At 40.8% G+C, this 72,089-nt stretch overlaps 5 protein-coding genes across 6 annotated transcripts in view; 2 read left to right on the top strand and 3 right to left on the bottom strand.

The window, feature by feature from the left end:
* Positions 1-13,739: 13,739 nt before the first annotated feature.
* On the bottom strand, positions 13,740-17,723 carry LOC102718699 (indole-3-pyruvate monooxygenase YUCCA4). Its single transcript, XM_040520504.1, has 4 exons — positions 16,870-17,723; positions 14,744-14,992; positions 14,535-14,657; positions 13,740-14,413 (listed from the first exon to the last, which is right to left on the bottom strand). The coding sequence occupies exons 1-4, from the start codon at positions 17,608-17,610 to the stop codon at positions 14,222-14,224; spliced, it is 1,305 nt and encodes a 434-aa protein (XP_040376438.1). The 5' UTR covers positions 17,611-17,723; the 3' UTR covers positions 13,740-14,221.
* Positions 17,724-31,364: 13,641 nt separating this feature from the next.
* LOC102718414 lies at positions 31,365-33,474 on the top strand. Of its 2 annotated transcripts, XM_040527416.1 has the most exons (6): positions 31,365-31,431; positions 31,510-31,696; positions 31,824-31,938; positions 32,597-32,661; positions 32,732-32,818; positions 32,941-33,474. In XM_040527416.1, exons 2-6 carry the CDS (start codon positions 31,562-31,564, stop codon positions 33,178-33,180), a joined length of 642 nt encoding a protein of 213 aa, XP_040383350.1. In that variant the 5' UTR covers positions 31,365-31,431; positions 31,510-31,561; the 3' UTR covers positions 33,181-33,474. The 2 variants fall into 2 exon arrangements, with proteins under 2 accessions (XP_040383350.1, XP_015699137.2); XM_015843651.2 differs by having other exon boundaries at positions 31,367-31,696.
* Positions 33,475-34,530: 1,056 nt separating this feature from the next.
* Positions 34,531-38,799, bottom strand: LOC102718132 (mitochondrial carrier protein MTM1-like). Its single transcript, XM_040520187.1, has 10 exons — positions 38,458-38,799; positions 38,223-38,264; positions 37,877-38,002; positions 37,717-37,776; positions 36,685-36,855; positions 36,170-36,269; positions 35,846-35,937; positions 35,590-35,739; positions 35,395-35,453; positions 34,531-34,960 (listed from the first exon to the last, which is right to left on the bottom strand). Exons 1-10 carry the CDS (start codon positions 38,623-38,625, stop codon positions 34,828-34,830), a joined length of 1,101 nt encoding a protein of 366 aa, XP_040376121.1. The 5' UTR covers positions 38,626-38,799; the 3' UTR covers positions 34,531-34,827.
* A 3,557-nt stretch (positions 38,800-42,356) lies between these two features.
* On the top strand, positions 42,357-45,274 carry LOC102717855 (plastid division protein PDV1-like). The gene is made up of 2 exons (XM_006645590.2): positions 42,357-42,722; positions 44,499-45,274. Exons 1-2 carry the CDS (start codon positions 42,444-42,446, stop codon positions 45,009-45,011), a joined length of 792 nt encoding a protein of 263 aa, XP_006645653.1. The 5' UTR covers positions 42,357-42,443; the 3' UTR covers positions 45,012-45,274.
* A 26,652-nt stretch (positions 45,275-71,926) lies between these two features.
* LOC102717576 (ethylene-responsive transcription factor CRF2-like) overlaps positions 71,927-72,089 on the bottom strand; it is a 1,841-nt gene continuing 1,678 nt past the window's right edge. The window contains exon 1 of the mRNA XM_040528008.1: positions 71,927-72,089. This exon is cut by the window's right edge and continues 1,678 nt beyond it. The gene's annotated coding sequence lies outside the window, so the exon portion shown is untranslated.

Below are 72,089 nucleotides of genomic sequence, written 5' to 3'. Positions count from 1 at the left end.
AAAATTTAAATTTTAACCTTAAAATTAGCATTGATTTTGGTGTTATTTTACCAAAGTTTATTTTCCAGCATTAGCTTTTAGATCGCTAATAATACGTATATATATTTTATTTATAAATTATTTTTGTTTGTAAATATACGTTTGACAATCACTCTCATAACTTTGTTTGAAATTTGTAGATGGTTTCACATAATTTTAGGGGAATTATGTACCTAGGTATAGGGTTCAAGCCCTAGCTACCCTGGTCTGGTTCCGTCCCTGTCCCAAAGCCCAAAGAAAGCCCAAAGATATCTTCAGTTTCCCGTTTGAGTTTTACTTCTACAAGGAAAAGGGGAGGATAATTCTAATAAAAAAAATGGTGCTTGCAACTTTGTGAAAAGCTTTCAATCAAGAAAAGAAAAACAAAATGTTGCTTTCAACAGCTACCTCAATGCACAAGAAGAGGAAGGCAAAAGGTAGGAGCTTTTTCTGGGGAGCACTTGTGGATATGGAATTACTCCATTTAGTGTAATCTTTTGCTGCTACCTTTGACAAAATTCTGGGCTATTTACTCCAGCCAACCAGGTCTAGATCCTGATTCCAGAAGGAATCCAGTTGGTTCGATTTGAGGTCCCAGATCCGAGGAGAAAGATAATGAAAGTGAGAAAGATACCGCTGTGCTAATCGATTGCTTTGCCCATTGTCATGGAATTTTGTCCTTGTCCGCACCTGCAACATGGATTCACCTCTTCAGATGATGAATCGAGAGCATGGATTTCGCAGAATCAAACTGGATCTTCTTGTCAAGATTATCTCATATAGTATTCATGCAACCTCTTGTCAAGATACTCCCTCCTCCCAACTTCTAATCTTATTTTTTCACGCGTATTTTTTGGAATTGCTAACATGCGTATTATATATATATATATATATATATATATATATATATAAAAGTTATTTTAAAAATTATATTCTATTTTTAAGTTTTTAGCTAATACTTAATGTATCATGTGTTAATGAGTTGCTCTACTTTACGTGTGCAGGGGATTAGGCAACTGTCGAGCTGTAAGTAGTGCATACTCTGCTAAGTATTGTATGAGCTAATCTTAGGAAGATACTGTAGGTCATGTATTGAGGAGGTTGAGATTATGAGAAACAATTAATAAGAGACTAAAAAAATGTTAGGTTTAGCTTATAGCTTCTAGATGGTGTTATTTTCTCGTGAGATTTTCAAAAACAATTGAATTAACTATTACTCCCTCCGTTTCATAATATAAGAAGTTTTAGTTATACTTAGATTCATCTATTAACCAATGTATATTGTTTATATATATGTCTAGATTCATTGATATCTATATGAATTTAGAATACGCTAGAAAATCTTACATTATGAGACGGAGGTAGTAGAAAATTTTAAAATGCTTTAATAATTATATGAAATTTTTATATAGAAGATGTTTACACAAACAAATTATTTAAAAGCTTGAAAAGCATGCCTGCGGTAATACATAATCGACAATAAGAAACGGATGGTCCTTAGTGTATTTTTTGGATTTTACAACTGCATATTCTTATAATCAGATTTAGAATCTCGATTGCTTGGGAGAATCAGATATTTTTGGAAGAAACAGTAGCTGCTATAAGATCCCTTAAATAGGAACAGTGGTATATATCTTACTACTCCACCCGTTCCAAAAATATAAATACTTCTATATTGTTTAGCACTGATTAAGCTTAGGTCGAAAAGATTTTGGTGTTCCTCAATAAATATGAAATAAATGAATATGGGAAAATAGGTGTGTGTAACATGAGAAGAATTTAAATAATAAATTTTGTTGTAACATGTAGTATTGTGAATAGCGATATAAATGTTTATATTATGAAATAAGTTTTGAATGTTAGAAATGCTTATATTTTAAAATAGAGAGAGTACCAGAATAGTTCTAGCTATGTACTAATATGTATTTTACAATAGCACAAATTTCACAAACATTTGGACAATCTACTAATCTAGTGATGAAAATCCAGTCCGATTATGAGAAAAAAGGTTGATTTTTTTTTTAAAGAACATAGACAACATGCGGCATGGCCCAAATAGCTATTTTGTGGGGGCAGATGCAACTGGACGCCCATCTTGCTCTAACTGGGCTACTGGAGGTCCACAGAGCCCATGTAGAGAAATAAAGCCTCTTCGGTGGACAGTGGACGCCGCCGCCAATACATTTCCAAAGTTCAAAAAAGAGCAAATTAAAGTTTTTATAGGTGCTAGGCTGGTACGCAGCATTTACAAAAAGTTTCTCCTCAAAGGTACTCCTACGTTTCACAATGCAAGACTTTCTAGTCTTATCTAGATTCATATGAATGCTAATAAATCTAGATATATATATAAGTTATATATATTTATCAATCGATTAATTTAGATAGACTATAAAGTCTTACAATATGAAACGGAGGTATTAGTAAAAAACTTATAAGAATAAAATATGAATACAAACAGCTATTGACTGGATAGCATATTTGAAGGCAATAATTTCTAGAAAAAAATGGTGAAAATTACGGAATTGCAAATAACTGCACTACACATGACACATATCTACCCTATCCTACAGTGCACCAAGTGCAAGTCCTCACTTCTACCATCCTCATTCCTCACCCCTTTAATCCAAGAGCCTAAATATTTTCTATTTAATCTAAGGATCAATTGACACGTACGTACAGCAAGTCAGCAACCCACCATGTGTATACGGTCCACCACTCTACCTCCGTGATCTCACGATCGATGTGATGCACGCGCCCACATGCTTATATCTATATCCGCCGTATATGTCGCACGCTCGATTGACCCCGACCGAAACGGAACGACACGACGAGAGGAGAGAGGCGGCGAGTAGAGGTGGACAGAAAGCTTGTGACTCGTTAGCTCACTCGACTCGTGATAAACTCGGCTCGTTTCATTTTTCTAACGAGCCGAGCTAGCATTTTAGCTTGTTAGAAATAACGAGCCAGCTCGAGCTGGCTGGTGAGCTGCTCGCGAACCTAACGAGCTAGACCAAAGACACATGATTCACCAGCGTTTATTGATTTCACCCTGTAATGCATGTGTTCAGTACTTCATAGGTTCACTATGTGATTTGTTGGTTCAAACTTTAATGTTTAAATACAATTTCATATGATTTGTATGTTTGAAATAAAAATTTGCTTGTATAACCTATTAAAAAAATATTTAGGTTAACTTTTTATGCATGGCTCACGAGCTTAACGAGCCAGCTCGAGCTTTGTAACGAGCCGAGCCGAGCTAGGTTTTTAGCTCGTTATGATAATTAACTAGCCGAGTCAAGTCAGCTTGTCATCTTAACGAGGTGGAGCGAGCGAATAGACGCTACTCGTTATCCAGCCCTAATCACGTCGAGACGCAAACACCGACCGAATTCGGACGGGCGGGGAACCAGCCGCCGCCGATCGCGAAGCTCGCTCGCGACAGCCACGGACCCACGCACGAACGCTAAAAACGGCATGACACGATCGAGGACGATCCGAAAGGTGTCTCTTCGATCGATCGCCCGCCCGTCCGCTTTTTCATCATCATCTCCAGGCTCGATCAGATGGCGCAATCCATCCACCATCAACATCCAAGCTAGCCAACCACCTCCCTCGCTCTGCCGACCCCGGCGGCGCACGCGTGGGGTACCGGCCGACATGGGTGGGCGGGCGCGCGCGCGGCCAATGGCGCGGCGGCTACGTTACCGGCGCGCTGGCTGCATGCCGGCCGGCCACTTGGATCCCTGCATCTGCATCTGCATGGCTGGATCTGCACATCATCCATCTCTCTCTGGGGCGCAACAGAGCGCGGGGGCCGTGGGTGGAATCTTTGCGTGCCGGCCGGAATCTGAGATGGGCTTCAGCATGCCATGTTTAGTTTAAATAATTTTTCTTAAAAACATCTCATCAAATATTTGAACACCTAAATAAAGTATTAAATATACATGAATATTAAAACTAATTACACAATTACAAATAAAATCGTGAGACGAATCTTTTGAGCCTAATTAATACATGATTAGTCATAAGTACTATAGTAACTAACATGTGCTAATGACGAATTAATTAGACTCAAAAGATTCGTCTCGTAGTTTTCAGACGGAATCTAAAATTTATTTTATAATTAGAGTACATTTAATACTTTCAATATGTGGCATATGACCTCTCTTCCGACAAAATTTTTAGAACAGAACGCAGCCTCAGCTTAGCTATAATGGGTGTGTTAGGACAAAGCCCCCTGGTGCCGCTGCATCGATCATTATTGGTACCACTTGTCCTTGTGTTGTGTAGTATAACCATAGGGATATATATCCGTCTTCGGTGCATGGATGGATGGACTGTATTGCAGGCTGACGAAAAAGTACATGGACGTATTGCAGGCTTCGATTGGTCAAACCAGCTCACTAGGATCGGAGATTGCAACATTTGAGGACATTACAGCTCACTAGGAAACTGATGCCCAATGTCGAGCAGCTTAATTATAATTAAGTGTCCGGTGGGTTTCACCGCTATTCTCTCTATCCTAAAAAATACTATATTTTAAACCCACTTCAATTATACCTATACAAAATTTCGAAGCCTAAAATGACATTACTTTTGCAAACCACAGTACATTTGCCTCGTGCCTTTTTTAAATATCAATACATTTATTCCCTAAAATATTGATTTTGTTTTTTCCATCGTAGTTTATTTTTCAGTATTTATTTTTATATACTAAGAACACTTATAAAAGTTAGACACTTATATCATATTGGTGCCTCATAGAAATCATCATGCTCCACAACACTATATTGTGCAGTAGCGGTTCTTATTTTTAATTCTTGTAAGTTATTTTGCTAATGCTTAATTTCAGCGAAACAATAAAATTAATAATTGTTAGCGCTAGTGGTCTATCGAGGGTACCAACGCATTGTGGAGGGAGGGGCTTGCTAGGCTTGGTTTAGTTTTAATTACGTGGAGAACGAGACTCTGGCTAGGAGCACGACACGCTGTGAATGGCTTTATAATCATTCCCTTTTTCTTATTGGAAATACTACGGTCTCTTCGTTTCAAAGGATTTTTATAGAAAAACTAAAAGAATTAAACTGTTTTCTTTAAAATCTTCGGTTCGCGTCAGATCATGGGCGGACGAACATGCAGCAAACCAGAGGAAGAAAAAGGCTGCATTATTAATTCTAGAAGCCACAAAAGGCAAAGCGCAAGGTTGGGTTCAAAACTTGAAATTCCTCGAGACCACACCAACACGACGCATGTGTAAAGCTGCCAGATACTAACCTGAATCGCCCCTACACACATGCACTCATCCCTGCACTATGGACTCGGCCTCGCGCAGGTCAGTGGCTCAGTTCCAAAATATAAACATATGAATATTTTTGGGTTGTCTAGCACAGAATACAGATTAAAAAGATATTTAAAAAACTCTATTTTAGTTACTTCAATAGCTAAATTTTTTAATTTTACATTAATTACATTCTCTTCATCTAATTGGTCTAAAATTATTGTAATGATTAAAATCATAGAAATTATATAAAAATACTTATATTATGATATGAAATTTGAATTTTAGACACTTTTTATATTTGTGGTAGGAGATAGTAATTGCAATCAAACGCCCTGTCTGTTCGTTTTACTTATGGGTATAAACCAAAATATAAATTTTCAACATTTTTAATATTTTTTTATCAAAATTTATTTTCTACCGTTGACTTATAAATCATAAAACCATGTGTACGAAAACTTTATTTATAAATTATTTTTTGTTTATAAATAGGTGAGCCGGACGCTCAGCCCGTGTCGTCGCCGTCGCGCGCGCATATGGCATTTGCATGTGTCACGTCAGGATGCATCACGCACCCATCCATGATCCATCCATCCATCGGCCGACTGACGCGATGCGATGTGGCACGGAAATGGAGATCGTTTTCCAGGGCCAAGACAACAAATTAAAAGCGAAAAAAGTAGCGGGAGATAGGTGAGAGCCTCGTGAGTGATTAATCTTCGATATGCCAAACGCCGATCAAAAGGTGGGTAAGGCCTCGTTTAGGTTACAAAAAGTTTTTTTTTAAAACATCAAATTAAATTTTTGGACACTCATTTAAAGTATTAAACATACTCCAATTACAAAACAAAATTCAGATTCTGCTTAGAAACCGTGAGACTAATCTTTTGAGTCTAATTAATCTGTCATTAGCATATGTTGATTACTATAATACTTATGGCTAATCATGTTCTAATTAGGCTTAAAAGATTCGTCTCACGATTTCTTGTATAACTGTGTAATTAGTTTTAATGTTCATATATATTTAATGCTTTATTTAGATATCCAAAGATTCGATGTGATGTTTTTGCGAAAAGTTTTTGTGAACTTAACGGGGCCTAAGAACGACGGAGAGCTGGCCCTTGTGCTCGTCCCCTTTGCCCCCGTTGGCTTCTCCCCCTCTGCACAAGGTCGTCCATCTTTCCGCTGCTGCTTAAGTTCGTGTGACAAAATTTAAACTTTTAATCTTAAATTTGTGATTGGTTTTAGGGTTTTTTCATTATAGTTTATTTTTTAATTAACTTTTAAATCACGAAAAATAACACATACATAATTTTTATTTATAAATATATATTTAGTTTTCCATAAAAAACCAACGTACAGTGACATGACATCGATCAACTGGGGAGGCAAAATGTATCTGTGTAGGTCCAGGGTACGACGCGTGCCCTGCCGTCGTCGTGATGATCCATCGATCATTCTGCGGGCCGGCCTGTGTATATTGAACCCCATCAACGTCGTCGGCCAACACCATGATGTGATTAAGTGATGATGTGCTCATGCTGCCGCCTAGTTTAGCTTCAGAGAAAATTTGAAATAAAAAGATTCAATTACCCCCATTCTAAAAGGCTTTTAAATTGGGGATTGAGCCCCTAAACTTTGTTGTTTGAAGTAAAAAGAATCCGAAACGTTCTTTCTTCTTCTTCTTTTTTTTTTTTGGCAAATGGCACTTAATTTGCTTGTGAAGTACGCTGACTTAAACGTTTTTGGCTTTTTGCCATGTCAACACACCGCAAATTAGACAAATATAGCCATGAAAAGTATATATGAGGAAAATAAAGACCAGTGAGTAAAATGAAGTACTATCTCAATGATATTTATTTCTAGTATATTTTCTTACTTTAGCCATGAAAAGTATATATGAGGAAAATATAGCCATGAAAAGTATATATGAGGAAAATAAAGACCAGTGAGTAAAATGAAGTACTATCTCAATGATATTTATTTCTAGTATATTTTCTTACTTTATGAGTGCTACAAACAACATAACAGATTTTATCGAGTGAACATGTCAGCATAATAGGCAAAACCACCTGATAATATCATTCAGGGTTAGTTTGGACCAAACAGAATTTTTTTACAGTCTCAATACCTAATTTAAGAACATCCCAAGCAAATCAACTATCTCATCTTTCATTCTAAAAAAAGAAAATGAAGAGAAAAGTTAAGCTCATATAGAGTATCTATCTCATTTCCTATTTTTAGATGTCACATATATTAGGAGAGAGAAAAAACATATTTAAATGTTCTTTCTTCGTTCTCCAAAGAGATATAAATGATCTCATATATGAATAATTTGCTGGAGTAAAAAGATATGAAGGATAAAACTATTTTAAATGATCATTCAAATAAAAGATTCGCTACAATCTAACAAAAAGTACCTCGAGATACCGGTACCTCGTGGTACCAAATTGTTTCTGATCGTTGAATCTAACAATGTCAATTCTGCTCAGCTATATTCAATGGTGGGAAACGATTTAATATCGTAAGGTACCAGTACTTCGAGGTATTTTTTGTTAGACTGAAACAAATCTCTTTAAATAAAGATGTGTATGACCAAAATTAAGATGAACCGCTCCTGTAGCTTATCTTGGGCCTGTTTTGGGGAGCTTTTTCTAGCCGTAGCTTTTTCCAGAAGCTGCCCCAAACGGCTCACAGCTTCTGAGAATCTATAGTTATAGATTCTGAAAAATGAACTAAGAATCCAGAATCTAGAGAAGTTGGGTTTATAAGCTTTTCCAGATTCTCAAAAACTGGCTACCAAGCAGCTGCTTCTCAGAATTTAAAGCTTCACTAAACAGGCCCCTTGTGCCTTGCTTTTGCAAAGAGAACAAGCATGAATCTCCCTGTGGCTAGGAGGCGGATGGGAGAGCTCCTCGTCTCCCGTAGAGAACCAGTGGCAGGCACGCACGTGGACACTGGCGCGAGGAGCGCACAACGGCACAAGTGTCGCGGGCGGGCGAGGTGGCGCCAATAATAACAAAGCCGCCACCGCCATGTCAGGTCGGCCATTCGCCCCTCCCCTCCCCTCCCCTCCCCTCCCGGTTTCACGTCGTCTCGGCGCTGAATCGCATTCACCACACCACCGTAGCAAGTAGCAGCAGCAAGACGGTCGTACGTAGTGGTAGTTCCGTTTCGCCTCTTCCCTCCTCTCCCGGCCACTGTTCGTTCATGCATGTCAGCGTTGCTGCTCGCCCCGCCGGGACCGCCCACTACCCCGCGCCCGGGGCGCAACTTGCCGGAACCCGGAACCACGTACGCCAGCCCGAATGCTTACCACCACGGATGCTTTGCTTTGCTCTGCTTTTCTCTCGTCAATCCAATCATACGATGCTGGCGATTAACACCACCAACACACTTGACGTTCGTTCGATCGTGGCCGAAGATTCCAGCTCCCACCCCCCGCCCGGCCCGGCCAGATGCCGCGCGACTGGACTGCGACGACGGCGCTGGTCTCCCTCCTCACCTCCTCTCGGCGAAAGCGATGTTCAGGCCAGCTTGTATATAGCTGGGATTTGGCCCGCAAATGGTAACGTTTTTACCCACGCGCTCGCGCGCCGATGCATGAACAGCTCGCCTTGATCGATCTCGATCGGTGACAGCATGCAGTTCGCTTCACTTCGTTCGCTCGATCGGTATGATGCTGCAGCAGCTACTAGCTATCTCGCTGTCACTTTAGAATCGGCTACGATATATCCATCCATCGATGTCTCGAACAATTCAACAAATGTGCGTGCGTGCGTCGTCGATGTGCCATCGAGCTACAGCCATTTGAGGGGGGCGTCTCGTTCTCGACTTCTCGTCAGTGGAGATCTCAATCGAGCAGAGGGGATGATTTTTTGCTTTTCTACGTAAAAGTTAAACGGCATATTTATAAACGCTAAACGTAAAAATATAAATAAAATTTATATATAAATGTTCTTAGCGACCTAAAAGACAAGTCAAAAAATAAACTACAATTAAAAAACTCTAAAAATAACTTTAAATTTAGAGCTAAAAATTTAAATTTTATCATGAATAAATAAAAGTAAAACCGAAAAAACCGAGCGTGAAGATAAGCTAGAGAGCTGGGGGCGTGCATGGTTCTTTGCTGAAAGGCACAGCAGGGTGGCAAATGGATCGCAAGCAAAAGCATGCAGCATACGTGCTGGATTGGTGTACAGTGGTAACGGCACGTGTGTAGTTCGCCCACGACGACGGGTTGAGAACTTGAGATGCTAATCTTGATATTTTCCCGGGCGTAACGTGGCTAGTTTGGTAGGTCAAATTTTGTTTCACTCTGCTTCTGATCTTCCGTGGACAGAACAGAGCAGCCAGACGCGTGCATATGGATACATACGCAGGAACTAGTTGGAGAACAAATGAACGATTTTCATCACTGGGTTATATTCACGTATTTTTTACATGTCACTTAATAGTTATTATAAAATAAATAATAATAAAATATATCAATATGAGATATATATACCACTCCAAGATAATAGCTCGTTGCCATTTATGAGACGACCATTGCAAACTATTTTTTGGTGCTACTTATTATCGATGGTAGTATTTTGAAACCGGTCGGTAGTTTGACCAGATAACTATTAAACTCTAAATTATTGGAAAACTTTTGCTGGTTACCGTGGTTATCGATGAAATCGTTTAGTGGTAGTTATTGGCTCAACGATATTAGGAGCACCGTTGTATATTGTGCTGAAGTGTCTTAACTTTTGCGGTTTTTTCTTCACATGCAGAAAAGAAACATGCTTGTGAGCTTGTCTTAGGTGTTGATTGTTTACCCTTAGATTGGAAATTAAAAAAAAATGAGCGACCAGCAGGACCGACATGGTACTCAATACATTTCATATTAGAAAGTATTTTAGATATATCTAGACTCATCTATTAATTAATATATTATTTATATATATGTTTGGATTCATTAATTTTTATAAATTTAGATAAAAATTCTTACATTATAAAATGAATATGGTAGCTTAGTTCTCCTTGGCTTCTGATGTCGTCTCGTCCAGCAGTGCCTACCATTGTCTCAGTCACCACCTCTGCGTGATTACATTTTAAAGGAAGTTAGAGAATATAGACTATTATGTTGGGAGTAACTGACACCCTATCAAATGTGGACGTAGGGAGTATGCAACAATATACACTACTATTATTGCTCGCTAGAAAGTGTTACGATCATAAAATGCGTGCCCTGTTAGAGAATGTATAAGATCTTGATCATGCTCCAGATGTTGAACCAAGTGCAACTAGGTCGCTGTTGACGATCAGATGGGACTAAAAAGCTAGTAGTAGCCGAAAAGCACCTTCACTAAAAACAAGTTCCAAAAAAAGCTCCTGTTAGCCTCGCCTATCCTTTTAGGTTCTGCTTCTCACTTAGGCCAGTTATGGTTTCGTGGTATAAATACTAAGACCGTAAACTAGTTAATCGAGCCAGATGAGTTTTATGAAGATAAAACTTCTCTCTTATCTCATAAAACTCCCTCATTTACTGAACTTGTAAGTCAGTAATTTTACTGATATGATACCCTATTTAATACACATGACACCTTCATAACAAATGTATATGGTTTGCTTCACTTGGCTTCTATCATATATTAGCATCTCTGGGTTGCAATTTTTGGGCATGCATAGTATATCAACTATGTCATTATGTCATGTCTACCGAACATAGTGATTAGTACGGAGTAATCACCAGATTTAGTATATATCCTAAACCACGTTCCCCTCTGCCCCTGAAAAAATAGATGAACTTAATTAAACAATAATCAGAATCAGTCCAGAAGTCCTTCTTTGCGGACGTTAGGTGTACATATCCATTATCTTATCCTACACTCCACACCGGTAGTTACAGGATAAACCGTGCGTAATCCTCTCGAACTTTATCCACTTGTATATATTTTCTCTGTTCGAAAATATTACTAATTAGGATAAGATTAAACCCATCTTAGTATTACGAACCTTTGGTTTTATACATTGAGCATCAATATTTTTTTTGGTTAGACTATGATTAATAAAAGTTCCAACTATTTATGCCCTATATATAGAACACATATATGTATGACTTTATTTTCATGATTTCTAAATTGCTCTATTTCTCAGACAATATAGATGATTATCACTTACATATATTAGGTAAAAGAGACGTGTTGTCATGAATTTATCATTTTTGGTTGTCGAGGATCAAATTTGACCTTGCATGAGTGACATGGTCACGTTATATTGACCACTGGATTTCGAGTCTCATCGGTAAGATGGATTTTTATCATTTTTTAATTGAACTGACTACTCTACTTGCTCTAAAATATAGCTATCTTTATGTTTTGATACAATCTTCGAGATGGCACTTTGACCAATAATATCTATAAAAGTGTACTATTTTAAATAAAAATATTTACAAATCATGATAGTTTATTTAATGGTAAATCTAGTAACATCATCCTTACATGATTATTCTTTCTATTTTTTACTAATAATAAAAGATTAAAATGTTTGACTTAGTATTATTATAAAGATAGATGTATTTTGGAGAGGATGGAGTATTTAACATTTGAATTCGTTAAAACATATGAAATTCCAACCAAAATTGATTTTGACCCATGCCAAACCATCGAAAAACCGCCAAAACCGACCGGCTCTCGTCATCTTTGCTAACCCTGTATGTGACAACAAATACTTCCAGAATTTCTCATAACCCTTTTGTCATACTTAAACGCAGGATCGATGACACACACACTATGGCTTAAAACCCACCTCCTGATAAACAACAACAACAAAACCCTTAGAAGCAAAATATAAACCGGACAAACATAAATACAGCAGACGGAAATCGAATTTGATCCTGCGTCCATCACATAATTGCTAATACATACTTCAAAGTTGCTTATTTCAAACATATATAGCGCAATATATACGCAAATTCAAGTAAAAATATGCAACACGTACACAAATCCATTTAAAATTTTAACTTTAAATATGGAGTTCATTTTGTGGTTTTTTTCACCAAAGTTTATTTTTCAGCATTGGCTTTTAGATTATTAAAATACATATATAAAATATTTACAAATATATCGTTTAGTTTTTTTATAAAAAAACCAGACAATCACCCCCTCGTATCAAGCATATTCCCAGTAGCTGAAGATCGAATTAAGCACCAGGCATGACATATGCAGACAGCAATACATGGAATCTTAATGGTGTCATCCGAGCAAGAACGCAATGATGCAGCTGGGGGCCGGCGGAAACCCTACCCTAGCTACGTGTGCCGATCGAGAGTACACGCCAGCTTCGCCGGGGGCTCGGCGACGCCGCGGCGCCGGCCGGCCGTGCCCCATAAGCACGCCGCGGCGGCGGCGCCGCCGCCGCCGCCTTTGTCGCATGCATCGATCGATCGACGGACAGAATCTGATCTCCTGCCCCGGGGCTTAATTTGCTAGAAAGCTTGCTGCTGCTTAATTGCATCTTGCAGCTGCTGCTAGCTGAATCGCTTTCCTTTCAATTAGTGGGGAATGATGGAGAGAGATGATGAGATGGAATCATGGCTGCAGAAAAAAAAGAAGAAGAAGAAAGAAAGCAAAGGAGCAGGGGCCGCCGGGCCGGGGCTACCTTGCTCGATCTCTCTCTATCTGTGCCTGGATACCGTTGGCGCGACAGCTCAGGGGGCCGGCCGGAATATGCTCGTCAGCGATCGAATGTGTGTGCGTGCGCGTGTTCGTCGCTGATCGGAGCTAGCCGTCCGTCCGTCGTCTCAGATGAGAGACAGCGAAGCCAAGCAACTGGGGGCACGATCGATTAGGGCATATAAGCCGGTTTCAGAGTCCCTTTTGGACCCCAAAAAAGAAAAAAAAAACGCATCTTTGCACTCCTCCTTCCTCGATCTGACTCTCTCGGAGGGATCGATCGACATCATAAAACCAGGGGTTGAATGGGTACTCCTGCTACATGCTAGCTAGTGGATGTTGTGGTGGTGGTCCCTACTTGGGATACAACATATTGGTACAGAATGATGACGATATAATTGAAAGCATCGTGCATATAGGAGAGAAAAAAAACAACAACATCGACGGCAGAATCTCGTGTTTATAGGTTTGAGGATATATGCATAAAGGATGGCCTTGGCCACTTTTGGAATATATACTTACACCCTTCTAAAATCATCTATACACATGTTTTAGCTAGCTATGTGTTTTGATGTAACTAGAAATGGTTATATTTTAGAACGTAGAGTATTATACGGCATGAAATTCATTTGAAAGTTAGACAGACTTATATCTAAACGTGCATTAATTAGAGTGTTTTTTACTGTTGATTCATCATATGGGTCTATGTATTGGGACCTATTGGAAGTACAAATTAAGTCAAGATTTAGAGTACTGTATAGTTGCTGTGAAAACCATACAACAGATCTAAAAACTAACAAGGAAATCATAAATGCTTGAAAATGTTGTGTTTGTTACAATTGACACTTACAAAGTAACATGACAACATTTGCCAAAATGAAAAAAGAGTGAGGAAAGATCAGCAAAGCAAAGCAAGTCTTTCTCAAAAAGGACAAGCGCGCAGGACCAAAACTAAACTGATTTAGAGACCCTTAGGCTATTCTCCCTCAAACTCATCAATACTCACTCCTCTAATTAAAAGTTAGGCGAAATTACTAAAATCCAACAAATGATTTCTGCCTATACCATGACTTATATACATTATGAGGTTGGAGGAAAAAAAATGAGGTGCATATGCACCGGTAGATAATGCTGAAATTAACATGGCTTTTTCAGGCATGTATCTACCTGTGTCAGAGCGAAATGGGAACCAAACCAACACATTTGTGTACAGATCGAGGGAAAAATTCTCTGATCAAAACAAGTACTTGATTCCGTTCCATGTCACTTAGTTGCTCTGGCTTGTTTTATAGCCATTATCATGCCAACGCTGCACAATATCCTCCACGATGTTGGTGGCGTCGATGGACACTCCCAAGAGTCCACGCCTTGAGAAACCAACAGCATACAAGCCATTCTGCCCTTTCCACCCATTAGACTTTCTTGGGAAGCCATCTTTCTCCGAGAAGAATTCGCTCTCCTATTTACAGCAAAGTTTTTTCCCATTTCTTATCAATTAGTTTAAACACACCATATGATGATAAACTAAAACTTATGTGGAGAATAAATAATACAAGTAATTCATATATATATATATATACCTTTAACCAATATGGCACATTGCTTTTGTAACCAGTGGCAAGGATGACAACATCAAATTCTTCAACCCTCCCACCCACGAACTCCACACCATGTTCTTGAAAACACTGTACTGCTGGGACCACCTACATATACATGCACATCGATACATGTAATTAATTAAAGAATTAATCAAAAGGGGGCAGGGGAATTAAGTTAATTAATTACCAACCTTGATGTGGCCAGTCCTGATCTTGGCTAGGGTTCCGACGTCGAGCACGGGCGTCTTCCCGGACACGGCCTTGAGCTCCAGGGGCCCGAGGGCGGGGCGGGGAAAGCCGAGGCGGGCCGTGTCGCCGATCACGAGGCGCGCCACCAGGAGGACCAGCCGGTCCACCGTCTGGATAGGCAACCACCTGAGGAGCCACATGCATATACCGAAAGTGGAGCACCCCAGCACCTCTCTAGGCAGGACATGCACCTGCACTCACCATATATATATATATATATATATATATATATATATATATATGAAAAATTAAAAATTAAAAGGGCACTGTTTCAGTATCTTTTGCTGCTGGCAGCAGGAGTGGCGTAGTAAAATTTAGATCTACCTATGTATCTTTTTATAAGTATATTGAATATTTTATTTGAAACCTTGGTAAAATATATTTGTCAATTCATATATTTTGACATGATATATGACACACACAAATTTATTATAAAATTATATATTTTAGTTTCAATTTTTACCTTATAAAATTTCTATTACACATGCTATTAAGGTATACTATTAAGGTAGTATAATAAAATCAGATTCAAACCAATGGACTACTCATAATCATTCGATGACACCTTAAAAAATATCCAAATTAAGGGTAGAGAGAGACAGAGAGATCACCATTAAAGACTGAGACTATACATACATCATCAACTACACAATTAATTAAGAATAAGATTTTATGATCATTTTGGTATAATAAATCATCAGTTGCAATTACGATCGGTTGGGTTAATTATAAAGAGGGATTTGATTTTTTTTTCATTTGGTTTGCTGGAATATTATAAACTAACACCGAAAGGAGAAGCGACCCATCGAAGTGACTGTTTCTTGTTTTGTTTGTGACATGGACACAAGTTAAATGAAGGAAACTAAAGGGCAAAAAAAAAAGGGTGAGAAACATAAGAAAGGCAGGGCTTGGGACCCAAACACTTGGAGAGGTTTTGCCTTTCTTTTTATTTTAGATGATATGTTCTCGTTGCAGGTGCTAGCTAGCAAGAGAAGTTGTACTACATCTGGCTTTGCAAAGTGCTAGGGGGGCAAACAACTTGGGTGCAGCTTCCACATGAATATGCTTATCAGCATCAGGGGTAGTTTTTATTAATGCTTTGCAAATTCACATTCCAATGAGGAGAAAAAAAGTATATAAACAGAAAGTATATATCATATTGATCGAATATTTATAAAGTATCAACAGGCCAATCGCGAAGGGTTTTAATGCCATAACCGTTAATAGCATTCCAAATGACACAAGTTAGTGCTGTTGTTAGTTAATAAATATATGTAGGGAAGCTGTATAGTTAATTAAACTGAACTGTTTTGGAAAGTTAAACTGTTCTATCGGTGCAAATTAAAATCTAGTTGGTTAATTTAATTTGTTTTTAATTTATATCTTCTATTTTTTTTCTTTCAAAAGGATCATCACAAGCTAGCTAGCGCATGCTCATGAATCCCAAGAAAGTTCCTTAGAGAATCGTAGCCTCTTTCTTGGCATGCATGGCTGAAGCTCTCTCTGCCTCTTACAGAGAAAAGAAAAGCTATGTTAACACATGGAGCGAGATCGATCAGAAACTAGCAAATTTTTTTTGTGTACTTGGGGAAGTGTATGAACACGTGAGATCAAGTGTGATGCCAACTAGACTGATCACTTTGCTAGACTCATGCTTATGCACAAAAAGAAGATCAGACAGACAGTGCGAGTCTGTGCAGGCGATTACTTAAGTAAGGGAGAAAAAAAGGTTGCACCAATGAGAAAAGATGCAAATATCACATTTTGTTTAATCTGTTTGTTTGTGCATGCATCTTCTTTTATCTAATGTGTTACTATTAATTAAACAAATCCTGAACTTATCAGATTCTTTCCAGGCTCTCCCAGCTAGTGATCATAATCATTTGAGAAATCAGTAGTATTCCATCTGAACCAACCAACAAAAGATTAAAGATAAATCCAGACACAAAAAAAAAAACAAAACAAATACGGGCGGTGTGCAAAAAGGAGGAGAAGAAACAAGAAACAAAGACCAAATTTTTTCTTTTGATGATCATCAGAAGTTTAATAGTAGTAGTGTTTTTCTCACCGTGTCGCGCACAACCATGGATGCGCGCGCATTGTGGTTGCAGAGGTCGAGGCTGACCTCCATGCCGGAGTTGCCGCATCCGACGACGAGGACACGCTTCCCGGCGTAGCCGACGCCGTTACGGTACTCGCTGGAGTGCATGATCTGGCCCTTGAACCTCCCGGCGCCCTCGATCTCCGGCACGGCGGGCTCGGCGTTCTCGCCGGTGGCCACGACGAGCCACTTGCTCCGGTACACCGTCATGGTGCACCCCAGGACGGCCTGCTCGCCGCCGACCGCCGCGGTGATCACCTCCTTGGTGTACACCCACCAGGACTCCCCGTCGAACTCGGCGCTGATCACGGCCCGCCGGAACACCGGCTCGACGGCGAACCTGCGCGCGTACGAGTCGAGGTACTCGAGGAACTGGTCCTTGGTGGGGTACTCCGGGTAGCTGACCGGGAACGGCATGAGCGGCAGCTCGCAGAAGCGCTTGGGCAGGTGCAGGCAGAGCCGGTCGTACGTGCGGTGCCGCCACAGCGACGCGATGCACCCGCACCGCTCCAGCACGACGTAGGCCACGCCGGCCAGCCCCAGCATCGCGCCGACGGCCAGCCCCGCCGGCCCCGCGCCGACGATCACCGCCCCCGGCACGTCCACCACGCTCTCCACGTCGTCCACCGGCACTCCCGTCGCCGGCGCCCGCCGCTGGTACAGCGGGTCATGCGCCCTCTTCCCCTCAGTCTCCGCGAAGCAGTCCATCTCCCTCTCCCTCTCCTCTCCCTGTCACTGTCGCTTCCGGCTTGTGGCGACGGCGAACAACAACGAAGAAGAAACTGCAGCAGCCGCGGCGGAGTGATGACGATTCGCAGAGAGCAGGAGGGTATATATACTTCGATGGAGCATATGCTTGTGCGGTTTCTTCCTTCCTCCGTGGCACGATCGGTTGTCCGGTAAACAGGGAATGGCCGCGACAATCCTAACCTGAATTTGGAGTGGAGCCGGATAATTCGCGCTCGCCGGATAAGAACAAAAGAGAAAGAGGGGGAGAGAGAGAGAGCGGATTCTTGATCCGATCCTGAAGCAGAAGACCAGGAGGAGATCGATGGATGGTGGGATGCGATCGATCGTGTGGAGAGATAAGAGGAGGAGACGAGGGAGAGGGGAGGCGTTCTACTTATACGGCGACGGAATTGGAAGAAGAGGATACAACGGCATCAGAGAGTACGCTGCCGTTGGTGGTTACGCTCGCGCGCGCGGCCGGTTCGTTTGGTGCGAGGGGCCGGGACGGGACGCGAGCTGAGCTTAGCTCGTGCAGTGCACTGAAGTTTTTTGTGCTGCTTGCTATGCGACGGCGGCTCGCCGCCGGCGGCCGGTCAGACTGGGTGTTGCATGCATGCATAAGATGGGACGATGATACGTAGTTTCGGAGAATAATTAACTTTTTGTCTCTTACCACAAGAGTGATACTAAATTTGTTATTAGACTCAAATGTTATAGACACAGAAGAACCAACGTGCTATAGATAACTAGTGATAAATCTGTTATCATTTAGTGAAACCGTCGAGATGCTTGGTTAATTAATTTTAATTGATTTTAGCTGCTCTGTTTGTTAGTGGGAATATTTATCGAAGGTTGTTACGAGTGGATCGGTATAAATCACCGCTGTTTAATTTTATCGGCTGGATAAATGCTGTTTACGGTGGGTTTAGTAAATGGAATATTCCGGATAAGAATAATCTAGTCGTGCATCCGTTCGGATAAGACTTAGGATGGATTAGTTTCTTTTTTAAGAAAAAAAGAAGAAGAAAAATTGAATAATGGATTTGTTTTTTGTTTGCCTGAATTAGCCAGTACGATGCTATTTTTGGGTCAAGTGCATGTACGGCCACGCGGCACGCAAATATGCGGGATGGTAATAGATTGAGAAAAAAAGTATTTTCACAATACTTGACAATGAAATTAGACATATATATATATAAATAATATACAATGATAAAAATGATCTCAACATAGCAAAATGTCTTATAATAAAAAAAATGAGTGAGTGGTTTATATATAAATATGAATTTTGTGTGTATAAACTTTATATGCATAAACTTTTACCAAAAAATCATGTGATTCCAAAAAGAAAACCGCGAGTGTTTTTTGCGCAACCAAGGCACACGAATTTTCGCGTGTTAACCCTTTCACTATTCTTCTCAGGGAAACCCTCTCGCTATTTTTGAATCATCTTGATTGAGTTCAAATCGTTTATTGGTTTTTTAATTTGTACCTTTAGAGAACATGGTTACATCCACACACGTGAGATTTTTTTTATGATGGGAAAGCAATAAATGGAGGAGAGAAAATATTATAGCTTAATAATACTAAGTTTAATAATCAACTTAATACCATATATAAAAAAATTATATAATGTAAAATTGTTAATACCTAAATCTATTACGAATACCTAAAACATTTTTTGTTCTACGGGATTGTTTGTTTATCATCCAAGTATGAAAAGTAAAAGCTATAGAGATAACTATTAGTCACTGTCTTAAATCATTAACAATGCCCCATACTACATATGTCAGCTTAGGGATTTTTGGAACTTTTTTTATTTTTTTTATTAAAAATAGTTTTTAGAATTTTTTTTCCAAATCTGAAATTGGTGTGGCCAAACTTACGCTGTCATGCTAAGAGGATAAACAAATAAACTATGGTGTAGTTTAGTTTTAAAATTAAAAAAATAAAAAAGGTTAAAGAAATTGTCAACTTGCAAGTCCCCAATTGTGTTGATGGCATCATTAGGACATAAAACATTGTTCTATATCAGCGTCTCAAACAAGATGTTATATAAGATTATTTTTAAGGGTGAAGTGAGAGGATAAACAAGCATGTCGTCTGTTAATCAACAATTAATTGACGTAAGCAAATAACATTCTACCATCTTTTCTTTTTAGATAATGAAAATAAACCCAACGTCTATATCCACAAGTGAATATACACAACCAAATTTAAATACATATATATAGTTCTAAGAACATCTCTAAAAAGCTACTCATCTCACTGGACATATTAAATTTTGGCAATTTTATATAAAATTTATCTTTCAAGAGGCTATCTATTTAATTTGACATGTTATTTAAATGACTAAACATGACTTCTCAATGGCCAAATCTAATAAGTCATTCTTCCGTGGATCTCACATGGGTGAGACTTGCCGGTCATCCAAATTTGAAGAGTGGAAATAAAGAGTTTGTTGGAGTACACGTTAAATTTGGAGTTACCAAACTTGGCATGAATGACTAAATTTAGATTTGGAGAGTCAAAATAGAGTCATTCTCTTAGAGAGACTCTAATTATAACTAAGAGAAGCAACAAAAAAGATTAAACTTCAAACTTTTCCTCCCTACTCCGATCTTCATGGAGATGCTGAGCTAGCGTGTCCTGCCGCCACGCCCTCACTGTTGTTGCAGCCACAAGAAAAATCTCCTCTTGAGTTATCATGGAACCGCCATGCCGTTGCCAAGCATCGATCGGTCTCTAAAACATACACACTCGCATCGTGAATATTAAGTATGTTGCCACCAAGCCATCGCCGTTGTAGAGCACCACCTCTGCCAAGCCACTGTAGCTTATATCGCCAAAAGGTATCAGGTGCTACACCGTCGGCGCCACGTAGCATGACACATCACCCCCGCAATGTGAATGAACCCGCCATGCATTGTCCATCGTCATAACCGCAAAACATCACCTATGCCAAGCAGCTGCCAAAGCTTTATCTCTTCAAATTTTGTTATATGCCAAAGTTTAGTTTCACAGGAAAAGCCAAACGATATATTGAAAAATAAAAAAATATGTGAATATAGATTTTATATACGTATTCTTAGTGATCTAAAAGACAAGGCTGAAAAATAAATTGTGACGAAAAAAATCCCAAAATCAACTTCAAATTTAAGATTAAAAATTTAAATTTTGGCTTAAAAGTATAAGCATAAGTGAAAAGATAGGGGGTGTTAAGTTCATTACTAAAGTGGCCTACTTTATATAAGCTTGCCAAAAAGTGGCCACAACCCAAAGAGATACTTAAAAACTATTGAAATCATCAAATATTGGTATGGCCAATTTTGAGACCAAACTAGCCCTTATTTCTAAAAAGATCAAATTTTATAGGGTTTATTTAAAAAACATTCGAAAAACATAGAGGCTTTTGGCAATGGTGCATGAGAAGGAGACTCAGAAAAACTAGGTCATAATTTAAATTCCATCTCTTGAGTGGATATGGTCATAGGCTTTGTGTTTAAAATAAAGCTTTAGGGGATTTGTTTCCAAAATTCAAATAAGTATTAAAAAATATAGCTAGATAGGGTTATGAAAATGGTGCACGAAAAGGTGAATTAGACATATATAATTAAAAACCAAACTGCTAGCCAAACCATATGAACCAATATACTCCTTGAAATAGAATATAAATTTCTCCAAATAAATTAAAGAACTTTGTGCTCATGAATCCAAATGGATGAAATGGAAGCGTCCAAAAGCACACACAAATTTTTAGGCATAAAAGAAGAAAGTGGTAGAATTTGAGGTGGGGTGTGTGCTTCATCTCAATGCGATATATAGGGCATGTTTGGGGGAGCTTCTCACAGCTGCAGTTTTTTTCAAAAGCTATTTTTGCAAAAGCTGCCTCAAACGGTCCACAGCTTCTAAGAATCTGTAGTTACTGATTCTAGAAAATGAACTAAAAATCCAGAAACTGTATTTATGAGTTTTTCTAGATTCTCAGAAGCTGGCTACCAAGCAGCTGCTTCTCATAATCTAAAACTCTCCAAACAGACCCATACTACTCTACCAAACACCACCTTCAGGAGAGTTATGTGTATCACAGTATCATGTACCTCGATCTTGTAGGGTCCAAAATATATATGACAAATTCAATCATGATCTTTTTATGATTAATAACATCCTGGTTTAAAAAGGTACTCAAGGCGATGTGTCAAATCAGCAGGGCATATGCATCATCACACACACACAAAGACACTAAATTCCATTAATGCTAAAAACTTTTAAACTTTGTAAAATAAAGTGTGTATAGAGACATTTTGGTATTAATTGAACACTTCAATTAAGCACTAACAAAGCCCTTGCAGGATGATAGGAGGATTCCTACAATATATTTTCCCACACTGTGCATGCTGAGAACCTTCCATTATAATTAAAGAGACAACATCACAAAATTTTGAGTAAATGATTTCACTTTAAAAAGCTATAAGAAAAGTGAGATCAGTTGATGGTTGCAAAGGAGCTAGCGGGCTACCAAACTCAACCATCCTATTAGAGAGGGGAATGTTTGGATTGCAGAATAATTATATCTGCATTATATACATGTCCATCACTGGCTAATATATGTGTATGTGAGAGAGTACACTGCAATGCCACAAACATTCCCTTACAAATTAAGTTATCACGTTTGACTCGTCACAACATTCGTCTTGCTTTTTGCACTTTAAAAAGTGAGATGAAGTAATTAGAAGGGTATTATCTATCTCTCTCATGCCTAGCTAGTTAACTAACCAAAGGGTTCGGCCGGCCGGTTGAGATTCTCAGCTTTGATTTAGGGGTTGTTTGATCTAGGGATTTTTTATTCTCCTGTCACATCGGATGTTTGACGTTAATTAGGAGTATTAAATATAACCCGATAACAAAACTAATTGCATAAATAAATGCCAGACAAATTTTTTAAGCCTAATTAAGCTACAGTTAGCAAATATTTACTGTAGCATCACATTCGCTAATCATGAACTAATTAGGCTCAATAGATTCGTCTTACGAAATAGTCCAGAGTATGGGATGAGTTTTATTAATAATCTATATTTAATACTTCTAATTAATGTCCAAACATTCGATGTAACAGTGACTTAAAAAAAGTTGGTGGAAACAAACGTCCTTAGTTTACATAAATACATGCCAAAAACAAATCAACCAGTCAGCAAACTCAGCACAAAACCACTCGTTTATTAGGGCGGTCCAGTCAGGATTCAGGAGCTTGTGATAGCCTGATAGGAGTGAGGTGCTCTCTATCAGCCCCAATGTTTGATTCATAGGATTGGGTAGTTACATTATATAATTATAATAGGAGTCCGCACGAATACGTGCGATAGTAGTGTGTGTTCAGTTTGAAAGGGCCAAATGGACGATGAATTGTCATATCTTGTGCCCCCAATTATATCTTCTGAATCATCCGCACTAGCAATACAACAATATGTGTAACGCAAAGGGACAAATTAATATTGTAAATCCAAAAGTTTTTTTCAGAAAATATTCTAAACAATGTGTATATGTATCGAAATGTTTTTTATTGGGGGAAAAGACATGCCATTTAGTACCTCCATCCCTAAATATTTGACGTCGTTGACTTTTTTATACACGTTTGACTATTCGTCTTATTTAAAAAATTTACATAATTATTAATTATTTTTATATCATTTTATTTATTGTTAAATATATTTTTATGCATATATATATAGATTTACATATTTGATAAAAAAATTGAATAAGACGAATAGTTAAACATGTATATAAAAGTTAACGGCGTCAAATATTTAGGGACGGAGGGAGATAATAGCTTAGACACTGCCTATGATACCGTATAATTCATAAGATCATCACTAACAAATGCTTAGAACTCCCTAAAAAATAAATTCCTAAAATTTTATCTACTAAATTTCTTCTTGGAATCTCTAATTAGGATTTAGATATTAATTAAAACCAAGGGATAGCCTAAATTTGGTCCTCTAAAGTAGAAATAACTAGCCTAAAATTGATTATCTAAAATGAAAAATGTGAGCCAAGCCATTGCTCCCGTGCGATCGCTCGCTTCTCCCCTGTCTTCTGCGCAGGAAGTCGTTGCAAGTAGCGGCGGATTCGGAGCCAACCCTCTCTTCCATAATAAGTAGAGGGAGAGAATAATACAGAAGGGAATTTTACTTTAATTTTGTGTCAAGTGATTGAGGAACTAATAGAACCAAAACTTTTTTTTTTATCTTGAAACTCAATTTTTTTTGGATTAGGAATCATATTAGGCCCCCATTGGTGATTGAGAAAAGAAGGGGTGTAATTTCCGAACACATACTAGTTTTCATGCATAGTAAAAACTCCTCATTGACTTGCCAAGAAAATAAAATAATTAATCTCTTGACTATAAAATGTTTAAATTTGTGGTACACCATAAGTTAAATTTTATCACAATTATTGTTCATAATATAAGTTTTTAGACCATGAAAAATTACGTGGTCAAATTTGTTATATAAAAAATTATAATATTATACTTATGCAATTTATATTTACTATTATTAAAACAAAATTCGTCCGTCGGCTCACCCCTCCCCCACATTGCATGAATGCAAGTAACACACCCCCTCACGAGAAAACCAGGGTGGATCAAATAATTGATTAAGAAACACTCTCATTCTCCTGCAGATTCATAAAAAGCGCTATTTTTTCCTATGTATATTTGTATCCCAACCTTATAGTTATACATGACTATTGTAATGCACAATATATTACTGGTATAAGATAATTAAGAGCTTAAGAGCATCTCAACAGCTCATCTAAATTTGGTCATTTATATATTTATTTGGATGATTATCTAAAACAGTTTCATTCTTCATATCTCTTGGTACTTTAAAAGATCATCCATACATGACATCATCCGTATCTCTTTGCAGGATGGAGAGAACATCTAAATATGTTTTTCTCTCTCTCTTAATATAGATGACATCAAAAAATAATATGATGGATGCTCTGCTGAAACTCAATTTTTATTTTCCACCATCTATTTTTAGAATGAATTATGAGATAGCTAATCTGTTGGCATGCTCTAAGTTATACTTTTGAAATATTTGAAAATGTCTGAGGAGGAGAAGAAGCTACTTTGGACTTTGGAGGCTCCTGTACACTGCTTTCTGACTTGTGCATCAGACTGCTAGACTGCATAGCAACTTGAAGCTTTGACCTATAGGGGTTGGGGAACCAAAGGCAGTTTTTCGTTTACTTTGGGCCAAGTGGAGGCCATCTTTCCTCTTTTGCTCTAACTATGCAATATTTTCTTAAACCAATTTGTCAAGTATAATATACACACATGGAAGCTTTACTAACTCACCATTTCGAGAACGAATTAGTGAAAGGTGAAGCTAAGCTATCCAGGGCATAAAGCACGCGCACATATTCTTTCACTTCCACGCGCGTAAGTTACTCCAAAATGATCTCTAAAAAACTACATCCTATGCTCACAAACTGAAAAAGCCTATGGCCTATACCATGCATGCACGTCAGCTATAGGCTCTGCAACTGCATCGATCAAATAAATTAAGCAAATTTAAAATGAACTAGCTAGCACAGCACATTCATCTGATCAGTGACATATTTAATTACTAACTATTTTTTATAGTATTAGTTAATTATTCTAAAAAAATTTTGGCAGAGGGATCACGTCGACGCGTATGGTCACACATTTAAAGTATTAAACTTAATCTAATTACGAAACAAATTTCAGATTCAGCATGAAATTGCGTAAGAATCTTTTGAGTCTAATTAATCTGTCATTAACACATGTTGGTTATTGTCGCACGCATGACTAATCATGTACTAATTAGGTTTAAAAGATTCGTGTCACGATTTCCTCCATAACTGTATAATTAGTTTTAATTTTCATCTATATTTTATGCTTCATTTAGATGTCTAAAGATTTGATAGAATATTTCTAGGAAAAGTTTCTGGGAACTAAACCGGATCAAAGTACTAATCTGGAAGGTCATCTGGATTGCTATATATATTCTTGCTTGCTTCGGAAGTACCCTGATAATCATGCACCTAAAAAGACTGTAGCCGAATAACCGTGGGCTTTGCAATAGGAGTTGGCCGTACAAACAATCATGCTATCATGCATCATATTGTGTTTAAATTAAGCTGCGTAGAATTTGGAATGAGTGGGTTAGGTCCAGTAGCATGCATGCTTCATGCATGCATGGCCGAAGCCTCAGTTTCCAGGCATATGTAGATTTTTCAAAAGAATTTTTTTCACATGATTTTTTAGAAAAAAAAACTTTTCGAAACATAAAAAGTATACCAGTGTACTTGTTGCCACAGCCTACAGCGGGTGGTGCCTGCACCGTTGGTAAAAAAAAAAGGTGATGCTGCCATAGATAGTGATTACACAGATATGGTTTTACTTTTGTGGTGTTAAGTTACAGTTTTTTTTCCTTAATCGTGTGCACAGATCATCAGGAAGCAAAAAGAAAAATCTAGCAAAATGCTAACGAGAGAGACCAAGGAAAATACATAGTGCAATTTTAATTCAATTCAAGCATTCAACTGGCTAGAGCCAGGGTGTACAATTTTTTTGAGAGCCACTGAGTTTGTCATAGTTTAATGATTAGTCATTGACATTATCATTTTCTCTAATATACCAATGAGTTTGTCGATTGTTCTACAATATGTCATTGGACCAGATAATTTTTACATATATCCAAAACGCCCTTATATAGTCGTAAGGCTAACGGTTGATTTATACACTTAAAAGTAGTGAAAAATTATATAAAAAAATTGCATATTCTTATTGCACGGCATAGAGGTTTGTTTATATTCTTCAATATTTTTTTCTCAAAACAATGTATATACTAGATTGCATATAATGGACAAATTATATTTGACAAACAAAAATAAAATACAAAAAACTTGAAACTTATACATAAACTTCTATGTTATGTAAAAATGCTACACACAAAATTTCATAATTTTTTAAAACTTCTAAAGGTATAAATCAATCGGTTGCCTTGCAACTATAATATTTTGGATATATTTGAAAATTATTTCCGTTCCAATGGCATATTTTAGAACAATCAATAAACTTACTTGCATATTATAAAAAGTAATAATGTCAATCGTTGAATTAGGACAACTTAGTGCCATAGAGTAGATTATCTCCAGATTTTTACATTAGCTAAGCGTTTGATTGGATTTACAATAGCCCAGGGCTTAATTAGTTTGACTGGCTGGGACTATACAACACTTTGTGTCATGAGCAAGGTAGTTACTGGTACACCGCAGTCACATATATCTACGAGGCCTAAGGGCATCTCTCAAAACTAATACTCTCGTCATGTCTGTGGTCATTATTTTTTTATACACGTTTGACTATCCGTCTTATTTAATTTTTTTCAAATATGTAAAGCTATATATATACATAAAATTATATTTAACAAGAAATAAAATGATATAAAAATAATTAATAATTATGTAAATTTTGTGAATAAGACGAATAGTCAAACATATATAAAAGGTCAGCGGCGTCAAACATTTAGCGACGGAGAGAATAATACTCTATAATTTTCCGTACAGTAGACCATTCTCGCAATGTTGACATGACGATTTATTTTTAACGAAAATGTTTTGACATGTTGATTGAACACGAGATAGAATATTCATAGTGATGCGTTGAGTCAGTGAGCGGCCCAATCAAGTGGGCCGTTCACTAATGGCCTTGGCCACCTCGCCCCCAGATTTTATGCCCTGCCCGGCCCTAGCTAGTGACCAATTCTTTTGCCACAAATTTCCTAAGAAAATAAATGTTCTCTTTGTCACAAAAGCTTCATCCTGATTTTATCATCTCCAGATAAAAAGAAAAAAAAATCATGGTGTTTCTGTCTGCAATCATGCTGATCCTCAACCTAGATTATCTTCACCATTGCCTTTTTAATTTCTCCAAGTGTGGCTTTTGGAAAAAAAAATAATCAACCAGATATCTGTGCAGGGGATTGGAATAATTAGGGAGCACTTGTGTTTGTACGTACTAGATAAGATAGATGCAAAAGAGATTAGATGCATGGACCCTGGCTGCCTTGATCCTCGGCAACCATCCAGCAACATCAGAAAAGTGATGACAAAAGTTGCTGATCGAGTGCAAAGCTACGTAACATTTTCCCCCACGGTTACTACTATATTAATACAATTGGTGTTATTCCTTAACTTGCAATGATGTATTTCTTGTTCCATTGTCTTGCTGGCTATCACCTTCCAAGTAGTACCACTGAATGTAGTCACTTGATCAAAGCCCTGTCGATCGATCTGGTTCATTGATGTTGTTTGGTTTATCTACAAGAATGGCCTTCTTAGACTGTTTATCGTATCGAATATTTGGACACTAATTAGAAGTATTAAATATAGACTATTAATTAAACCCATCCCATACTCTGGACTATTTTGTGAGACAAATCTATTGAGCCTAATTAGTCCATGATTAGTGAATGTGATGCTACAGTAAACATTTGCTAATCGTAGATTAATTAGGCTTAAAAAATTTGTCTAATGAAATAGCATTTATTTATGCAATTAGTTTTGTTATCAGTTATATTTAATACTCCTAATTAACGTCCAAACATCCGATATGACAAGTGACTAAAAAAGTCTCTAGATGTAAACAGTCACTTAGTTCACTTGGTTTTATCTTCTGAACGAATGGTTTTGTTCTACCTATTCTATCTTTCTTAGCGATGTACTAAGTTACTCCTCTATAACTCTCTCTTTAATATTTATAAATAAATTTAAGAGTTTTCATAAGAAAAGAAAAGGAAACTAGTGCACGTAACAACTGTAGCAACATGAGAGAATGTGGTACGTTTTGAGCATGCGCATCCAACATTCCAATTGTACTCTCAAGAAAAGCGCCTGATAAATTAAAGCACGAATCTAGCAATGTATGCAAATTGAGGGTATATTCCGCGAGGGGTCTCCAACATCAGACAATTTGCACAGCATCCTGCACATAATTCAGGCCACTACATACTATAGTAGTTCCAATTAATTTTTTCTTCACACACATTGGAGAGCTTAATTTATGGCATGTGTGAGAGTAGCCTTTGTGAGTGTTTCATATGGGCACCTGCACCATATTTTCTGCATGCTGGTGCGGAGTTTGGCAAAAAGCCTGAAGTGCAGTACCCAATCGGGGAAACAATATTACGGCCGTACGTACTTGGTGTGCAATTGGGTGAAAAGAAAACCAAACTAGGAGCCCCCATCCACTAACCAATTATGGATAATACATAAAATACGTATTCGTTGTAAAAAAATAACTTATAATTAAAATTTTATATTTGGATTCTCAGGGACTTAAAAGCCAATGCTTAGGAAAAAGCTGCGATGAAATATAGACTCCCAAAACAATTTCAATTTAAATTTTAATTAAAATTTAAATTTTTATCTGCTGTATATGCGTTTTAGACAAAAATAGGCACTATATCAACTTTGTCAATAACATGGTCCCTGATCGAGTATGAAATCAACTTCAAGTAGGCAGTTAATTAACTGAGACCCAACTTTATTAGGCAAGATTAAAATTCCACTTCTTAATAAGAACCAAATGTCAGAAAGGTAGAGGAGCTGCAAGTGCAAGGTATATATGTTCTTTTTCCATGCATGTTGTGCAGATAATTAATAGATATATCACACCATGTCATAGGGTTAGTACCTAGATTTTGTACTAGTTATTTCCCTAATTGTGAGATATAGAGATAGTATATATAGCTGCATGACCTATATGACCTTAGCTAAAGGTTTAAGATATATATGTCATGGTGTGGTGTCAGTTGAGATAACTAGATTTCCACTAGGACATTCCTTCTAAAAGTAGTAAACAAAGGAGGCAGTTTGCATATGATTAGTTAGGGGATTGGGCCTACCAATTGAGATAGTGCAAGAAAAGGGAATGTTTATAATTTTGTAGGATGAAATAAAAGCAGATTAGATAGCAAAGCTATCTTGCTACCTTCCACCCTCCGAGGAATCAGAGGTGAGAATAGTGGGAAGGCTAGGTGCATGCACACATATATAGCTATAGCCAACTGGTGTGAACTCCACTGAGTACTGATTAGTCGTCAAGAATAAATTTAACACTGAATAATTATTTGGGAAACCGGACAAAAGAATGGTGGTTTTGTTAGTTCTGGGGTGCCGGCAAGAACTGCAGACGAGCTACACTTGTCAGCTGTGACCGATCAATGACGACACAAAGATGTACGGCGTGTACTTTATTGGACGCCATTAAGCTAGATGGAACACTTTAATTTGGTTCTCCAGAAGCTCTACTATGCTGCAGCCTTTGAGCAAGATTAATACTACCTTCGTCCCTAAATGTTCGACGCCGTTGACATTTTAATACATGTTTGACCATTTGTCTTATTCAAAAAATCTACATAATTATTAATTATTTTTATATCATTTTATTTATTGTTAAGTATACTTTTATGCATATATATAACTTTACATATTTTTAAAAAATTTGAATAAGACGAATGATCAAACGTATATAAAAAAATTAACAGTATCAAACATTTAGGGACGGAGGGAGTAGTATATTAACTGCTAGGTTCATATTTTCTCTATGTCAACAACAGTAAAATTAGAGCCAGCTCATGCAACAGTTAGCTATAAGCAAACTACTTGTCCTATTGACTAGCTGTGGAACCCACGTAACATTTTTTTTTATTGTTATCCCCTCGCTCCATGTGGTCTCACCACGTTGGATGGGGCGACAGCGTCGTGTCAGAATAAGTGCCTGTTTTTCTCTCTCTTCCTAATTATCTTCTCTTCATGTAGGATTATGAGGAAATGATATTTTTTTGGAGGCTGCTGACTAATACTATAGTACTTGCTCTTATATATCTCCCTAACTCACGTTCAATAAATGGAAATCAACTATATATAAATCCCTAAATCCTGTTAAAAACATGAACACATATGCGTAAAATTTGTGAGCGCAAGAATTTAACTATTTAAGTCATGTTGTTCACCACCATGTTGCTCATGCTTCTTTATCATTATCGGGTTTCGGTGAGCTGGGGAGAATAAACATGAACCGAGCTACGGAGATTGGCGTTCAGCGCATGGCAGTGGAGGATATAGGATCCGAAGGTTGGAGAGACCAATTACCTTCTTCCACCTTCGGCCCCCCTCTTCTTCTTCCCCCCTCCCCTCTACTTTCCACAGCGAATCCAGCGCATAGGACGGCTAGAGCCCCGTTAGTCCTCCCTATAAATCCGCCCCTGTAGCACGGGGATGATTGTTTGACTTTTTTTTATAAAAAAGAACCAATGACATATTTATAAATAAAAAATAATTTATGAATAAAACTTTTATATACATATTTTTAAGGTTCAAGGCTGAAAAATAACATTTTGTAAAAAAATATAAAATCGGAGGCCTAGACTGGGCCGAACAGGCTGAGGTCTGCGCCAGCCCAAGCAAAGTTTACTTGGGTCAGTGTTGGGCTGTGGCCGTCGTCCGAACAAGGCGCTCCTGGCCCGCGATCCGAATTGGTGCTGGTCATGGTCTCCATCGCGCGGCCCAATCCAGCTCCGCCCGTGCGGCCCGCGGCCCATTTAGCTCGCGATCACCGTCACCGCTGCCACTCATCCCGTCCCCGACTCCCCCTCTCTTCGTCTTCCCCCTCCCCGCGCCGCCGCGCCCCTCGCTTCGCCTGCCTGCGGCCCAACCTGCTACGCGCGCCGCCGCCGCCGCCGCGTCGAGCAAGCCGGAGTCAAGGTGCGCTCCGGTTGTACCGGACTCTGGTTTTGTGTTTATCCCGCGACTCGTTTCTCACTGGTGCTAGGGTTTGGTCAGGGGTTTGAGGGGAGCAGGAGGAGAGAGAGAGAGAGAGAGAGAGAGAGAGAGGATGGTAAAGGGGAGGCCGAAGCCCACGCCGGCCAACGCCGCGGCGGAGGTCGTCTTCGACCCGTCCGCGTCCGGTGCCCGGAAGCCACGTCGCCCCGGGGCGCCATCGTCGGCTGGCGAGTGGCACAACTTCATGGTATGCGCTTGTGTTCCTCCGTGTAGATTTCTTGGATCGTGCGGCTCCAGTTTCCTCTTTAGTTTCTGCGTTTCTGTTTGAGAAACCGTTAAATCGATAGCTCATCGTAATTTTGTTTCGTCGCTAGGGATCGAGTCTTTCGGATATGTACCGGAAACCAGTTGCGGAAAAATCTGATGACACGTCTGATGATGAGCCTGACATTGATATTGGGAAGCTGTTGAAAGATGTTGAGCTTTTCGGTAATTATCTCATGCTGCTTGGTGAAAGCTGACATCTTCTATATATTGTCTCCAAGTATTTATCTTTGTTTGGTTTTATTCCAACGAATCAATTTAGTTGCAAGCCTTCTTGCGTGTGAGAGGTGTGGACATTTTCCATGCACTACCATGTACAGAAAAATGATTTAGTTTAGCTATCTGATGATGCTGTGGTAGATTGCTGCTAGTTCAAGATGTTTAAAACAAAATCTGAAAACAACGGTAGATTGTAATATGTGCCTATGCAAGAGAAAAAGTCCATACAAACACTTGCTATCTAATATGTTTTCAACTTTTTAGTCCTTCACTTTTTGTGGCTTTTTTTTTTATAATAAAGAAGAATGTGGTATTGTCTCATATTTGCTTTTGAAGATTTGTAATTTGTTCCTCGAGTGGTTTTGGAATCCATTTGTTTGTGGAGAGTCTTCAGAAAGTTCCTTCTTATTTTCTTGAGGAAAGAAGAATATGTGATGTTGTATTTTGAACCAGTTAGCTGTGTTTGGGTTGTGTGCTCTTCTTGTTCAGCATGTCATCTCTACTTAGTTTTTTTCAAGATTTTATTCAATCTCTCCTTTAAGGCTTAGATTTGGTGTAAACAAATTATTGATGTGCATACATTCATTTGATGCTAACTATTTAGGTGCCTCTACATGGAAGGAGCGGAAGCAACTAGAGAACCGTAAAGTAGTTCAATTGGGTGGAAAGGTAATAATTTCTTTACGCCTGTATGACCTGTAACACTTCAGTATCTTAGAGTTTGGATTGTCTACAATAGGCCATTAAGAAGCACCGTACGCCATTAAGCGTATCAAAGCCAGCTATGAAGAACCAAAAGAAAAGAGAAGATAAGAAAGCGGAAGAGGTATGTTAATTTTTATCTTGTATATATATATTTCCAAACCAGGAAGTGACTGCCACCAAACAAAATTGTTTGAATCTGTTATCTAGGATGTCAGCGATGATTAACATGATAATTCTATACAGGAAAAACTACTTGGGATATTTAGGAAACGGGATTCCAAGAGCAGTGGAGCTCAAAAGACTAGACCTGAGGACCGAGTACTTAGGGCGACCCAGGGGCACTTCAAGAATGGTATACTTGATGTGAAGCATCTTTTGGCACCACCCAAACCATCGGGTAGGGATGCGCCAGAGCAGAAGATGAGAATGGGCAAGAAAAAAGGCAAGGGACAGCAGAAGGGAGGCAGGAGGAAGAGACGTTAGATAGAACATCTTGTTTTTGGCTATTAAGGTGACTCGTGTTCTTGTATCTCCGCTGTAAAAGATCCTCCGAAGTGAAAACTATTTCAAAGCCATATTTTGATTTGGTCGCCTTATCATATGCTCTCATTTTACACGTCGTCACGTTGTCAATGTCTATCGAGGAGCCAATTAGAATATCTCAGGCAAAGTGTCCGTATTTTATCATAGTATTAAAAGAAAATTAAGATGGTATTGTACCTTCCTGTGGAAGAATTATATCACCACAACATTGTATTTTCCTATATGCCTTTGGTTTAAACCTCAAAGTCAAATATCAATTAATATTTTTTAAAAAGACTCAAGTAGCATGTGCACTGTCCATAGAATTTACCAAATTTTCAACTTAAACAGACCAAATTTCTTAGCCTGATACTGATAGCTACTGTGACTTCATTGTGGGCTATGACCATCGATTAATCTCTTGGATGTGGTTAATTCTCGCGAGGAGTGATTGTTTGGTTTTTTTTGGAAAAAGTTAAACGGTATATTTTCACATAAAAAATAATTTATAAATAAAATTTTTATATACATACCAGTAGCGATCTAAAAGTCAAGCTGAAAAATTACATAGGATGAAAAAGAAATCCGAAATCAACTCTAAATTTATGGTTAAAATTTAAATTTTGACTTATAAGTATAAGCGAAAAGACGAAGGTAATCCAATCCTACGTAAACCCAGGTACATATCCTCCAGTTGACAAAGTTAAAGAGATAGTAAAATAGTCATTGCGACTTAATTGTGGGCTATGACCGATTAATATCATAGGTTTACGAGGATTTAAACTTCCTCGAACAAATATTCTGGTTACACTACGTTACCAACTTGGACCCACATGACAGTGTGTTACCACCTCTACCATTGGGTTCTTTAACTGAGTTCAAACTTGTTACCTCCGTATGAGCGACAAACGAATCCGGCGCGAGCTGGGCTTCAGTCTGCCACTTTTAGGGCTCATTTGAATGAAGAAACTTTAGAGGAATTTTGGATGGTATGAATTCTTTGGAAAAATTTTATATAAGCTCCTTTGTATCAAATGAATGAATCCTTTAGTATTCCTATGGAACAACGTAAAACATAGAAATTTTGAAGGAAATCTAATATGAGCGCAAACCTATTGAAAAATTTCTAGACACTCCAAATTTCTGTATGATTTAACTGTGAAGCAACCAAACAGTATGATTGGGTAATTCCTGTATTTTGGCATTTCATATAATCAAGTTAGGATAGTATTCTAAATCCTGTGTTTTTGGGATGCTACGCTCCACAAGTCTCTTTTGTTCCTACATTTTTCATCTTTCTATCAAAACTCACATCAAAAGCACAGGCCGAGCACTGTATGGTTTGGCCTTGTTTTCTCTTCGTTAATGTAACACCAATAAATTGACATGGCCTTTCAGGGGAAAAAAAAAAGTTCAGGGCATTCCGGCATTCTGCCTTTTTTATTAGAACAGACAGACATTCAGCCTCACGCTCGCCTTCCTGATAAGGTAGGTAAGCACATAGATAAGCCGGCTTTCACAAAGATCTAGTCCGTGTAGGTTAGGAAGAAAAGAAAAAGGCAACAGCCTCAGCTGCAGTTGCATTCTACGTCTGATGAGTTTGTAAGGTCATGGCTCTGCGTGTTTCCTGTGCATGATGTGCTTCACAACTTCGTACGAAGAGACGACGATACCCACTGAAGGCCCTGCCCGTGCCATACGAGGACCTGCACCTCTGAATATCCCGTTGATGCCTTCCTTACTGCAACAAGTATCATTAACAAATGTTATGTGCATTGAATTGTGCAATCAAATTGAACTTGCTAGAGAATACATTTTTGCTGACAGTTGGGGAGAAAAAGGAAATGACTCCTGGAGCTTAAAATGCCTCATCCCTCTCTTTTAAGTGCCAAATCGCATGACAACAGCTTGACAACATACGTCAAGAAAGAAAATAGGAGTACCAGTTCTATTTCTTTCTATTATACAGAAAACAAGGCCTCATATAGCAAGTGTGCTTCTGTGCCAGTATAGCCTATTGAATCTTTAGGCTAATTTATTTCCATTTTTCATCCCTTCTAACTACCAACATCATCAAAAGTATGGACTTTGTGGGCAGACCACAGATGCACAATTGACTATTACTGTTAACAAAAATACAGCAATTGAGATTGCTAAGTAAAATTAATACCATACCTCCATACTTCATGCAGTATGCGCCTTGTGTTCATGTGTAATACCCTAGCTGGATCCTTCTGAAATAAGAATGCACAAACTAGTAAATCAAGGATGGTTACCAACAAAACAAAACAGAAGTATTTTTCAATTTATTGTTTGTAGCCTGCTCCAGACTCTTTGCACAAGGACATAACATATGCACAGAAAGCTTGCCTCTATTTGTCTCCGCGTTTTGGCGACATCGAGAGGACAGGTAGCACCAGCAGATATTACTCCAGCAATGAAGCCGGCGGAGAAGTTTGCCCCCAATATAACTGCTGCATTGCTTTGCTCACCAATCATTCCTATCAGGTGTCTTCTAGTCTGTGCAGCAAGCATTAATAGATTGAACATAGTGAGATCTAGTTTGGAATAATCCGAATTATTGAAACCAGAATATAGTACACCAAACTTCAGTAGAGTAACTCACTGGTTCAAGAACAGTCCAGCATATAGCTGAGAAGGGGACGTCACGTGCAAGTTGTGCTCCAAGACCAGTCCATAGAAGGTGGTATGGCCGAACTGTCCACATTGTAAAATATATGTAACTCAACATTTCATAAATCGAAAAATATATATATACTGCAGTTCAGGCTTCAATGTTACATCTGTATAACTTTATGTGATTTACCAAGCTGACATGGTTTAATAATTGTCCTGATTGCCTAAAACAAGGCATGGATATCTATTCATTCTTTGTTGTGCTCTGTCTCAATGAAAGCACACCAAGCAAAGTACATAGAAAAGTACATACAATTTTCAGGGTGATTGATGCTCTGTCTCAATGAAAGCACACCAAGCAAAGTCTTCCGCATTCCAGGGGGTTTCCCTCCAACATTTGATTCTTTAAAGGCCTAATTATATAAAAATAAGAAAATAATGGCATAAAAACAAGTGCCAAGAAGAATAAGTCTCGTTATCATAATAAAATGCTTAGCTGCTCAGGTATAAACAATGGATAGGGTCACTTTAAGGCTTCATTTATGCACCAATTTGAAGTGTTGTTTATAACTTAAAACACAAAATCATAACCTTTTCACAGTGTCAAGTTAGAAGCACGAGCTAGCTATTTGTTTTACTTCTCAAAGATGATGAATTATGCTAATAGCTTGTAATTACGCATTGGAGTGTTTTTCTCAATAAACTCTTTTGGTTACTACAGTTCACAGCCTATTTCACACCAGCACCCTTTGATTGGTTGACAAATGTAATTTTATTTTATGCTGCAAGCATGTTATACGGAGAGAAGAGAAGATTCAATAAACTTACCTGCATACGTGTTCTTGCCAACTCAATAGGGGAACAAGTTATGCATGCCAATGATCGGGCAACAGAACCAGCAATAAGAGGAGCATATGGTCTCAGTTTAGGAAAACTATGATCTGAATATTCTTCAATCCAATTGCGCAATAGATCATAAGAGGGCAGATATATCCCAACCTAAAGGAGCATACAGTAAAGTGAAGTTGTTACTCACCAGGCTAAAGCGAGGTTGTCATGGCAATGTCTACCAAGAAAATGTACGAATCCAGGGTATACCATACTGCCAAGGTGCCAAGTATAGAAGTCTACAGGCCTATAATGTTGACAGTGCAGAACACAAGTTTGCACATAACCAAATTTTATATAATATCCTAGATCAGTTAGGCATGGTAAAATCAAATGCTTCAGCTGAAATACATTTGCAGATAAGATATGCAGAATATGTATCTGATGTTGTAGACCTCTCTAAAGAAAGATTTTCACAGATCAGAATGTTTCATCAAAACTCAAAAGATTGCCTTAAATGCCTTCACCACACATTTTCTCCCTGCTAACATCTCCATGTTTGATGCCTCATGCTTTATAACTGAATTATCACATGCATGCCCAAATGTTTTAACAAGACAAGCACTTTCCATCTTTTTTTTCTTACAAAAGACAAATATTCACACATATGAACATGTCTGGTTGGCACAAAGAAGCATTAACTGTTGGTATTTGTTTTTCAGTTCGTTTCTCTTTGTCTTCTTCCAAGAGAAATCGGAAGTCCACAGAAGGACAATAATATGGTTGTATACAAAATACAATTATATCTATAGAAAGAAGCTAAGATTTGTATATGAAATCCAAACCTATAGAAATAGACTAATAGAGTTGTATATGAGATACAGATACACTTGTAAATATAATGGTATCCTATAAATAAAATTTCAAGAGTTTTATGTTAAATCTAACTCTATTTAAATTATCTAGCTCCGCGAAGAAATAACCTAGTTGATACAAAAAGAATAGAAGTGTGATGAGCTGAAAAATATTTACCGTTGGCACTGCCAATGCTAGGCTTGCACCAGTACCTCTCCATAGTCTAACAATTCCTTCCTGAAAAGGGCACATCAATCATTACAACAGTCGATGATCATTGCAACAGACGATCGACATAATAGACAGAGGTAAAGAAGAGAGCATCAATAAGCAGCACCTGTTTAGTGACCTTATAAAACACATCCATTGTCCCTCTGTATTGTAGGCATTCAGAACTGCAGGATGGACCTAAATCATTCATTCCAGGGGTGCACCACGGATAGCACCTAAAATCTGACCATATCTGAGCAATGTATTTTAGATAAAAGCAAATAAACAAACATGGAATATTTGAGATATAATCAATTCACCCAACAAATACTCAACCAAATACCACATCCATTTTTTAAACAGAAAAACTAAAACAATAAGTTCATTCCAAATAGAATTCAACCAAGAGAAAACAGGTGACCATCTATTGAACAGCGAAACAACTCTATGCGGAAGACAAGTGGAACACTTACCGGATTATAGACAACTCCGGCAGCCTGTGCCTGTAACCTTGTCTGTAAGATGAAAAATAAGTACTCAATCAGCATAAACAACACATGTGTCCCCATGCACTCTAGGCTCGTAAACTCAGAAAAGGCTCCACGGCGATTTCTCCCCAGCGCGTCCGATCAATATAGAGCGCCACGATTTCCGCGGCCATCTCGAGTCGACACGGGAGATTCCGGTGTTGGGTGGTACGGAGCTCACCTTCGCGACGTCAAGCGGGTTGACGAGGACGGCGGAGACGACGGAGGCGCCGGCAGCCGCTACGGCCCGCTCGGCGAAGCCCATCTGTCGCTCCTCCGCCGCCACGCGCGGCGGCGGCGGCGCCGCCGCCGTCGGAGACAACTGCTCTGGAGCTTGCTCCGCGCCCATCGGAAGGAGGAGGAGGAGACGAGGTCGCGAGGGGCGGATCGTCGTGAAGGGTGGGAGGCAGGAGGAGGAAGGGCGCAGAAATCGCGTGGCCGCCGAGAAATTCGGGAGGGAAGGAGAGGAGGAGGAGGAGGCGGCGGAGGTGGACGCCGCTCGCGCTCGACACGGCTCCCCGCGCCTCGCCTTCGCGTACTCTCCACGGTGCCACGTGGCGCGCTCGTAGCGCCTTGTTACACTGCGTGCCCTCTCTCTGTCGTTCACTTGATCAATTTTCTTAATAATCTAATTGATTAGAGAATGGCTTGGTTACAGTAGACGTACATCCGTACGTGTCTTTGGCGGTTTGGCCTGCTCCCTCCGTCCCACTGGAAATTAATCCAACCGGTACTACGTTGGTTTCTATGGAAGTAACAGATTGATATATTTGGCCTAATAAAGAGATTGATATATTTGGCCTAATAAAAGCTTACAGCTAGATATGACATTTGATCCAGGGGTGCAGTTACCCGTCGGGTTTAGTACCCGATAGATATAGACATAGGTAAGAAATCTCACCCGTACGTATAGGCAAGTTACGTACTCATAGATATACAGGTTGGGTATGGGTATATATCTTTGTCCGTGGTATATGTCGAATACACGTAGTTAACATCTAAAGTAGTACGATTCATAGAAAACTCTAAAACAAATGTTACTCTGAATAATAATATTATTATTGTGGCTTGTGTATTCCAAACTTCCAATAATATACATTTGCATGGTGAAAAAATGGTGGGCAATAATATGGAAGTGAGATGTGACACTGTTATTTGCTTTAATTAGTTAATATATGTCCTCCTTTGTTGGTATGGTGAAAATATGAGCTAGTTTATATTATTCTTGCTGCTGTGATCAATATAATATACTATTTGTCTCTGCCTAACAGATATCCGGTAAACGCAACTGTGGGTATGAAACTATACCCATAGGTATACTCATGGACGGGTAAACCCACCCCTTACCCGACCTGCTGCCACCTCTACTTACAGCAATCAGAGCATCACTTCAACCTCATAAGATGCTTTGCCACAACTGGCGAAATGTCTTGCTTGCGGAGTTTGCTAAAGCCAAGAATATATCCTTCAAGAGGATCAGAAGAATCCACGCATGATTTGAGCAACTGAAATTATTTCTGTGAGATTTATGTGATAGCATAGTGTCAATCGATGGTGTAAAACATACAAGGTGTTAATCGATAGAGAACATACACGTTTGATCGTAATGCCGTTACAACATGTGAGGTATACATTAGATAGGCATCTTATTGGAAGTTTGAAACAGTACAATGCTAACAGCCACTCAGGCCAAGCTGCATAACCCCCAAGAGTGTCTGCTCAAATGGTACCAACTGATTGCATGATTCCAGACATGGTAAGCTGTAGTCTGAATGAGTAGAAAATATTGTACAATATCAGATAAAACCAGTAAGACAAGGTAACCAATTTGCTGGACGACGAAAGATGTGATTCTAGCTCTTAACTAATTTTCAAGTCTGCTTCTATTTGCTTTTTGGAGTTTCAGAGGTGCCTGTGGGACTTGTGTCAGCTAGCGAAAATTTCTTCACTTTCTGCAACATTTTAACAAAATGCAAGGAGGGAATCTCATCAGCACTTAAATTAGGATAATTAGATTTCAAAAGCATAGGTGGAAAAAAAAACAATTTCAACCGAGAGACATCATAGGCAAAATTTGACCGAGTTGGATTAGTGAAAACATCTGCAAAAATGACAATCTAGCAATGAAACCCCTGATGCGGCTTCTTAAACAACAACAGAACCCTCTCCTAGAATCACTGTAGGCATCATACCACAAATTTGCAAACAATTGGTGTTTTCTGCAGTCCAGCTATATTTTAGCCTTGGAACTTTGTCAGTCACTAGCAAATATAGTTAGGGGCATCACAGCATTGGCTGAAGGAACAGCCTTCGTGAACAATCCCACAGCCATCAAAGAACATGGACTTAGAAAACTGAAACTGATTTAATGGACCATTATCACTTTGAAACTGAAACCGCTTGAAGATCACCTCATGAATAGCACAGGCCCATGCATGAATGGCCATATTTTCCATAAACAAATGTATTATGTGATGTGTCTACGGACAATGTTCATACTAATTGCATATGTTTGGAAGATTTGAAGTTACATTAGGTAAGTTTTAGTAGGAAGAGTTTTAGTAGGAAGAAATGTTCCGAATATAGTTGTTAAGGTCAAATAACTGTAGAAAGGAAGCAGCACTGAAGGATTTGGTCCATTTGGATCCAAGAAAACAACTCTGCAGAATGAAGTTCATTTTTTATAGCTCTCAGGTAACTTGCAGTGGTGATGCTACCAAGTGCTAAACAAACAGTTGAATCAGTACCTCAAAGTTCTGGTAAGGTAATTCAGTTGGTGATTGACTTCTAGACGTAACCTACTACAGCTGAAACACTATTGCGCATCTAAAACAGCGCCAAAATTATGACAGTTAAAATTATTTTGCACTTGCAGAATATTTAATTAATAACACTGCGTTTATTTTTCAGCATTGGTCTTATAGTTGTCCAATCTCCAGACTACCCGGAATTGCAATGCCACGCCTTAAGCTTAATGAGTGATTGCAAAACAATGTAAATTATTAAGCATAGCATTGATTACAAGAGCCTGAAGCCTCTCACAATTCTTAAGCGTGTCATCAGTCAAAAGGATGAAAATACTCCTTCAAAAAGATTAGCTAAGATGAATTGTGAATGGTATATTTGGCTTTTTAGAGAACTTTTGCAGTGTCTCATTAAATTATCAACTTGAATAAGAAAAATGGAACCATAACATGAATGCTCCACAAGAATTCAAAAGAGTGCTGAGTAGTAGGTGTGCCAAGCCACCAACATGAGATCTTCTACACTTCCCTGCGTGCTTTTGTTTCGAAGTTCCTGGAGCTGGATGACAACTATGAAAGCCCCTAGCACATACTAGTACATTATGTCACTATGAATGCAGTAAGCAATCCTGATCCATCAAATCAAATGGATTACTCAATCGCAATCAGGGAATCGTGATCTCAAAAAACAAGCCATGGTTTCTCACGGCCAACCCGTCAATTTGTCAATCCCTTCCCCTTGTTGTTAGAGCCCATACTAATTACAGGAAATGCAACACTAGGTGCTAAGGGGTGGCGAAATGGGGAGAGAGGCGAGCACCTTCTGGGCGATGCAGGCGCGGAGTGCGTCGAGGAGGGCGAGGCACTTGTCGCGGTCGTAGCTGGACTCGGCAGCGCAGTTGAGCAGCGCGAGCGCCTCCTGCGCGCACACCGGCTTCGCCGTCGTCGTCGTGGTGGAATCCATGGCCGATCCAAGCAACACAGGAGCAAGTCCGCTAGAGAGAGAGAGGGGGGGACGAGGTATGCCGAGGGTTCCTCAGCGGCTGCGCCGCCGTTTCCTATTTCAGGGGCGGAGCAAACAGCGGCGGGGGTGGACCGGCGGCGGCGGCGGCGGCTTGGGCGAGAAGAAAGGAAAGAAAAACCGGCGGCGGCGGCGGCCGGCGGCCGTTGCTGGAATCGAAAGGCGAAAGCTCTCGAACCTTCCTGGGCCGGCCCTTGGCCCAACTAAAATTGGGCCCACGTAGAATCACCCGGCCCAATAAGCCCAATTCGCTCTTCCGCGTCGTCTCAACCAACGACCCCGAGAAATTTCGGGAAACTCCTCTCCCTCCAAACAGCTCCAAATTCGCTCCTCGCCGAAAACCCTCGCGACGCCGAACATTCTGGAACCTTCCGGAGCTAGGGTTTAGGGTTTTCCGGGAGGATGGAGCCCGAGGAGGCGGAGGCCGTGCTGGAGACCATCTGGGACCTCCACGACAAGGTCAGCGACGCCATCCACGCCCTCTCCCGCGCGAGCTTCCTGCGCACGGTCCGCCGCCGCGCCGGGGACAAGCCCGCGGCGGGCCCTGTGCGGGTCAAGGGCGGCGACGTGGGAAGTGGTGATGAGGCGGCCGCGCTGGACGCGGTGGCCGAGGAGGCGAGGAGCCTCCACGCCATCCGCGCCGCGCTCGAGGACCTCGAGGACCAGTTCGAGTGCTTCCTTGTAAGCCCCCTAACCCTCCCCTCCTTATCTCGTTGGTCGCCTCTCGCCTCCATGGATTTGTTGAAATGCGATGTGGCAGTAGCAACTGGCTACGATGTTTGTGTAAATTGGGGGAGGTACCAAAAATGCCAGTAGATTCAAGCGACTGTTTGAACCTCATAAGCGTGTGCTTAGGATAATGGCACATATGTTCTGACTATTCAGAGCATGTTTACACCTAATTTGAAACATAAAGTAGGCAATAGAATCACGGAGGAATGGCACTACTCACTTCAAATTAAATAAGCATTTCTGGTTTCGAAATTCAAACTGCCATAGTTAAGGCAGTTAATCATAAAAAATATATTTCAGATTATGTCTTTGGACTTTGAAGGTCCGAATGATTTATCATACAACATTCTTTCGTTCCAGTCACCTTTTGTTAAGTTGCTTTGAATTTCTGACAATTCTATTACTCCTGGCAAGCAATTAGAGCCTGTGAATGCATGATAAATGAAGGTTGCTTAGTTCTTTTCAAATTAAATGGAGCATTTTCGTACCATATTATTTTGGTTGCTACTTCTGAGGTAGAGAATTAGGTGTTCCATGTTGAGTCCTTGGTTCTCAGTAGGTCAGTATATTGATTATTTTTTGAGCCTGTGAGTATTATCATATTGAAATTCTGAAGATAAGGGTGATAAGTTTGAAACCTTGAAGGCTTAGGATTTTCTTAGTACCCTACCAGTTTGTTGCAATTACGTGTTTGCTTGAGAGTGCTTGTAAGCTTGTTCTGAAATTTTTGATGGATGCAGCGTTTGTAGTTCCTTTATTGTTTGATTTGACCTCTAGCATGTTGGAGATTTCGTTGTCCTCCAAAGGAGCAATTACCACCGTTCGGATTTGTCAAGATTGTGTAGGTAACGAAGCTGCTTGCTGAATCCAGTTGACAACACCTTTAAAATTATATTTTTTATCTTCCTAGATAGAGGGCAGCATAGTCAAAAGAGAGCCATGAGCTTATAAGGTGCTCAATGATGGAAGTAATAAAACAAGGTTGGAACTATAAATCTTTGCATCCTTTTATTTTAGGATGAAGCATACAACCATTCTCAAGTTGTTTTGAAAACTGGCTTAAATTTATAAAATGTGTTCGTAACGATTATAGTGGGTTTCAATTGCCACGTGAACGAATTTTAGGCTTGGTTAAGAAAAAGGTCACTCATTGACCCCTCGAAAACACGTCTTAAGGATCAACCTATGGACGGCGGGCCCACTTGTATGGGGCATGGGCCTCACAACATGGACCAATGGGTGAGTCCGTGTGTAGGGGGGCAGGGTTCTTAGTCTTTCTCGGACGGTTTGGTTGGGGCTTCTTCTTAATGAAAAGCTGTGGGGACAGTCATTCCCCCACCAGTCGAGTTTTTTTTATGCAACCAAATTTTTAACCATCACATATGAATAATATTAATCTACAATGCTGTTGTTATTGTTTATTGTTGCTTTGTGTTAGTTGAAACGTGCACCTTTTATTTTGTTCTAGGATTCACATTTCAACCTATTGTTACCATTTATCTAGATATTAAAATCTAATACTCATTGTTGTGCATCCAAGCTTTTTGAGTTATCTGAAGAATATTTCCTTCATTACCTTCTAGGATATGCCTTGTTGTCTCTGTGAAGGTATTATCATCTAAGACAAGTATCAATTTGTTCTTAGACTATGATCTGTAAATCAACATTTTAGGTGCTTAGTTTCATTGTACCGAGTGTATAATTGTGCCTTGAATTCTTTCACAGGCTGTCCAGTCACAACAGCAAGCAGAACGAGATATTTCATTAGCAAGGTTGGAGCAAAGTCGCATTATGCTTGCAATAAGATTAAATGGGCACCGTGGGGTGAATCAGAAAATTATAGGTGAGGCGTTGGACTTTGTCCGCAATGTCTGCCATGGTTTATGGCCTTCACTATCAGTGAACAAACCCGATAAACTAAGGAGCCATTCTGGTGCTGACAATAGCTGTGACAGCCAAAAGGGTTCGAATTTCCTGGTGCAGGTGGTAGCCTCTAGTTTTGCTTTGGCTAAGAATAGCTTCAATTTCAAAACCTTTGGTAGCTTATTAGGCCAGAGTGCAGTGTTAGTTGTTGGCATGACAACATTGCTGCAATCACATTGGTTATCTTCAGGGCAGCAGGGTCCATCAGTTGGTAAATACAGCTACAAGATGATCAACCAAGAGTATTCACCACGGTTGGAGACATGTCTGGATGCTAGAATAAATCATCTGGATGTGTTCTTAGCGAAAGGCTGATGGGTTAATCTCAGCTAGTCATCAGGTTGTCTGTACATGTTTCCTAGTATGTAGTTGGAGATTCTGATGTTCTCTTGGTGATTATTGAATTGTCTTCAGTTTAGGAACCCATCCCATTCGCTTAGGTTTGTAGCCTGTTGTTTTCTCTTGATTCTCTTGGCCGTTGTAAGTGACCACTGTATCGATGTGCTATAACTGTAGGCATAACGTTTCATTTGTTTCTTGCGTACCAGTACGTGAAAATGTGGCTATTAAAGCTGTGTTCTTTTCTGATGAAAGATTATTTAATTTTTTATAGTTATTTAATAGTAAAATGATTAAATTAAATACTACAAAGTTGAAAATCTAAGTTAGAAAGGTGAATTGACGAACTTCTGCATTGAATTTTTTTTTTTAAAAAATACATCATTTAACAGTTTGGGACGCGTACATCATAAACTGAGAAATAATTTGATAAAAAACATAGCTAAATGATGTTTTTTTAAAAAAATCTATATAGAAGTTGATCATCTCATATTTCTAAAATAGATTTTTATCTTCATATTTATACTATGAAATAGATCTAACAAAATAACAAAGGACGTAGCCTAAGACCTTGTTTAGTTCTCAAAAACTTTTCTTAAAAATACCATATTAAATCTTTGGACACTTAAATAAAGCATTAAATATGCATGAACAATTAAACTAATTGCACAATTATGGGAAAAATCATGAGAGAAATCTTTTGAGCCTAATTAGTACATGATTAGCCATAAGTGCTACATTAACCAATATGTGCTATATGTGCTAATGATGGATTAATTAGACTCAAAATATTTTTCTCGTGGTTTTCAGACGGAATCTAAAATTTATTTAATTAGACTACGTTTAATACTTCAAATGTGTGATCGTACGTATCGATGTGATCTATCTTCCAAAAATTTTTCCAAAACCGAACGGTGCCTAAGATGTCAAATATTTCTCGATTTCCAGAACACCGGTAAGTGTTTACCTTTGCCGCAGGGGGTGGAAAGTGGGTGCATGAGCAGAGTCCCCCTGGCCGGCCGTCGTCGACCCACACGGCCACACCACCCTTTGTCTGCCGCCCTGCCGGAGCAGCGGCACACCGCCCACGCCGAGCATCGGCGTTGCTACTACTGGTGACCCTTTTTTTTCCAAGTTGTACACCGCACAGGCTGGCCCAAAACGCAAATAGAAGCCCAAAAGTAGACTTCAGGGCCGACACATCGCCTACGACCGGGAAGCCCATCTGTCATCCAAGTGCTACGTCTAACCCAATGAACTATGGACGACACCCCGCCAGCGTTGCTGCAGAAATTTGAGAGCAACCGTAAGCCTGTAATGTGAAAATTTGGGAATGAATCAAGTAAACGTTTTGAAAAGTAAAATCCCACTGTTTGTAAGGAATATTTGTACGAAAAAAACAGTCGTTCAATAATACCAAGCTACTTTCGGCCTACAAACAATATTATCATTCTCATCGCATCAAAATAGCAACGAACCATTGAAAGTTGTAAAAAATAATAATAAGGCGATTGTTTGGCTTTTTATTAAAAAAACTAAACGGCATATTTGTAAATGAAATATAATTTGTAAATAAAATTTTTATGAGGACTGCTAGGCGACGTGATCCTGTCCGGATGGGATAATTAAAAACAAATCGCCACGCATCCGCCCTTATGTATTGCCTATCTCCATGCGTCGCTCGCCTTCCTGCTGTGTGCAGCATGCTGCGGCAATGCGCTGTCTGCCTCCACGCAGCGTGCCACACGCCTCCGTGCGCCGCCTACCTCCATGTGTCGCCCGCCTCCGCGTGGTGTGCTGCCACGTCGCCCTCTTGCCTCCACGCGCCTCCCGCCTCCGATGCGTCTCGTGCCGCCACGCATCGCTGGTATCAGATAATACCCCTGATATGATACCAACTGGTATAATTAGTTGGTATCATCTGTGTGCCATATGATATCAGTTGGTATCATTTAGTATCATAGTGCTGTGCGACAAGGGCAGTTCATTCGATGCGTCTCGTGCCGCCTCGCGTCGCTGGTACTAGATGATACCCCTGGTATGATACCAGATGATACCAATTGGTATCATTAGTTGGTATCATCTGTGTACCATATAATACCAGTTGGTATCATCTAGTATCATAGCGTTGTGCGACAGGGGTAGCTCGAGGGGTACAGAGTATCACATGATACCATGTGGTACCAGGCAGTATCATATAATATCAGCATGTGTATCAACATGTATCAATAAGTATTGATAGGTATCACTTGATTTCCATATCGAAATCTAGATGATACCGATTAATATCAATACGTGTCAGATGATACCAAAAAGATACCAGAAGATATCAGCAGGTGTCAATCCAATAGGTTCTAAGTGCTATTACGTGATACCAAATATTATCATATGATACTAAAAGGTATCAACATGTATCAAACAATATCAATATGTATCGATTGATCACATAAGGATACAAGAAAATATTCACACTCACGCAAGCAAAAGCTAAGCCAATACAAAACAGTCATTGGCTTCGTGTAGCTAGCTAGGCGTCAATGCAGAGTGCAACGGTGAGTAACGGCGAGGGCAGTGCCAACCCCGAGGGTTTAGGGGCAGCGGACTTCGGGACGTACCTCTGCTGCTGCTGCTGGTCTTGGTGGTGCCTCGGGGCGCTGTTGGGGCCACGACGGTGGCTGTAGGAGGGTTTGGATTGGTGGGGTGGTGCGGACGACATGCCTGGATCGGGGAAGGCATGCGCAGCAAAATTCATTTACGATCCAGTCCGAACGGAATACCGTTCTCTAGTTTTTCGAAAAACTAATCGGTTCATGTTTCGGTTTTTTCCCATATGCTGTGGATTTTGGTCGATAGAATGACTCCCTCTATCGTTTCTCGGTGCGGATCTTGATTAGTTGGCTTGATTTGTCGAGCCAGGTTTTTCCGGTTTTGGATTTTGGCTTGGATTTGTGCGATCAGTTAAGGTTTCAGGTGGGAGTTGCTTCCCCAATCCCCTCTGTGGATTCCTTAATCCCATAAGGGCATGCATTTTAGGGTGAAGGACGGCTAGCGTGACGACATTCCATACTGACGGTATAGTTAATGTATGACTCATCCGCACCATGTGCGTTCACGTCACCGCGCCGTGTGCGTCTCCGCGCTACCGTGCCGCGCGCGACGACGGCCCTCCTCCGCGCACCTTGCGTTGTCGTCCAACCATGTTATCTCGTCGTGCGTACTATCGTGAGACGACATATATCACATTCTGGTTCTAAGCGGTATCATATGATACCAGCAGGTATCGACATGTATTAGTTAGTATCTTGATCCTAGAAACTTGGATGATACCTATTAGTATCAATACGTATTAGATGATACCAAAAAAAATACTTGATGCTATCATCTAGTATCAAATAAGAACTATTACACGACAGTATTCCATCGGACAAGATACTTAAAATGAAACAGAGAAGCACACCCGCATCCGCCCCGCCTCCGCACGTCCCCGCATGTCGACCGCCTCCACGCGTCTGCCTGTTTCCACCGTCGCTCACGTTCGCCCTCCTCCACCATTGTCCACCCGCCTCCGCCGACGCTGACGCCGCGCTCTCGCCGCCGCGTGTCGCACACCTCCACCGCCATCACGCTCAAATGCGCCTCACGTACCAGCGCGTAGCTGGTACCAGATGATGCCAGTGGTGTGATACCAGTTGGTATCATCTGGTATCATAGCGTCGCGTGACTAGGAAAGCTCAAAAAGATACAGGTATCACATGGTACTAGGGTGTACCAAGCGGTACCATATGGTTGTAAGTGGTATCATATGATGTCAGCATGTATCAATAGGTATCAATAAGTATCGATAGATATCGCTTGGTTCTCATATGGAAACCTGGATGATACCGATTAGTATCAACATGTGTCAGATGATAACAAAAAGATACTAGAAGGTATGAACATGTATCAATCCACAGGGTTCTAAGTAGTATCATATAGTATCAGAAGGTATCAACATGTATCAGATGGCAAGTACCATGACTAGGTTCAGAGAGGAACCAAGGTCTGGATGCTTGTCACGTCCAGAAATTTACACCAAATTTCTGAACAATAGCATGTATTAAATTTCAGTCCAGGAATCATCCCAAATACACACTATGACAAAAAAAATACACAGTTCCACGACTTAAAAACAAATAAAAACAATTATCTATCGAAATACAGCAGAAAAGGAAAACAAGACTAAACCATCTAATCTTCAGCTTCAGCTGGCGATGACGGCTCCACACCACTAAATGGCATTCTCGACGGCGGACTGAACCTCACTTCAACCTTGGGAATAACATACTGACTGGAACTCTGGCACTTTCTCTGGTAGGGGAAAAATTAAGCAAGGCTGAGTATAAACCACCGTACTCAACAAGTAACACCCAATAGAGGAGAATAATGAATGTAATAGGGTGACAAGGATAGACTAAGGTTAAATTGCACAAAAGCTGCAGTAATTTAGCAAAACAGTAAATAAAATAGACCGAATAAAAAGTAAAGTAAACATTTAAAATAATGATCCACTGTCCAACGTTACACCACGTTGCAACAGGCCAAAACCGCTGTCGAACGCTACACCACGTAGCGACAGGGTCAACCCTCTGCCCAACGTTAAACCACGTTGCGACAGACCCAAACCACTGCCAACGTTACACCACGTTGCGCAGGGTCAAACAAGTTCCAAGATTAATCAAATTATAAAAGGTTCAACTAATCCCAGTGAATCTGTCAGTTCGCCCAATAACCGCGCGCATGGCTATTCGAATAGTTTTACTCTGCAGAGGTGTACAACTTTACCCACAAGACATGCTCCCAAGCATGTTTCCATGCCCCAACGTATCACCACGATACCTCAGTACGGAAACCATGATAAGACCTTTCACCTAACCCTCCCTAGACAATCGCACCGCACTTCAGGTTTCACCGCCTCCTTTACACCAAGTCGGGCAGTCCCCTCTTGTGCCTTGGTGAATCCGAAAGAAGCAGAGGCTTTCGTTACACCACGATTGCCCGTCCATACTCCATCACGCTCACCCTTGCCTTGGTACGTCGAATAGGGAAAAGCTAGATTACAAGTCTCACCGTTGCCCATTCTGTCTTGTGGTTAGTACGTGTAAAACTTCTAGGGTTTCCTGAGAACCGGTCCTTAATTGCTATGGGCACGACTCTCAAAACCATGCACCCACAGCCCACCATAAGCAATATTTTAGTTGTCATTAATCCACATCGGAAAATAGGTAATGATCACAACCATTAAAGGTCTATCAAAGTCTAACAGATATTTAAATGATAATTGGTGAGCTAGTTGAACTAAGCCAGGCTAAGCATTGCCTAACCCTACTTCTAGTTAAATTAACCCTGGGATGGCAATAATAATAAATGGGAATCAACGGATATAAAGGTAATAGCCCAATAAATAAATAAAGTAAATACATTTGAATACAATGCATGTTTGAATGTAAAAGCGGGGCATTTTATAATCATAGGTTCAATATGATCAAAGAAGGGTGCCACTTGCCTTGCTCAGACCCACGAGAAACTTCGGCGACTACTTCGGGAACGAACGGCGCTGCAACGGGGTCAAAACCTACGACAAACAAGGCAAAACAAGAAAAACAGGCTATAAAACTACTGAAACAAAGAAAGAAACTATTTTTAATGGATTCTTGGAATTTTTCTGGATTTAATGATACTTGAATGGACCTAAACGGAGACTAGATGAATTAGCTATAAATTTTAGAAGATTAACTGTGTTTTTAAAGTAAACAGAAAACCTTATTGAATTATTGCGCAATTAATTGGAGGGATTGACGTCAGCGAGGACAGAGGGAGGCTGACGGCTGACAGGCCGGGCCTACTTAGTGGCACGGTAGAGAGGTCAGAGTATGACAAGTGGGGCCCACGGGTCATAGGCTCAAAGAGGGAGATAGGAGGTTGAGAGGCTGACGAACGGGGCCCATGAAGGGAGAGAGATGGCTAACGGAGTGGGGCCCGTGTGTCAATGGCAGAGGGGAGAGGGAGAGGGGCGGCGGCTGACGTGTGGACCCCACGGGTTGTAGAAAGGAGAGGCATAGGCTGATGTCCCGGGGCCTACCCGACAGTGAGACAAACAGAGAGAGGGAGGGGTGGAACGGCAACTGCCAAGCGGCGAGAGCAGGAGGGGGCAGCGGCAGTGCAATGCGACAGCGACTGACGACCGGCGGCGGTGAAGGGGAGCGGTGCACGGTGAAGGCCGGCCGTGCGAACAATGACGGCCGGGCGGCGCGCGCATGGAGGAAGAGGAGGGGGGATGCAGCGGGGCGGCGGCGCGGGAAGGCGAGGGCGGCAAAACGACGGCGTGACGGCGACGACATCGGGCGGCGACCTGGTGGCGGTGGATGGTGACCAGTGGCGCCAGACGGCAGCGAAGGCCGACCGACGGACGGGAGAGGGGGCAACGTGAGCGAGGTGGCAGTTGTCGGGAAAGAGCGGCGTCGGCACGGCACCGGTGTGCTCGGCGGATGTGAGGGAGGGGAAAGAAGGAGGAAGAGGAGGCGCATCGACGACGACCGGGAGGGACGACGCGACGGCCGAGGAAAGGGCGGCATGAGGAGACGATGGCGGCGCGACCCGACGGCGACAGCGGTGCACGGCGCGCGTGGCAGCAAACCGACCAGGGAAAACAAAGGAAAGGAGATAGGAGCTCGGCCGTGCGGGTGACGGCGGCCAGCATGGCACGACGCGGCGGCGACACCAAGCGACGTGGCGCGATCGCGGCGGCAACGGAGAGGAGAGGAAGGGGGCGCCGCTCACCGGCGGTGGAGGACGGCGAGGCGAGGGCGATGGCGGCCGGAGGGGTGACGACGACGACCGGGGCGTGCAAACGCACGACGGCGATGTCGGCGGGGTGGCGACATCGGCAAGGAGGGGAAAGAAGGAGGAGTGCGATGCGAGCGCTTACCGATGGTGGTGGAGGCAAGCGGAGCGGCTAAGTGGCGGCGGCGGAGGAAAGGAGAGGCGGCGGCGCAAAGGGAGAGCAACGGCGGCGTGCTGGGGATTTTAAAAGGGGAGGCCAGCGCCTAGGGCGGACAGGAGGTTAGCAGCAGCGCGCGGATGCGGCCGCTGGTTGCGGGGCGGTGGTTAGTGGCAACGCGGCTGTTGTGAGCGCGCGGATAGGGCGGCGACAGGCGTGGCCAGCGGTTGTGCGGCGACGTGACGTGGGAATCACGGGCGCCGGATTGGCGGGATGAGCGCGACGCGGCGAATGGCGGCACGGCATCGCAGCGCGGCGGCGAAGCAGGCATGCGGGCTCAACGAGCGTGCGAGAGGTGGGGAGGAGTGAGGCGAGGGCATGACCATCAGCGTGGGCGCGGCTTGGCCAGGAACACAGCGCGACGCAGGGGATCGGTGTCTGGCAGCAAGGCCGAGTGGTGTGCGGACGCGGTACGCACTTGGCACGGACACGAGGCACGGCGCACGGCGTTGGCGTAGCTCAATGGCCAAGGCGCAGTGCGGCAAAGGCGGCGAGCGCACGGGCGACCAGTGCGGCACAGCAGAGGCAGTGGCAGCGCGGGCGGACGCCGGCTGGAGGTTGGGGATGGGCCTGACAGGTGGGGCCCACCTATCGGTGTCCCAAGGAGGAGGGAGGTGTCGTGGCCTGGCTCGGCCCGGTACGGGAGGGAGAGAGGTAGGGGCGAGCAGAGCGGCCCGCGGCTGACGGGCCGGCCCGGTGGAAGGGAAGGAGAGAGGAGTGGACAAGGGAGGCGATGCAGACTTTGAGCGCGAGTTGGGACACGGCTCGGAAAATTGCGGACAGTACATACATTCACACGACAGAACCAAATCGTGCACGAATCAGAGATTCGTACAATGAATTAGATCCGAAACGTGAAACCGTGAACTGTTAGCGGAACAACGGCAGGATCTAACGACCTGTTAAATCAAGATTTAACGACTCGCTAAACAGGGATCACACGACTTTAACGTAAAAGAAATCTATGTACGAAATTAAAGTCCGCACTGTAGATCAACCTCACGCTAGCTAACTACATTAGAAAATCTAAACAATTAAACAGTAGATCAAAAATAGATTGATTCACATGAGTAAAATGTATGCGAACCTGATATTTGGTGGAGAAAGCAGCGACGGATTGGTGTTGTTCCTCGTTGTTCGGCTAGAAAACCTAAACAATGAAATGGTAGATGAATTTAGATTGATTCGAAAGAATAAAATAGATGTGAACCTGAGATTCGATGGAGAAAACCCGGTGAACGGCTGCTGCGAATAGGAATAGCAGGCCGATGGCTTACTGCTAGGACAGGGGCGGCTGGAGGCGTTTGGAGGAGCACAGGAGAGGGAGACGGGGAAACCAGGTGAGGCTCTAGAGGGGTATTTATAGGGGAGAGGTAGAGATAAATCTAGTTATCCATCTCCTATTAAAAGAGAATAGATAAGGTGTCAAAGGGATAAAACTAGAGACATAATTAATTGGAGTTAGTTTTACTCTGAGAGAGGAGGTGGTGGGCTGCTCACGACCAGGAGAGGAGGAGGAGATCGGGCACGCAGGGGAGAGGCAGAGGAGCTTGGGCAGGGAGGGAAAAAAAAGGAAAAGAGAAAAGAAAGGAAAAAGACAGAAAGAAAGAAGGGAAAAAAAAGAAAAAGAAAGGAGGAAAAAAAATGAAATTGCCTCCAATTTTGCCGATTTTTATTAAGTTTGTTAGAGTAAATTTTATTGACGGCAATTCAAATTTAAATCATGTTAATTATTTAAAATGCTTTCGGGGCATTTTAGAACATTCCGAAAAGCTTTCAACTAAATTAAATTAATTTATACACTGGGTTTCTCCTGAACTTTAATTAAACAATTTATTTTTAATGTATTATTTCATTGAGTTTTAGCTAGGGCAAACTCAGGACGTGACAATGCTCGAAAATAGTTGGTTTGTCTCTATGTGTGCAGGTGACTTGAGGTTAACTCTAGTTAATGGCAAGGAGCATGATTAGGTTCAGGGACGAACCGAGGTCTGGATTATCGAGCTGCCATGTGACATGGGTGGACTATAGTTAGGATTCTCTGAGGTTATGTCGGTTAACGGCAGTGGGATCGTGACTAGGTTTAGGAAGGAGCTGAGGTCCGGACGATCGAGGATACCGGGTGACGATGTTAAATACGAGGTGACACATGGTATATGGATACCGTGTGGGATGAAATCGTAACGGGCTTCACATATTATGTGTGCGAGCGCCCTAAAAAATTAGGAAGAAAACTGGGAACTAATGGATGAAGGAATAAAGGAAAAAGAAAAAGGAGTGCTACAGTGCACACAAATAGTACCTCTGAGCCGTGAGTACTGTAACAAAGTTAGATGTTGTACGTGTGCTTACGTACTTCGGATGTACCGGATGCATGGATGTTGTTGGTCCGTTTGACCCGCGTGGAGATGCGCAAGCATTAATCTTCCCGTTCCTGCAGTATACCGTAGGCTAGACTTTCTGAACTTTTATATATATATATATATATATATATATATATATATATATATATATATATATATATATATATATATATATATGTATTCTTAGTGATCTATAAATTAAGGCTAAAAAAAATTATGTTAAGAAAATATAAAATCAACTCTAAATTTTAAGATTAAAATTTAGATTTTCGCTTATAAGCATAAGCGAAAAGATAGAGCGAAAGAAATTAGCAACAAGATGACAAAAGAAATAATCGCAGGAGGATGACTGAACGGTCAGGTGGCGACGATCAAATACAGCAACTGGACAGGAGACAGAGAGCTCGCAGTCAGCACGGCATGGGTGCATGACTAACGACGGCAGGCGGCCGCAATTGGTTTGCTAAGGACTCATATTGACCCACCGAAATACTACATGAATTAGGCATGTAAAGACCATGGCCGGGTGTGTATATATATATATCCATTAGAGGGTAGAACATAGAAGGGTGTTTGGCTATTTTGGAAAAAAAATGGCAACGGTACATTTATAAAAAATAATTTATAAATATAATTTTTATATGTGTTCTTAATATTGAAAAATAAATTATGATAAAAGAAACTTAAAGATTAACTTTAAATTTAATATTAAAAAAATATATTTTGGCTTGTAACCACAAATTAGAATCGAAAAAAGAGGATGGAACTGTTTCAAGCAGGGCATCGGATGCGTGCGATTGATTTGAACATAGCGAGGCTGACGATCATCTGACGACCTGCAGTTCGTAGTCGAAAGGGTCAAAATAAGTGATGACATGGCACGATAAACAGCCAGTTTTATAGCAGGTGGATACTAACGGCTATCTGAATTAAGATTTTTTAATGGAATATCTTAAAAAATAACATTGATAAACATTTAAGTCTAAGAAATGTCATAAACGAGTAGAAGATCTACGAAATACCATCGTAAAAATAACTTTGTCTGAGAAATATCATCACCGTTAGAGTTTCTTCTATTTTTACCGTTAAATACATGGTGCATACTATAGCACTTAACGGAGGAATACTGACAAAACCCTAACGGCAATGTTATTTCTTAGACAAATTCGTTTATAGTATGACATTTTGTAGAACTTGCGCTCATCGATATCATTTCTTAGAATTAAGCGTTTGACATTTGTTAAATTTTCTCTATTTATCAATACCTAGAAATGTCAAAGTTTTAGCAAAACTTTTTATACCTCAAAAATACTAACTATCTTGTATATAATAAGTTTTTGCACTATAATATAAATTATAGTACCTTAAGGTTTCGGGCATGGTAAAAGTACTCGTCTAAATTACATAGTATGTACAGTAAGAGTGAAAATATTAAAAACGACAGGTAAACAAGAGTTGGGTTCTCAGATTTTCAGGCCTTCAGCTTATCCTCTGAAGCAGGCCCAGCTGCTACCGCCAACTCGCTCCAGGCAAGCATCCAGTACACTACACACGCTGCTGAGAACCACCAACAGTAACCGCAGCCAACCGCGGGTACACATCACCGGAGAGGCGGGGATGCATGCATGTTTATTGGCCGGCCAAAATAGGATCAAATGAACACGCGCCCACCAAACTACTTACCACTTACCATCTACTGCAAAACAACAGCTAAACAAGGGGTGGTTTTCACGCCTGGGACGAGCTCAACTTCTTTCTAGTAATCATCAGCATAATAAGTACACTAATAGTAGTGGTAGTATCAAATTGCTCGCAGGTACAGTCCAAAGTAGTAATAACGGCCGAGCAGTAGCAGCAGCAGCAGCAGCCAGACCTCACCTGCCTGCCCAGCTGCGGCTGAGCGACGGTCGTGCTACTATGCCGATCTCGCAAGTTTTTTTCTCTGCACGTATGCCGGTACACGCACCGGGCAACGCTGATGCACGCGCTTGTCCTCACCTGCCCTGCCAAAACGTAAACGCGAGTTGGACCAAGATCTAGCAACCGATCCAAACACAGGCATGGTCACGGACAAGGGGATAGAGATACACCCACGGGCGAAGTTAGAAATTTAGTTTGATCAAAGTCATCAGGCCGAAAATATATTAATCTTGTTTAATTTTTAGTATCATATTAGTTACTACAATAAAATTTATCGAAGATCAACGGGGTCAGTTGACCATGACAAATAACTCAAGCTTCGTCCCTGGATACGCGTATAGATATGAGCAAAAATACCTGCTATCCTACGAAGGATTCATATCCTCTACCATAGTGTTACTTAGAAGTTGACCAATAGACCGGTAGAGGGACATAACCTATATAAGTGACTGTAATAATATTAATACATTGTTAGATGATCCAAGATCCCAATGGACTACAATAGGGGTGATGTCATTTGTTTTTTACACAAAAAGCTAAATGATATATTTGTAAAAAAATTCGTGACAAAACTTTTATACGCGTATTCTTAGCGATCAAAATGTCAAGGGTGGAAAATAAATTTTAGTAAAAAAAACTTCTAAAATCAGCTCCAAATTTAAAGCTAGAAATTTAAAATAGCCCTACCCCCATTCCCCATCTTATGCTTATAAGCTAAAATTTAAATTTTTAACCTTAAATTTAGATTTAATTTTGAGGGTTTTTTTATCAAAGTTTATTTTTTAGCCTTGGTTTTAAAATCTATAAAACACGTATATAAAAATTATTTCATGAATTATTTTCGTTTGTATGTATGTCGTTAGTAATTATTTTTCCAATAAAAACCAAATAATAATTCCCATAATCTTTTTTATATAATACTGCCTCCGTCCCAAAATAAGATCATTTTTTAGTTTTTTGATACAATGGTTTGACTCTTCGTCTTATTTGAAATTTTTTGCGATTAATATTTTTATTCTTACTGGATGATAAAACATTAATAGTACTTTATGCGTGACTAAATTTTTTAAGTTTTTTATAAGCTTTTCAAATAAGGTCAAACATTGCAACGGAAAAAAGAAAAATGAAGTTATTATGGACAGAAGTAGTAGAAGTGGAGAAAACGGACAATATGCACTAAGTTCGCGTGGTTTCGATGAAATATCACTCCTACAATAGAACCAGATAAAATGGCACTCTTTACGCTGTTAGCCGGATATTTTGCCACTCCATAGAGTTTAAACCATTTTATTTACTATTTTATTATTTTCTTCTATCTATTATATGCGAAATGACGTTATTCCCCCTGAGGCAAATCACCATATCTCCCATCGTGCTCTCTCTCTCTCCCTCAAGCAAGAGAACAGATCGGCTCGTCGCTGGAACGCTGGTCGCCGCCCCGGCGCTGCTCTTATTTTTGCTGTGCTATGAATTCAAACTTTGGGTGAATGCAATCCAAACTTAAGCTATCAAATTATATGTTTGCTGCTTATTTTTTCTGCTTATATTTTGGTGCACTCACTAGCCCAAGAGAACACCATAGCGATCTGTTAATTTGGTGGAAAGAACGCACAGGCAGAGCACAAGCTTTGCATGCACACAGCGATCTGGTGATTTGCCTCGAGAACAATAACGTCATTTCGTGTATGATAGAGAGAAGAAAATAATAAAATAGTAAATAAAATGGTTTAAATTAGTTGGAGTGGAAAAATATACGGCTAACAGCGTATGGAGTGGCATTTTATCCGGTTCTACTGTATGAGTGGTATTTCATCAAATTCACATGAATCCAGTAACATATTGTCCGTTTTCTCAGTAGAAGCGAAGAGATGGGTCGTGTCAGTAGGGTCCGGGATAGCCACGAAATTCCACTCTAGTATTTACGGTAGTGTAGTATTTTCTCTCAGGCCTCGTTTAGTTTCTAATTTTTTTTTAAAAAACATCATATCAAATTTTTAGACACCTAAATAAAGTATTAAATATAGATGAACCAAAAAACTAACTGTGCAGTTACGGAAAAAATGTTGAGACGAATCTTTTGAGCCTAATTAGTCTATAATTAGCTATAAGTGCTACAGTAACCAATATGTGCTAATGACGGATTAATTAAGCTCAAAAAATTCGTCTCGCATTTTCTAGGCTAACCATGAAATTCATTTTTTCATTCGTTTCCGAAAATCACTTCTGACATTTAATCAAATATTTAACGTGACACTTCTGCTGAAAATTTGATACCCCTCGGTTACAAGAAAAAAACGTGTGCGAGGATCGCGAGCTAGTTATGGAGGGTTAGGTGACGAGATGTGTTGCGTGCCCCGAATCCCAAATCTCCGATTTCTGGTACTCCAATCGATCTTTTTCCGTGCCCCGTCGCTATCGCTGCCTTCTCCGCCCGTGTAACGCGACACCCACGTCGATCCACGCCCAGATACGGCGCGGCCCACCTCCGCCTGCCCATCGCCGGCCGGGGGCGCTGTCGCCGCCGTGACCCGCACGGACCACCACCCCCACGTACTCACCCGCGCCCCAGCCAGCGACGGCGACGTTGTCCCGCGCGTTTTCGGTTCGCCGTGGGGACGGTGTGGCTGCCTGGCAGCGGCTTGCAGACCGGATCACCGGAAGGACGGAGCTTGTGGTAGTACTATCCTGCCATTGCAACGAAGTTCTTTTTGGGTGTTTCTTGCGCGGCGATTTTTTTTTTTTTTTTTTTGGTCTTCGTATCGCGCATCGATCGGAAGAGACCGAGAAATTGGACATTATGCTAGATTTCGCCAGAATAACATTCTACATATTGACGTATTTAAAATGCTACTTTGAGCATGGGATCATCATTTATTTTGCCATTTTGATTTGTTTTTTTTTTTCTGATTTTCTCGACTTGAGGGGACAAAAATACTCTGAGCCAAACTTGTTGAGATCTCACCAAAGATCCCATGACGTAGAAGCATAGTAGCATGACGTTCGTAGGGTAAGGAGTTTTACTTTCCCAGTCTTCCACGTCGTCCGATTCCATTTGGTCTCTCGTGTGCGAGTGAACGGAACGCAGCGGAACGAAACGCGAGCCAAAAGCGATAGTGAGATCTCGTCGAGGAGGAGGAGAAAGAAGGCTGAGCTCGCCTCGTCACGTCGGTTGCTCGCGATTTGTCAAGGCCGGCAAGGGACTTTGCCGCTTTTGACAGGGTTAGACCGTTAGTAATACAGTGCACTAATCTCTATTCTTTTTTACTAGATTATTTATTAATTTTATATAAACGTTTTCTAAACTATTAAATAGTGTATATTTTATAAAAATATATATTAATTATAATTATCTAGATTTTTACTTTATAGCAATTAATTTTATTGTTTATATTATAAAATAGCTATTAAAAATTTAAATAACTTGTTATCTTTATTCCTCTGATAAATGAACACAACCCTATCAGCCCATCACAAGTTTAACACGATAATCAGCGATTGGTTAGAGGTCGGACACTTGGCTCGCGAATTCCGAGACCGTTGAGCTGTGACACGGGCAGAGACAAGCTGCTGTGCTCGTACTGCTCCTGCTTCTGCTTCTGCTTCTGCTGCTGCTAGGCTGCTGCTGCCTCTATCCCGATCATTTTTTAGTTTTTTATACAATATTTTGACTCTTTATCTTATTTAAAATTTTTTTATAATTGATATTTTTATTTTTATTAGATGATAAAACATAAATAGTGTTTTATGCGTGACTAATTTTTTAAAATTTTTTATAAATTTTTTAAATAAGATGAATGTTTAAACGTTAGACATGGAAAAATAAAAAATAAAGTTATTACGAGACTTAACTGTACTACAAAGTCCACAGCACATGAGTGTGCAACATGCACTGCACCACACTGTGCAGAGAGAGAGGAGCCGATCCATCGCTGCTCCGGCGAAATCCTCTTTTCCGCTGATGAATCTGCACACCGCTGTGTCACTGCTCACGCACGCACGCTAGAGTACAAGGCCCAGTCGTCAGGGGCAGAGAGCAAAAGCCCAACGAGAAGGAGAAAAAGAAAAAAAATCGTAGGCTCGCCTAGTATAATAGCGTCTCTCTCACTGAAAAAAATTTACTGCTTGAAATTACACTGCTCTCCATCTCTACCCGTGCTTAAGGGTCTGGTTGAGGGGGCTTCTCCTAGCTATAGTTTCTTGTAGAATCTTCATAAATCAGAAATCCCCTAATATCATTTAGCTTCTAAGAATTTAGAGTTTTCAAAAAATAAACTAGAAACCAGAAATCGGTTTTCTCAGCTTTTCTAGATTCTGATAAGCTAGTTTCTCCTTAGCTGTTTCACCTAATCTTGAGCTCCTCCAAACATACCCAACGAATGGACTCTGCAGTGCACTAGGAACATCAACAACAGGTCAGTTGCTCCTACTAAACAGCTGTGACTATGTGGTTGTTTGGATTCAAGAATTTTTTTAGCTCTTGTCCCATGGATATTTGAACGTTAATTGCATAAATAAAGGCTATTTCATTAGATAAATTTTTAAAGCCTAATTAATCCACTATTAGTAAATATGTATTGTAGCATCATATTCACTAATCGTGGACTAATTAGGCTCAATAGATTCGTCTCTCGAAATAGTCCAGAGAATGTGGTGGGTTTTATTAATAGTTTATATTTAATACTTCTAATTAATGTTCAAACATTCGATGTGGCAGGGACTTGAAAATAAAGTCCCTGAAAATAAAGAGGGTCTATACCACTCTAATGTGAGATTGTAGTTGCTCTACATTGGCTGCAAAAAGAAGATGTCGAATGCAAAGTACTGTTGAATCTTATTTGAAATATTTAGCATTCAAAAACATGCACAAGCATTGCTCTCAAGTCTTAACTCTTCAACTAGTCTCACCTCTACAACTGTACTAGCTGTTTTAAAGCCCTTTGGACAACCTCTGCAGATTCCAACGGGGGTTGAGGCCATGAGCCATGTGGTAATCCTGTTCGTGTCACCAGAGAAGAGCAGAGGACAAATCCCCTTCCTACATGCATTTTTCTCACCGACAGGCGACAGCTGCTCTCCACGGTGAAAGCCGGTACAGCAAGGAAAAAAACCCATGTCGTTTACCTGTCCCTGGAATCGCATTGAATTGACTGTCCACAAACGTGAACTGTGAGAGTAAACCCAGCACGAATTCGGATCCCATGCAGTCCTAGTTTGACTGTAAGTTAAATGACTGCACGAAGTTTTGTCCGTCTATTTTGAATGTTTAACGGCTCAGATCTTATGCTACAGTGTGATGGCTGATTTGGACCGTCCGATTTGTATCCACCGGTGATATTTACTACTGCCTAAGTTGTAGTTGATATAGCAACTGTATGGGATCCGGGTTGACCCAGCACCATCTCCCCTCCTCTCTTTTGCTCCACATGAAAACAAGTCAAAGCACAACAGTCTACACATGCAGTGCAAGTGGCAAAGGAAAAGAGGAAATATGATGGTGGAGTTGCAATTGCAACCAGTGTTATCTTCCCTCTTTTTTGTGTGAGACTGCTCCTTTTGGGGTTGCACAAGAAAGGGCAACATTTATGTCCAAGAAGTCTAGTGAGTGCCTAGTTATTGCTCCTACAAATTTGCCCTTGCTTGCATGGTGAAAGGGACAGATGCAAGTAGGAGGAGGAGGTGAGAGATTCAAGATGGCTTTACAAAGATGTTGTAGTTTTGTGCTTGCAGCTAGCCTGCAGTTGTTGGGAAAGCTACCCTACAATGAGAAGAAACAGCAAGCTGCCAAACCAAAAGAAAGACAGAGTCACGGAGGGGGGAAGAATTCAGAAGATTGAAATTAAGGTTCATTGTAATGTGTTTTGGCTTCCCCTGCTCTTGATTAACAAATAATTTATTAATGATGTATTATCAAACATGTAATAATATATTATCGAACGTACTCAGACACCTCGTGTTAGCAGGGGCACGTTGTTGTTACTCTTATAGTAGTAGCATGTATCGGCACTACAGAATTTGAAAACATACACAAACATCTACCGGATATAGATCCAGATTTTGTCGTTTAACACAGTATTTGCAGTTTTGACCACAAAACTGTCAAAACAAAATAAATTCATTAACACATCCACGTGACTCGGATAATTGACGAATGCAACAGCGAGATCCTGTACAGGAATATATGCAAAAATATCTGGAGAAGTCGTAAAAGGAAAATGAGAAAGGAGATGTACCTTGTGGTGTCTTACAGTTTACATGAATTTTGTCCTAGAGTAGGCAATGCAATGGAACCTAATATAATACTAAGTTACTAACTCGGTACCACCGTTTAAATCGCAATTTTGGAACGTAGTATTATATGTGATGTATTTTACAGGCTAAGTATCAATAGTACTCCTTCCGTTACGTATTATAAAATCTTTGTCATATTTAGGTTTATGCATAAATTTATAATATATGTTTTTAGATTTCTTAGTATCCATATGAATCTTAAAAAACAATAACACCCTATAATACGAGATGAACGTAATATTTTCCATGAAGGCCAACGTTTGGTAACTTTGGTTTTTCATAGAAAAAATGAAATAACATATTTGCAAATGAAAAATAATAGCAATTTAAAAAATGATGAAAAACCTTAAATTCAACTCCTATTGTAAGGTTAAAAATTCAAATTTTAGCTTATAATTATAAATATAAGCGAAAAGACGAGAGTAAAATTTTCTTTACTCGTTAAGGCTGTAACCACCCTGTTTTTCAGCAGGATAAGCGTTCTAGACTTCCAGTTCAACACAGCCTTGAGCTCTGCAGGACCTGTATGACTGGTCAAACATCCATTTTTTGTTAGTTAATCCGTGTGATAAAGCCGTATAAAGGTGGAATGGCCTTTTTAGTCCCTTCTGGTTTGGAGTTTTGTGGTTGTTTTGCAAGAGGGTTAGCATCAGACTCTCTCTGTACTTACATTCCTGAGGTGCCATGGTTGGTACACACACATATATATTCCTTGGAGAAACCGAGAAAGCTAGCTTCATGCAAGTAGGTTCAGTATCTAGATTCACTTTGGCTGGCCCAACACAGCTAGCAATATAAACAGCACCAGTTCAATGATTTCTCTTTGACAAAAAAAACATGAAAAATCTTCCACTGATTTGAAGTATGAATGGTGCCTCAGGTTCCAACAGAATCTCAGTATAACTTGAGGATATATATATCTCTCTAGAAATGTTACGAAAATGTCCATGTACAATTCATGTGCTTTTGCCCAACACCAACTGAAATTGTAGTTTAGCCTTTTTGTGTACAGGTATACGGAGTAGCTTTTTTTCTGAAGCTAGATGTGTGATGAAGCTGCTAAGATTTTTCCTCGACAAAGATGAGCCTACTCGGGCATCTTCTAGTGACAGCTGAAAATTCACTGGCTGATATACTAGCAGATTTGCTAAAATGATGATGATGTCTACACATCTGCGTCTTTTTTCGACATGCGCTTTAACTCACCTTTCTCTAGCACATTACAAGTAGAAAGCTTCAAATCTTGCTCCCGTCACTATCGCCGGATAGCCGTTTTCTTTAGCTGCTAATCTTTAGTCACAGGAGTGTCAAGCTTTGACAAGGGATGAAATGGTCATTTTTTTGCTTTGAGTGTTTTTAGGGGAGTTGTTTTCAAGGACCACTAAACTGCCGCAGTTTGCGTGGTCCATGTCCTGCAGGTTACTACCACACAACACAATTGCTGTCCCTCTTTCCAAGATGTTTTGGCACCAGAGATTAGTACACTGCTCCAAGCTGTTTTAACACATGGCTGCAACTTATTAATACGATGTCACTGCCTTGCCAATCAGGCAGCCACACAAAATCCATCACGTGCTTTTTTCTGTGACACCAGAGAATTGTGTGTGTTTTACTCAATGTGTGTATATAGGGCCTACATACAACTCATATTGTGTCCAATCTCTTTTGTTAAAAGAACTGTTTTGTCAGTTTTCTCATAACTGCGTGGTAAGTGGTAATTATAGTACGGAGTAACCTGCAAAAAAAGAAATGGAGCACACTATGTTGGAGTAAAGCTTTGTGAACATAAGCAACAGTTGATTCAGTGCAAGGCTACTCCGTAGTCCGTACTACATACCTTGATTAGAACTTGAGCTATATTCCCTATGTTTGACAACATAAATTGTACTTAATAACATTAATTTTGGATTATAACAATATACTTAATGAGCTATATATCTTGAGTAAAGCTTGGTAAGTATATTGTTTTGTTAAGATAGGACCTTCATGAACAGTTAATTTATTAATATTATTTCGTATAATAGTAAGAAAGTGTTAATGAACATGAACTTAATAACATTAATTTTGGATTATAAAAATTATGCTATATAAGAGGAACTAGCATGGTGGTCTATACATATTACTTAGCTAGCTTCATAATAAATATTATATATATACCTAAGTTACTATTTTGATATTAATTATTTTTATTCAAATTTTAGATTTTCTAAATTGTATTTCTACTTGGAACCTACTTAACTTTTCTTTATTTTTAATTCATAATTTGTATTTATACTTGTATTCTGAACATGTACTTGACATAAACTATTTTCTGCATAATTTTTATTTTTAATTGAAATTTTAGATACAATTGTATTTATATGTCAGCTCATTCTCTCAATATTACATATTTTAACCGGAATTTTAAATGTGTCCAAATTATGTTTATAGATAGACCCTTTAAAGAATATTGAGTATTTTTAAATTTTTAAACCAAAATTTGAGTTTTTAAAACTGTATTTACACATAGAATCTGTTTTTTCTATGTGTAATTCCGCGATTGTATTTTTAATTAAATTCTATTTCTTTGTCATGATATACATAGGAGTTCCTAGCCGATATAGTGGCTCTTTTTCCGATCACAATATTGCTGATTAAAGTATAGTACTAACAAAACAAAACCGTATATATTCTGGAACGGGGAGCATCCTTTCATCACAAATAAAACAGGATGAGTCTGTACTAGGACCGCATGCTTGGACAGTCAAATACAAAACTCCTGGAGATATTATTACCCGGAATGATTAGGTCTCTCGCCATTCGATCTTATCTCTGCAAAAAGCCCCTAAGAAAGTGATAAAAATACGTAAAAGAAGTTTCTTTCGGTAGTGCATCCCTGCTCCGGGCGACTCACATTCGCTCGTCTTTTGCAGAAAACTCAGAGCACCCCCTCCCTTCTTTCGATTGGGTCGCCGTTCCCAGGCAATGATCGGCTCGCGATGCCGGTGCGAGGCTGCGAGGATCGATCGATTGCAACCTCGACGACGACGGCGAGCGAGACAACGCACGCGAGACCGACGGTGCATCGGCTCGGAGCCCTCTTCGATCTGCGTCGCGTCAGGTTTTGTCACGAGAGGCCCCGTGATCGCTGTAGCTCACGCAACGCACGCACGCACGCATTGGCTGACCCGTCATCCGTGGCACGCCGGCCGGTATGGCCTAGAGCCCCGCGCGCAGCGTGCTGCTCTGCTAGCAAGGTTCGCTTCCGCACTGTGGCTCACGCGCGCGTCCCCGTACGTACGTACGCGTACGCACCAGTACAGTGTCAAAATACCAGAACCACCACCACCAGCAGCAGCAGCAGTAGTGGTACTAGTACAACACTACGATACGACAGGGGTAGCTGGTATAAGACCCTGTTTAAATTGCAAAAAAAATTATAAAAACATCACATCAAATTTTTAATATATATTTGAAGTATTAAACGTAGTCTAATTACAAAACAAAATTCAGATTCCGTCTGAAAACTGTGAGACGAATCTTTTGAGTCTAATTAATTTATCATTAGAACATATTGGTTACTATAGCACTTATGACTAATCATATCCTAATTAGGCTCAAAAAATTCGTCTCACAATTTCCCATATAACTGTGTAATTAGTTTTATTGTTCATATATATTTAATGTTTTATTTAGGTGTGCAAAGATTTAATATAATGTTTTTGAAAAAAGTTTTTGTGAACTATACAGGCCTAAATATACGCAGGCCTTTTTTTTTCTATGATTGTTCCCAGTCGATCGCCGGCAGGGGAGTAAAACGCTCCACCGACCGTCTGCTGCACGGGGCCGATGCAGGCATCACCGGCTCATCATGGACACCACCAAACCCCGTTACGGCCGCTGCCCGAGGATCCACACACACCACCCCACAGATCTCCACAAACATCTTCGTACCACAATTTGAACAAAGATCTTGAAAACGAGAAACGGAGGCAGGCAGGGCAGGCACACTTGTCACTTGACTGTGGCACCAGTAGTAGTAGCACTACTGTGCCGTCTAGTGTATGTCCGTCCCGTCTCGCAGTCGCAGGCAGGCACGTTACGTACACCAGCTGGACACATATGTGGACGGCCATGGTGGCGCCCAGGTTGGTCCGTGCCGCACCGCTTGGATCGGAGAGCGACCGCGGAAACGGCTCGTCCACCACGCGCGGCGCGGAACATGGCGATGGGCGCGACAAAAGCGCGATCGGCTGCTGCCGCGGCAGCGCAGAGGGGCGCTGGCGCTGCACCCCGGCGCGTTGTTTAACCGCGGGCCGGCCGGTCGCTTTGTTGTTTTTTTTTACCCAGCTTTCGCTGCCGCGAGGAGAGGCCCCCCCGTTTTGCTTGTTCGTGCCGCATCCGGCGCAGCGACCATATGGGATGCATGCATCAACGCAGCGCGTGCACAGCTCCAGAGCGTGGCGACGACGGCCGTACGCAGCGGCAGGGGCAGCACGTACCGCAAGCATCGCGCAACACGACATGGAACTAGTTGCACTTTTCAAGGACGTGTAGCAGCGAGCAGTATACATATCGGCTAGCGTCCGGTTGGTTTTAATCTCGGCCGGCCGGACTATTTTTATGCTTCCGATGCTGAGCTGCCTGCCTGACAAAAATGTTCAAACACATTAGGAGACCCTGTAGCTAGCATGTGCACGACACGGCGAGCTACCCATATACTAGCTCTACCAACAACACACACGAGGAACGGGATCGGTCGACTGGTCACTGCTCATGTTGTCCTTTCATGTAGTACTAAATTGAAGTAGGATTGCAGGTGACCGGTTGGGGTTAATTAACCAACATGACGGTGCTTGTGATGGGCATTAGCTAGGTCGAATCATAGCATCTCGCTCTCTTCTTCTCAGGGCTTCCCGTCCAATGGGGACAGCCTCTGACTCGGAATAGCATGCTCTAGATATACACAGTACATGCCACCCTCTCATCACACGACCACACAATATTTTCACGCACAATCATTGCCTTTGTCCAGCCAGCTGGGCCCAAAGTATCAGAGATAAGACTGTAGTATATAGCCTAGCTAGCGTGTGTAGGATTACCTAAAGCCGGGACATAAGTATCTACAGCAACTGAAAAAGGTACTAGTGCACGCTAATAACCGGCTGTTAATTAAGTATGTTTAACCTCAGCCGTGTGACCATGATAGCATAACTGCTTAACTACGTTTGTAGGAGCCCAGTATATTAATTAGGCAATGCCAAGTGCCCTTTTCTCAGGTTCCGTACTGTAGTAGGAGTAGCTTTGCACTAGATGCACGGAAATATCTTCAGTTAACTGACGGTGTACTATGCCAGCAGAACACTCGTGCACTCCAAAGCTGGTTAGTAACTAAAAAACACAGGTGATAAAGAAACGAAAACAAACGAAGGAAATAAAGCAGCTTTGGCCAGCACGCACGTACCCCACGCCAGTGACCGAACCAGGAATTCAACATGTGGAATTGATTACTCCTGATTTGCATTTAAGTGAGATATTTTCTCTATTTTTTTTCTAGTTTTGCACGTACAAACCCGCTTATGCCTATACCCGCCACTGCTCCATGCTAGCTTGTACTTGTACGATCTCTTCATTAAACTCCTGAACTAATCTACTAATGTTAGGACCGCTCTAAAAAATCATTGTGTGATTGTTTGATTTTTCATGGAAAAAGATAAACAGTATATTTTCAAATAAAAAATAATTTATGAATAAAACATGTATACACATATTCTTATCTATATAAAAGTCCACGCCTAAAAATAAATTTTGGTGAACCTCTAAATTAACTCCAAATTTAAGATGAAAAATTCAAATTTTGGCTTATAGGTATAAATAGAAGCGAAAAGATGTGGGTGTTTATTTTTAGCTTATTTCGTACAAATAAATACTAAGTCATAAAGATCATAATGTCATTTGCTTTTGCAAATTCTAAAACATTTGTCCCCTACTCTTTTAATTTCCATTGCATTTATACATCACTTTACCAAACTTCAAATCTAATAATTTCTTAAAAGCAATGTATTTTAACGACATATGAAGAGAGCTAAAAATAAAGTCTCTATATGAGGGAGTTAGTAACTACAGTACTCCACTTGTCTAAAAAATGAAGTTATTTTTAGCACCCGCTATTTGTCTCGAAATGAATTTATTTCTCCACCTACCACATTCTTTCAGCACATTGCAATCATTCTTCCTTTAATTTTCTCAGATATATTTTCTTCTTAAATACGTGTAGACGTGTAGTTTTCCTCTAATCATTTCTATCTACTTTTTCCAATTAACATTACTATAAATAGTTACATTTTGGAGCGCATAGGATTAATAGCAATCTGACCAAAACAAATGCGATCGAGTACAGTGTAAACAACCGTCGTCTATTTGATATATACAAATAGCTAAATAGATAAGTTGTACAATAGATAATCTATTTATTGTTTGTACAATATTTAATACATCACTTTTTATGTCTTGTATTTGTTGTATAGAGTTTTTGTCTAAAAAAGACTGCACACAGCTTAGTAGCACATGTTCAAGCAGTAGACGAACAAATAGATGATTTTTAAGTTTTTTTTAAATTAACGATGTCATATATAATTATTAATCTGACGTAAATATATATAGAAATCCGGTGAGATACTTTTATATACGACCACCTCGATCACTGGTAGTACCGCGGCTTGACATTGACAGCAAGTGGGAAGTGAGAGAAAAATGGAATGAATTTCTCGCCGGTCGGATCCAGGCACTGTAGAAGGACATGCGAATGGACCCCGTTTTCCCCCTATCCTGCAAGCAAATTTCTCCAAAGCAGCGGTGTACGAACCAACCAACACGATGGGGGGCTCAGGGGGTGTGTGTGGTAGGGACGAGGGCGGCAGAAGCTTGCGCTGTACTCAAAGCCCCCAGCAGCACCAGCTTAAGCCGCCCCGTTTAGTTAGTAAAAGGTTTTTGCAAAAACACTGAATCAAGTTTTCGATACTTATTTGAAGTATTAAACTCTAATTACAAAATAAATTTTAGAATTCGGCTGAAAACCGCGAGACGAATTTTTTAAGCGTAATTAATCCGTCATTAGTAATGTTAGTTACTTAGCACTTATAACTAATCACGTCCTAATTAGACTTAAAAGATTTGTCTCACGATTTCCCACAGAATTAGTTTTAATATATATGTATATTTAATGTTTTATTTAGATATATAAAAATTTGATATTTTTTAAAAAGTTTTTACGAACTAGACGGGCACCATCACACAGTACGTACACGTACGCTATGGTCGGTTTTCCGGTCGTTTCCCTCGCCGAGTTCCAACATTCCTCTGCTCGGCGCGCCCTGTGGTTTTTCTTTCTTCTCCACGGTTTCCTCGCTTGCTTGCCACGCAACCAAGGGAGAGAGGAGTACCTTAAAAATTTTTCGACGGGACAGACCGAGGCGAGGGCGAGGGTTGCTCTTGCTTGCTGCCGCTGCGATGTGTGGAGAGAGAGATTTCGGGGTTCGGGAAGCAGGCAGAGCAGGCCGGCCGTACCACTGTAGGAATAGGCACTAGCGTGACCGTGCAAAAGGACGGGCAAGCAGCGCGATCCTCCAGCCGATGGACCAGAAGGTTGTGGTGTATCGTGACGGAGAAGGGGACAGACAGGCAGGCACCCAAAAATCTTAACGCTGCTACTCTGGTGTACAGTGTACTCACACTCGCTGCTGCTACTGCAGCCAGATTCAACTAGGGGTTGTAGTAGTAGTACCAGCAGCAGTGGAAGTATCAGAACCAGTAACACTGGCCGACCCCAAGACATGGTTTACACAAAATCTTCTCCGGTCCGTGCCGCCGCTGGAGCCCATCTCGTGTCATCTCCGTACACGCGCGCGCGTGATTAGTGCGAAGACTCATCACATCACACAAAATGTCCTGGAGAAAAACCGGCGACGTAGTACTTGGACGAAAGTACCCAGTTGCCATCATCAGACCGTCGGTGCGTAGGAACACAGGTGAGACGACACGAGACGCCGGGACGGTGTGTGTAATGATGTGATTAGCAGCTCCATCGTGCACGAGCTACTGTAGCTAGCCAAAAAAAAACCGTCTTTTTCCCGCACGTGTCCTCCGGCGACGTCTCGATCAAGCTTGATGAGAGATCACAGTGGTGCGGCTGGGCTGGCTGCCAAAGATGCCAAAACGCAAGCAGTTGCGGCAAAACGCTCGTAACGTAGCTTGATAAAGCTGTGTGATACGGTGTGGGGGGCAAAAAAGACACTGCTACTGTACTGTGCACGTCCTTGCTGCGCAGCGATCGAGCGAGATCGATACATGGACGATGGATAGATAGATGCTCGTACACCTTACCCTGCTGCATGCATGGTAGGCCTCTTCAAAAGCTGGGGCGGTACGTGTTGGAAAGAGGCAGAAAAAAGAGAATTCCCTCCATCTCCTTCCTAAAAGGACCAAAAGGACCGGCCTGATGGCCTCCTCGCTCCTCTTGCTCGAGTAAAGGACCCTCCTTCCTCCGCCAAAAGAATAGACACAAAGGGGACACGCCGTCTTTCCATGTATCCTTCCTGCTTCTCTCGTCTCAAAACACAGCCTAAATAAATCTTCTATACTAGGGACTATGGAGGAGTAAAAAGGCAATTGTTGATTAGAGAAGGGATTGATTCATTTTCCAACTGGGATTATTAGTTTCCCTTTTCATGAGGAGGCTCCTTGCTGGTATATATAGTCAAAAAGACCCAATACAAAAGTGGAATTTTGCAGGGGGGAGGACACCGCCATGCTCGCTCTCTGCAGCTCCACTGCGCCAGTACGCCCGCACCCCCTGATCTCCTGCCCCTCGCCACGAGAAAAGAGAAAAAGACGGCAAGTTTAACAACCCAAAGCCAGCCTTTCGTTAATCCCACGCCCGCTTTGTCAGCCGTCGCCTTCTTGACCGCGCCCCGGCGATCCAACGGCCGATTGGTTTCGGTGCAATTCGATTTCTCGTCTCGCCTCCTCTCCGCTTCACCGGCTGGCTCGGTGCGCGGCAGAACAACGGTGGCATCACGGCGCGTCGCTGCATTTACACACACGCCCGCACGGCGCCCGACGCCTCGGAACGGAGCCGAGCAAATCGCGGGCCGTATCGGGAACCCACGCATCGTCCAAACATCGCCGGCCGCCGCCCGCGTGTTGGGTCCCCCCTCGGGCCTCGGCTCGTCGTTTCATCGCGGAACACCCGCGACAAAACAAAAAAAACAAACACATTAAGAAGGAAAAAAAAAGAGCTGTTATTAACGAATGGCCGATACTAGTATTTGCTATAATTACCGATAAACTTAATTCGATGGTTTGACAAAACCATTACAACACGATCTCATATTCCCATTGCTCTTTTTTCTTTTTTGACTCTCTGATAGCTCGCCTCGTCAAGGATTTCCCCTCGAAGCGGTTGTGAGT

Source organism: Oryza brachyantha, chromosome 1, assembly GCF_000231095.2.
Source record: "Oryza brachyantha chromosome 1, ObraRS2, whole genome shotgun sequence".
NCBI classification, from domain to species: domain Eukaryota; kingdom Viridiplantae; phylum Streptophyta; class Magnoliopsida; order Poales; family Poaceae; genus Oryza; species Oryza brachyantha.
This window is presented reverse-complemented; position numbering and strand designations above follow the sequence as displayed.

Bases quoted from the DNA above. Each gene is read 5' to 3' on its own strand.
- LOC102718699 (XM_040520504.1), bottom strand. From the start codon at position 17,610: ATGGACTGCTTCGCGGAGACTGAGGGGAAGAGGGCGCATGACCCGCTG. The intron at 14,993-16,869 runs GTGAGAAAAACA...TGGTGAGTGCAG, and splicing joins CCATGGTTGTGCGCGACACG to GTGCATGTCCTGCCTAGAGA. The intron at 14,658-14,743 runs GTTGGTAATTAA...ATGTATATGTAG, and splicing joins TCAGGACTGGCCACATCAAG to GTGGTCCCAGCAGTACAGTG.
- LOC102718414 (XM_040527416.1), top strand. From the start codon at position 31,562: ATGGTAAAGGGGAGGCCGAAGCCCACGCCGGCCAACGCCGCGGCGGAG. The intron at 32,662-32,731 runs GTAATAATTTCT...TGTCTACAATAG, and splicing joins TAGTTCAATTGGGTGGAAAG to GCCATTAAGAAGCACCGTAC. The intron at 32,819-32,940 runs GTATGTTAATTT...AATTCTATACAG, and splicing joins AAGATAAGAAAGCGGAAGAG to GAAAAACTACTTGGGATATT.
- LOC102718132 (XM_040520187.1), bottom strand. From the start codon at position 38,625: ATGGGCGCGGAGCAAGCTCCAGAGCAGTTGTCTCCGACGGCGGCGGCG. The intron at 36,270-36,684 runs GTAAGTTTATTG...TTATATAATTAG, and splicing joins TGGCAAGAACACGTATGCAG to GCCTTTAAAGAATCAAATGT. The intron at 35,938-36,169 runs GTATGTACTTTT...CAATGTGGACAG, and splicing joins CATCAATCACCCTGAAAATT to TTCGGCCATACCACCTTCTA.
- LOC102717855 (XM_006645590.2), top strand. From the start codon at position 42,444: ATGGAGCCCGAGGAGGCGGAGGCCGTGCTGGAGACCATCTGGGACCTC. The intron at 42,723-44,498 runs GTAAGCCCCCTA...ATTCTTTCACAG, and splicing joins ACCAGTTCGAGTGCTTCCTT to GCTGTCCAGTCACAACAGCA.